The following is a 71,241-nucleotide window of genomic DNA, read 5'->3' as shown; positions in this document are numbered from 1 at the left end:
TTGTAAGGCCCCGTTACCGGTAACCCTACTTTCGTGTTGGATTTACTCATAAACACAGTTCTAAATATCAGAGTTAATTAAAACATTTACGCGGAATATAAAACTTTCATAAAACATTACAATATTTCATAACTTGTCTCAAAACGTCCTTTGTTTTTCACATTAAAACATTAAAATTAAAACATCGTAAGTCTTCAGATGCCAGGCTCTTATTCTTCTGCCATGTGTCCCAGCTCAAGCCAGCTGTCTCATCCTACTCACCTGCGTGCATACTAAAAGTCAGCTACGCTGAGTGAGTTCTAGTTAATCACATAATCATACAATACATTCTTTACACTTCATACTTAACCTCTTAACTTTCTTTCATACACACTTAAGTGCTTTTACTTTCATTTTTACCTTCATACTTTCTTTACATATATAATCATACGTTTTAAAGAGCCTTTCGCCCTATAACCTCACAGATATTATAAGGGTCTGGTCCCTAGTTTTCGAATATTAGAAGGGTTCGATTCCCTAACATCACAGATATTATAAGGGTCTAGTCCCTACCATCACAGATATTATAAGGGTCTGGTCCCTAGTTTCGAATATTAGAAGGGTTTGATTCCCTAACATCACAGATATTATAAGGGTCTGGTCCCTAACATCACAGATATTATAAGGGCCTGGTCCCTAGTTTTCGAATATTAGTAGGGTTCGATTCCCTCTTCGTTCCATACATTATACCCCGAGTATTTTTAGGGCTCGGTACCCTTTTCGTAACCATACAACCATACATCATACCTCGAGTATTATTAGGGCTCGGTACCCTTTTCGTAACCATACAACCATACATCATACCTCGAGTATTATTAGGGCTCGGTACCCCTTTTCGTAACCATACGACCATACATCATTATTTCCTTCTTTTATTATCTCTATCACGTTCATACGCATAAGCATTCATATTATACTTACCTTATACATAGCATTACAACCTGACAGTACGTGCAATATCCGAAGATCGTTCACGTACCATCAAGCAATCATTCTTACATAACACATATATCACATAGGGCATACACTTATCACTTAGGATAAATGTATTAACAACACATCAAGTATGCACACAGCCCCGAAAACATAACAAGGAATGGGGCTAGAAACTCACCTGAACACGGTTACGTTCACCGTTAATCGTAATTCCTTTATTCAGTTGTGCACGGCTGACTGTATAACAAGTATACGTATCAATTAACTATTACTTCTCATAATGTATGTCTATCTTTATATGGCCCACAACGAACGGGGGTCCGGGGGCAGCGCCCCTGGCAGCGGGGTCTAGGGGCGGCAGCCCCTAGCAGGGTCCAAGGGGCAGAGTCCCTGGCTGGGGTCGAGCTGCCAGGTCAGCTTGGAAAAATTTTATTTCCATTAACTGTCTTAACACATTTTTCATTAGATTTTTAGTTTACTTCCTAATCGAACTTGGCTTTAGGCGAAGTTAAACCTTAGGCGAACTTAGCTTTAGGCGAAGTTAAACCTTAGGCGAACTTCGCTTTAGGCGAAGTTGTCATCAGGCGAACTTGGCTTTAGGCGAAGTTGTCATCAGGCGAACTTGGCCTCAGGTGAAGTTGTCATCAGACGAACTTAGCTTGCAGGCGAAGTTCATCAGGCGAACTTAGCTTGCAGGCGAAGTTCATCGCTTTGAAGGCGAAGTTGCCCAGATGCAGGCGAAGTTGCCCAGACAGCCGCTGTTCGGTTTCTTTCCAGCATTTTGAGCGATTTTAACACCCTTGCTATGGTTCAATATCACCCACTACGCTTCCCGACCATTTTCGGTCGCTTATGCACTAAAAAAAGCTTGGATCTTTAAACTTCAAAGATTAAGAATCATAACCTTTTGGGCTTGTTTGGATCTCGTTTACTTGCTAGTACACTAATCGCTCTCTCTCGGACCTGCCCGACTCTTCCCTTGGCTCGGCCGGCCGGCGGCGGTATGCGTGTGGTGTGTGTGTGTGTTTTGGGGTGTTAGGGAGTTTGGTGAAAATGAAGATATTTTGGGATTTTGGGGGTATTTATATCCCTGAAATCCCATTCTCATTTAACCCATCTCAATTAATCCACGTCCAAGACCCGCTCCCTACCCGATATTAATTAATTACGCGAAATCACTAAACATAACTTCCTTTATTCATCATTAAAATTTTTAGGATGTTACAAGTCTTCCCCCCTTAAAGAGGTTTCGTCCCCGAAACCTAACTATTACATAAACAAACTAGGGTAAAACTTGCGCATATCATCCTCGGCTTCCCAAGTAGAATCCGATCCTTTGCGGTGTTTCCATATCACTTTTACCAAAGTATAGTCTTGTGACGAAGCTGCTTCTCCTTACGATCAACGATCTCTATCGGTTGCTCGATGTAGTTCAATTGTTCATCAACCTCGATGTCCATTAATGGCACGTGAGACGTGTCATCAGCTAGACACTTCCTCAGATGAGAAACATGGAAGGTTGAATGAATTCCTTCTAACTCATCGGGTAAATCCAGTTTATAAGCTACTTCACCCACACGATTTACAATCCTGAACGGTCCAATGTACCTCGGACTCAACTTTCCTCTTTTCCTAAAACGGATAATCCACTTCCAAGGCGAGACCTTGAGCATCACATTGTCACCAACGTTAAACTCAATTGGTCGTCGCCGCTTATCTGCATAAGGCTTTTGTCAGTCTTGCGCGGCTTTCATTCTTGCTTTGATCTGATCGAACTTTGAAGACGTTTCTTGAACCACTTCTAGACTTCCCATTTCTTTCTGACCAATCTCACCCCAACACACCGGGGTTCTACATCGTCTACCATAAAGCATCTCAAACGGTGGCATACCAATACTTGAATGGTAACTGTTGTTATAGGAGAACTCTGCCAGATGCAGATGATCATCCCAACTTCCACCAAAATCTAAGACACAAGCACGTAGCATATCCTCAAGGGTTTGGATCGTCCTTTCAGACTGTCCATCGGTTTGAGGATGATACGCCGTACCGATGTTCAACCTCGTCCCCATAGCTTCATGGAATTTCTTCCAGAACCTCGAAGTAAACCGTGTATCCCTATCAGACACGATTGATAACGGTACTCCATGCTTGGTTACAACTTCCTTGATGAACAAGCTTGCTAACGTTTCTGACGAGATGGCCTCTCGTATGGGCAGAAAGTGAGCACTCTTGGTCAAACGGTCCACAATCACCCAGATGGTATCATGTTGCTTAGCTGTACGAGGTAGCTTAGTTATGAAGTCCATGGTGATGTGTTCCCATTTCCACTCAGGTATCTCTAGCGGTTGCATTTTCCCATAAGGCTTTTGGTGTTCGGCTTTGACTTGTAAGCAAGTTAAGCACTTACCAACATAATCCACTACATCGTTCTTCATTCCTGGCCACCAGTAATCTCTTTTCAAGTCTTGGTACATCTTTGTAGCTCCAAGATGGATTGAGTACCTTGACTTATAAGCTTCATTAAAGATTCGACTTCTAAGATCACCATGGCGTGGGATCCACATACGGTCGAACCTAGTTTTAACTCCATGAGTGTTTTCCATCAACCCATCTTGCTGGACATAAATCCTTTCTTTCTTTACTAACCCTTCGTCTACTAACACTTCTGACTGCACTTTGATGATTTCTTCAAAAAGACTTGAGTTCATGATCAACTTGTATGACTTCACTGCTGCAAGGACTTCCTAATTCTTACGACTTAGCGCATCAGCGACCACGTTAGCTTTACCGGGGTAATACTTAATCTCACAGTCGTAATCCTTTATCAATTCTAACCATCTTCTCTGCTTCATGTTCAATTCTTTCTGCTCGAAGAAGTACTTTAAACTCTTATGATCTGTATAGATAGTGCACTTAGTACCGTACAGATAATGCCTCCATATCTTAAGAGCATGCACTACAGCTGCTAACTCCAAATCGTGCGTCGGATAAGTACTTTCATGGACCTTCAACTGTCTAGACGCGTAAGCTATCACCTTCCCTCGTTGCATCAACACGCAACCTAATCCTTGATGCGAAGCATCAGCACAAACAACGAAATCCTCGTCACCATCGGGTAGAGTAAGGATTGGAGCTTGCGTGAGTCTCTTCTTCAATTTTTCAAAGGCTTCTTCCTGAAACTTTCCCCAACTGAATACTATCGACTTTCGAGTCATACCGGTCAGCGGTGCGGCTATCTTGGAGAAACTTTCGATGAATCTCCTATAGTAGCCAGCTAACCCTAAGAAGCTTCGTATATCAGTCGGGTTCTGCGGAGTCTTCCAATTCGTTATCGCTTCAATCTTAGCTGGGTCCACGGTAATCCCTTCCGGATTAATCACGTGACCTAAAAATTGCACTTCTCTTAACCAGAACGCGCACTTCGAAAACTTGGCATACAACTTCTCTTTCTTCAGAGTCTCCAATACCTCTCTCAGATGCTCAGCATGGTCAGACTCGTTCTTTGAATAAATCAATATATCGTCAATGAAGACGATAACCGACTTATCCAACATCGGCCGACACACCCTATTCATCATGTCCATAAATGCTGCAGGAGCATTTGTTAGACCGAATGACATTACGAGGAACTCGTAGTGTCCATACCGCGTTCGGAACGCTGTCTTAGGGATGTCTGCCTCCTTCACCTTCAGCTGATGGTAGCCTGATCTGAGATCTATTCGTGAGAACCAACTTGAACCTTGAAGTTGGTCAAACAGATCATCAATCCTTGGCAACGGATATTTATTCCTTACCGTAAGCTTATTTAACTCACGATAGTCTATGCACATTCTCATACTTCCATCCTTCTTTTTCACGAACAACACTGGTGCGCCCCACGGGGAAACACTCGGTCTTATGAAACCTTTGTCGAGGAGTTCTTGCAGTTGTGACATCAATTCTTTCATCTCGGATGGTGCTAGACGGTAAGGCGCTTTCGCGACAGGTTGGGCTCCTGGTATTAAATCTATCTGAAATTCTATCTCTCGCTCCGGCGGCAACCCCGGAAGATCCTCAGGGAATACTTCTGGGTAGTCGCGTACAATAGGAACATCTTTCATTTCTTTCGTCTCGGCCGCAGCGTTGACGACATACGCCAGGTAGGCACGACACCCTCGCCTTAGCAAACCCTCGGCTTTTATCATCGAAATGACATTAAGCCCAGAACTTTCCTTATCACCATAAACCGTTACCGCACTACCATCCAATGACTTTAACCTTATCATCCTACTCTTACATACTATCTGAGCCTCAAACTCAGACAACCAATCCGTACCCAAAACCACATCGAACCCTCCCAAGGTCATAACGTACAAGGTAACCGGGAACTCATGTCCTTCCAATTCTATCTTACAGTTCTTAACCATTTTTGTTATTTTAACCGAAGTGTCACTGGCGGTTTCTACTACAAAAGTTTCAGACACTCGGCAACATTTCATTTTAGCTAGTTTACTAAATGGTGTGGCTACGAAACTTTTGTTTGCGCCCGAATCAAATAATACAGAAGCGGAAACACCGTTCACTAGAAACGTACCTGTGACGACATCCGGAATCTGCTTGGCTTGTTCTTGGGTCAGCATGTAGGCTCTAGTTCTTGGCCTAGCTTGATCGGCATCCTTCCTTCCACTACCTCCAGCTTCACCATCTGTGCACTCTCTCGCCATGTGGCCTGTCTTGCCACATTTGTAACATGCTGGCTTTGCACTGCACTCATTGGCATAATGCCCTACCTTCCCACACTTATAACACACATTAGACCCCATCCGGCATTCCCCACCGTGAGCCTTTCCACATTTGAGACAAACACCAGAACTTTTACCCCACTTGCACTCACCACCATGCATCTTTCCGCAGGTCTTACACGATCTCTTCTCCCACACTCTCTGCTTCTTATCTTTGGGGTTCCATAACTGAGTACCGGGTCGTTTAGCAGGAGCGGCCCATTTCTTCTCTTTCTTCTCGTCTCCCACCACCACATCATCCGCAGCCAGGTCTGCATAGACCATCTCTGCGAGTTCGACAGCAGAATCGAAAGTAGCAGGTTTACTTGTCCTGACTAACATGCGGACTCTCTGTGGTAATCCCCTCACATAACACTTGATTCTCTTAGCCTCAGTGCTGACCATATCGGGTACCAACCTAGACATTCGATTGAACTCTGTAGTGTACTCACGATGTGTCATCGTCCCAGCTTTCAAGTTTAGGAACTTCATCTCCGCCCTTTCAACCTCGGCGTCAGCACAGAACTTCTTAATTACTAACTCCTTCAGATCGTCCCACCTCATCTCTTTGATCTCTTCTCGGGTCTTCCTCTGCTCCACACTCTCCCACCAATACATAGCCTCATCCTCGAATGATTGAGTAGCATAACCTACCGCTTGATCGGGACGGCACTCGCTAATGCGGATAACCTTATCCATGGCGGTTATCCACTGAAGAGTAGCGATTGCGTCTCCTAAACCAGACAGCTTAGGCTGGTCACAACCTTTGAAGGACTTATAGTTGCAACCGCCTCGGCCCTTCTTCCTATCATCATCTTTCACAGACCTTACCTCACTTGAGTCACCCCTTTCCCTCTCGTTATCCTTCCTACCATTACCACCCGCCCCTTCAACAGTTCTTTCACGGCTTCCAGCAGACCTTCCCGGGGTAATATTTTTCACAGCAGTGGCTACAGCTTGAACAATAGCTGCTTGAATTGCAGGATCCAGTTGAACTCCTTCATTGTTTTCCGGGTTCCTTCCCGCTGCGCTTCCTTCAGCTTCAGTGTTGGAAGCGGTCTCAACCGAAGGTTGCTGGACACGACGAGGCCTGCCGCGTCGTCCAGTGCGACCTCCGGCTCCAACAATGTCTCCGGCTCCAGCCATTGTATTCTAAAAGGGAAAACACAGACATCATCATTCAAGGAACTATTTAGTACAAGGATAGCAAGGCTAACAGGTAATAACAGTGGCCAGCTGTGACTAGCTGATCACATTGCTTTCCGTGTCCTATACACTTCCCTTTATGAGTCTATTTGTGCTGATTCTACTTAAGCAATTAGTCAAATCAACAATCAATTATTCCTATCCCTTTTGTTCACATATATTTTCTTTCTCATTAACATATATCATTTAATCATACAATTTACCTTTACTGATCTTGCTTGAGCGACACATGGCATTCTTGGACTGACATCTTCTTTCATTTCTTACTTATATCCCATACTCTGTTCGAGTCTAAGCATGTAGGATGCTTAAATCTCTCGAACTTTGCTCTGATACCAACTTGTAAGGCCCCGTTACCGGTAACCCTACTTTCGTGTTGGATTTACTCATAAACACAGTTCTAAATATCAGAGTTAAATAAAACATTTACGCGGAATATAAAACTTTCATAAAACATTACAATATTTCATAACTTGTCTCAAAACGTCCTTTGTCTTTCACATTAAAACATCGTAAGTCTTCAGATGCCAGGCTCTTATTCTTCTGCCATGTGTCCCAGCTCAAGCCAGCTGTCTCATCCTACTCACCTGCGTGCATACTAAAAGTCAGCTACGCTGAGTGAGTTCTAGTTAATCACATAATCATACAATACATTCTTTACACTTCATACTTAACCTTTTAACTTTCTTTCATACACACTTAAGTGCTTTTACTTTCATTTTTACCTTCATACTTTCTTTACATACATAATCATACGTTTTAAAGAGCCTTTCGCCCTATAACCTCACAGATATTATAAGGGTCTGGTCCCTAGTTTTCGAATATTAGAAGGGTTCGATTCCCTAACATCACAGATATTATAAGGGTCTAGTCCCTACCATCACAGATATTATAAGGGTCTGGTCCCTAGTTTCGAATATTAGAAGGGTTTGATTCCCTAACATCACAGATATTATAAGGGTCTGGTCCCTAACATCACAGATATTATAAGGGCCTGGTCCCTAGTTTTCGAATATTAGTAGGGTTCGATTCCCTCTTCGTTCCATACATTATACCCCGAGTATTTTTAGGGCTCGGTACCCTTTTCGTAACCATACAACCATACATCATACCTCGAGTATTATTAGGGCTCGGTACCCTTTTCGTAACCATACAACCATACATCATACCTCGAGTATTATTAGGGCTCGGTACCCCTTTTCGTAACCATACGACCATACATCATTATTTCCTTCTTTTATTATCTCTATCACGTTCATACGCATAAGCATTCATATTATACTTACCTTATACATAGCATTACAACCTGACAGTACGTGCAATATCCGAAGATCGTTCACGTACCATCAAGCAATCATTCTTACATAACACATATATCACATAGGGCATACACTTATCACTTAGGATAAATGTATTAACAACACATCAAGTATGCACACAGCCCCGAAAACATAACAAGGAATGGGGCTAGAAACTCACCTGAACACGGTTACGTTCACCGTTAATCGTAATTCCTTTATTCAGCTGTGCACGGCTGACTGTATAACAAGTATACGTATCAATTAACTATTACTTCTCATAATGTATGTCTATCTTTATATGACCCACAACGAACGGGGGTCCGGGGGCAGCGCCCCTGGCAGCGGGGTCTAGGGGCGGCAGCCCCTAGCAGGGTCCAAGGGGCAGAGTCCCTGGCTGGGGTCGAGCTGCCAGGTCAGCTTGGAAAAATTTTATTTCCATTAACTGTCTTAACACATTTTTCATTAGATTTTTAGTTTACTTCCTAATCGAACTTGGCTTTAGGCGAAGTTAAACCTTAGGCGAACTTAGCTTTAGGCGAAGTTAAACCTTAGGCGAACTTAGCTTTAGGCGAAGTTGTCATCAGGCGAACTTGGCTTTAGGCGAAGTTGTCATCAGGCGAACTTGGCTTTAGGCGAAGTTGTCATCAGGCGAACTTGGCCTCAGGTGAAGTTGTCATCAGGCGAACTTAGCTTGCAGGCGAAGTTCATCAGGCGAACTTAGCTTGCAGGCGAAGTTCATCAGGCGAACTTAGCTTGCAGGCGAAGTTCATCGTTTTGAAGGCGAAGTTGCCCATATGCAGGCGAAGTTGCCCAGACAGCCGCTGTTCGGTTTCTTTCCAGCATTTTGAGCGATTTTAACAACCTTGCTATGGTTCAATATCACCCACTACGCTTCCCGACCATTTTCGGTCGCTTATACACTAAAAAAAGCTTGGATCTTTAAACTTCAAAGATCAAGAATCATACCTTTTTGGGCTTGTTTGGATCTCGTTTACTTGCTAGTACACTAATCGCTCTCTCTCGGACCTGCCCGACTCTTCCCTTGGCTCGGCCGGCCGGCGGCGGTATGCGTGTGGTGTGTGTGTGTGTTTTGGGGTGTTAGGGAGTTTGGTGAAAATGAAGATATTTTGGGATTTTGGGGGTATTTATATCCCTGAAATCCCATTCTCATTTAACCCATCTCAATTAATCCACGTCCAAGAACCGCTCCCTACCCGATATTAATTAATTACGCGAAATCACTAAACATAACTTCGTTTATTCATCATTAAAATTTTTAGGATGTTACACTAATACATAAAACACAATGATTAATCATGTTACACAATAACTTGAAACGTAAAACACAATGGTGAATACATATAACACAATGACCTAAAACGTAAGACACAATGGTGAATACGTATAATACAATGGCCTAAAAGGTAAGACACAATGGTGAATATATATAACACAATGACTTGAAACGTAAAACACAATGGAAACAACATATTACACAATGACACAATGAATAACAAAAAACACAATTAAAAAACCCATTAATTTATTTTTATTTTTATATAACAATATGATACTTATATTAAAAATAAAAAAACGCTTATTATTATGGTGTATTTTAAAAAAAATATAATGTCGTATGAAAAAGTTATGGACATTTTAAAATGATGGGGGGAATTGACATGTGTCTTGTATGTGGAGAGAGAAAGTCAACAAATGTTGGTTATTACCTTCATGCCCTTTCCATCAATTTTTTATTTATTAAATTAATCTCAGTCATTCAAATCTAAGATCAATGGAATGGATTTCTTCTCACCCTTCTCATTTTTGTTAACCTTTGTATTTTAACTTTATCCTTGTTTACAAATGGCTCATCTTTTAAAGATAAACACGTAATCAGTTGCACATTAAAATATTAGATTTAACCAATAAAAGATATAACTAGCCTTGCTAAACGGTAGTCTTAGTGGGTTGGTGGGTCCTCAAACACAAACTCGAAATTCGACATAAATCTAAAATTTTGTTGTTGATAAAACAAGACTAGTTTAATCTGATTTTTTCCCAACTATAAATACATGAAAATCACAATTGTCATAAAAATATACAAAAGTACGTAAAATAGTTTTAATTATAAAACCTCATGTAAAATTCTTTATAAGTTTTAAATTTTGTTTTAAGATACTTAGATACCAACCAATTTAAATTCTTATTATTATTATTATTATTATTATGTAAAAGACTATCGGTAATTCCGGACCATGTTCATAAGTTGATGAAAATGGAAGGACATACGTTGACAAGTTGGTTAAGTTAGTTTGGTTTCCTAACTGTAATATGATTATTATGGTAATGTCCTGGTGACCAAGCTAGGGTTAGATTATAAATATAGGGTTTGGTTAGAGGCTTTGGATGTGTGATCAATCGAGAATTATTGTAATGAGATTTTGAGTCAATTTTCTCTTGCAATAACAAATTGTTTGATCGATCATGTGTCTTGAAAGACATTTAAAGAACCAGTTAAAAAAATAAATAGGTTAACAATTCGTCGCAAAATTGGCCCGAACTATTCAACTAAAACCCATTTGTGTTAGTTTGTGTCGTATATTTATATTGCACCTGAGAGTCACACATCAAAATAAAACACAATTAAAGAATGACAATAATTAAAAGATATGAGTTAAAAACTTAAAATAGTTCATCTGCAAACTCTTTAGTTGACACAAACATGAACCGTTTAGCCAAAGAGGTTCGTGGGTTCGACTCGAAACTAACCAAAAACCATTTATACTAAAACCAAATCCATGAAATTCGTGTTAAGCACGTATCGTCTCAGGAAGTAAGACCCCTCCCTAAATAAAACACATGCATTACACGATTAAGATTGAAAATGATGCTACTAGCCATGATTCATAAAGATTCATGACTAAGTAATTTCTTTTAACGACGGAAACACAAGCCCTTAACATATAATTAGGTGTTTAAATCTAACACACTCATCGTTTGATTTACCAAAAGAAACGTAGCCAGATCACATACTCTTATAAATATAATCTTGCAATTATTTGCGAATGCTTGTTTAGATCACACGTAACCCAAACAAGGAAACTTGATAGTAAACTTCAAGTGAACATTGAGGAATCTTGCCGTGATGAAATTATACTACATACTAATTATATTCGACTACGAAAATCGGATGAAACTTAGTATATAAGGAAATGAGGCTAGTCGGTGTATTTAATAAATAAAAACACGAACATTACAAGAACGTATTCAAATTCTTATCAAAACACCCAAGGATCAATATAAACGAAGGAACCGACAGTGTGTTATTATTACGAACTATTAACGAAAACAATTACAAAATGAACTAGTTGACTCGATTGAAACTTGTGTTTGTTTTTGCTTTAAAAGTCTGCAAAAGGCTTAAGTCTGCGGACTGCGGGCGCACCGACATAAATCTCTGAAGATAGTTTGTTTTAAAAAAATAAAAAAAGCTTAAAATTGTTTTTATGGTCTTAAAAAATAAGCTAATATCCACCATCTTCACATCTCTTAAAATCCTATCAACATCTAATGTCCAACACCACCGCCACCCACCGTGCGCCACCACCGTCCGCCACCACCACCACAATCCATCACCACCACCCACCGTCGGCCACAACCACCGTCCACCACCACCACCACCACCCACCTTTCGCCCCACACCCACCGTCCACTACCACCACCCATTGTCCGCCACCACCACCATCCACCACCCACCGTCGGCCACAACCACCGTCCACTACCACTACCCACCACCACCACCACCACCCACCACAACCGTCCATTACCACCATCCACCGTTCACCGCATACCACAATTGTCTACCACCAATCGTCCACCACCACACGCTTCCATAGTTCGTACACCACTACCAATTATTTTAACAATATACAGACGTTAAATGACTTTTATCTACTGTGTATGTATAATAGGTAACTAATTTTCAGCTTATGCAGACAATATCCAGTTTATAAAACAAACAGTATTATATTTTTATATTGCAGACCTTTAAACCACATCTTCAGTTGCAGAAATGAAATAAAATGAAATGAGATTGCAGACATCTTTTGTCTTCAAAAACAAACAACGCCTAAGCCTACTTATAAACCCTAATTCCCAATTGAGCCGTTATCGAGCTAGCAAATGACAAGCAGTCCCCAAGTTTCACCATCCTGTCACTTACTAGCCAAAGTTTAACACGCGCTTAGCTTATAATTAACATCTTTTGTAAATGTTAACATCAAATAATCAAATTATAAAATTAATTTATATCAGTTTGGTTAAACTAATAGTAAACTAAAATTCTTACAAACAAAGTAGTGTAATTAATATTGAATAATACATTAATACATATACATTACGTTTCCCATCACGCCTTATTCAGACATTAATTATCACTTTCCCCTCACACCTAACACTAATTTCATTGTAATACAACTTCTTCAACTTTTAGCCCGTCTCTCTTTCGGTCTATATCTATATGTTTTCTATCTATATATATACCACAAACATTTTTTACATTCATTCATCCATTTAACTAGTTGTAAGTATGATGCATTTGCTAGTCACTGCCTCAGGCCGGATTCCGGTCACAGCCAAGTGTCCTCTAAGGTCATGGAGCTTGTTGGGTTCACGTGCTAACAGTTTGGTGTCGTTGAGGATTGAAAGGCGTGGTTCGTGTGCTATTCACACCTTTAAGGTCTATATCATCTTCTTTATATATCTCTATAAGATTTGTTTTTGTTTCAAATGGTTAATCCGATTATCTAGAGGCTAGTGATATACTAAAAAAAGTGTATGCTTAGTTGTTAAATAAAATAAATTTATCTTTTGATTGATAATATTATAGTGATGAAACACTTGCATGCAACTATCCTAATTAAGTTCACTTTGTCGATATTGTTTTAGGCGAAGGCAATGGCAAATGACGAAGGCGAAAGAAGGTTCCCACCGCAGCACCAAGAGTCGCAACCAGGAAAAGAATACCTCATGAACCCTCTTCCACAATTCAGCAACCCTAATTACAAGCCCTCTGGCAAACTCAATGTACGTTTCATTATTATATATTTTTCTGATAAAAGAAATTGGTGTTTTGGATAACATTATATTGTCTCGGTTTGTGGCAAATTACTCCATGCACGTTTCAAAACATGTTTGGGATTTAGTTTCAAAACAGCTTGTTGACTTGTAGCTTTTTGAAAAAACCAATAAGTTGTTTTCAAACTCAATCCCAAACATGATCTCAAAGCATATCTCCTAGCGTTTTATTATTATTATTATTATTATTATTATTATTATATGTAATCAACAAGTTTGTTTGCTTGTTATAGGGAAAGGTTGCATTGGTGACAGGAGGCGATTCGGGCATTGGAAGGTCGGTTTGCCACCACTTCGCATTGGAGGGTGCGACTGTAGCCTTTACTTATGTAAAGGGTGTCGAGGAAATAGATGCAAACGACACGTTAAAGATCATAAATGAGTCACGAGTTGAAGGATCGGGTGATCCCATTGCAATACCTACTGATCTTAGGTATAGCAAGAATTGTAAGGATGTTGTAGATCAAGTCGTTGCCAAATACGGGTGCATTGATGTGCTCGTGAATAATCCAGCCGTGCAATATTATGTGCATTCGGATACGTTAGAAGAGATCACTGAGGAGAGGCTTGAAAAGGTGTTTAGAACCAACATTTTCTCTCATTTCTTCATGTCAAGTTGTGTGTAACATTTTATGTATATTTTTCATTGATAAATAAGTTTCTTGAGAAACTAGAAAGTTAACCAAGTTAGTGGAAAAGTATTTCACTACAACTTGAGTGAGAGTTATGGACGTGCACAGTTCGGTTTGAGTCAGGTCGAGTCGATTTTAGACTAAAACCGATTTTTTTTTTGGTTTTTGAATTTTTGAAAACCGTTTGTTTTTGAGTTTTAGTTTCTAAATGATTACTAAATGATTATTATACAAAATAAAAAATCATTTTGGGCTAAAAAACTTTTTGACCCAAAATAATGAAATTTAGATTCAAATCATTTTGTTTGCTAATAATTACTTTTTAATTATTATACATTTGGTGTAAATATTTTAGTTATATGTCTATTAAATTTCTATAAATTAGTTAAAATAAAAAAGAAATATAATAATCTACAAATTTGATTTTTTTGTTTTTTATTACATATAAATCCGAACCAAGTTTGGTTTTTATTAAAAAAAAAACAAACCGTCGGTTCTTGTTTTGGTTTGGTTTTTTCAGCCTTATTTATTTTCGAATCGGTTTTTTAAATTTCATACACCTCTCTAGAGCACACAAAACACAACTGTAATAAGTTGCGATCAAAGAGTTAATCTAGTAAAGAGATACAATTAGAATTGAACCCTATTTAAATTGTCACAAAACATGTATAAACAAAAAATCAATTTCCCTTAGTACTCTCATTCTTTACTTCCAATAATATTACATATTCATAAATGACTTGGTTGTGTAGGCATGCCTTGGAGCACATGAAAGAAGGAAGTGCAATTATAAACACCACATCAATCTTAGCATACACAGCTACTCCATCAAGTTGGCTTGACCACATTTCAACAAAGGGAGCCATAGTGGCTTTCACAAGGGCACTAGCATTGCATCTAGTAGACAAGAAGATACGCGTAAATGGTGTGGCCCCTGGTCCTATATGGACACCGCTGCAAGCTTCCGCACTCAATGACCAGGATATAGCAACATTCGGGGCACTTGTGCCCATGAATAGGGCGGGTCAACCTTATGAGGTCGCTCCAACGTATGTGTTCCTTGCATCCGAGCAAACCTCGTCCTACTATACCGGCCAAGTCCTTCATCCTAATGGTAATTAATTCGAATCGATGCACACATGTAAATGCACTTAAATGCGTATGTTACGTATCAAAGAAACCACTAAACAAATTTTTTAAAATTAAGTTCTTACACACAAAAAAGCCAACTTTTTTTCTCACCAAAATCAAATGCACCTACTTGATTTTGAATTTCATTTTGGATTTTGTGGGCCGGGCAACTGATGGTGAAGTAACGAAATAGCGAGTAGCATTGGAAAATGATTTTTTTAAATGAATGCTCGGAGGCTCATTCATTCCCTGATTCTAGTTTCAGTCGGTTTGGGTATGGGGCCTAATTAACAAAAACCACACGAATAATCAAGTGTATAATGGACTAATGTTCTACGTTCCGTCTTTGCATTTACATAGTTACAACTTATAAGTATCCTTATTCAACCATAAGATAATTATTGATATGGCTTCTATATTCTTTCACATTTATACATGTAACAAAAATGTGAGAAATGTGACTTAAAATAGTGAAGTGTTTTAAGAGTCATGTACAAAATGAGTGTAAATTGATCAATGTATGTTGTAGTGTGCTTCTTTTCTTTTTCCTTGTCTCTTGTGTCAATGATATCATGAGAAGACAGTGATTGTGTTTCCATTTTTGCAGGCGGTGCAATCGTAAATGGTTAGTCCTTGAAGTCACTGAATTTCATATGAAAGCGGAGTGAAGCATAAATAAAGTTTGTGTGCTTTAAATAACTTGACGGATGGATGTATATATCCTGTTATATTGATCGTCAAACATGAAGTTCTTTTGGGTTTTTATCGAACGAATGTAATGATTTTCGTTACATCACATAATAATAGAATATATGATTGTGAATTTGATGTTTTCATTACATCACATAAAAATATTACATATATGGATGCATTTAGCGGTTTTAGTATCAATTAACCGAGTTATGTCTATGGTCATGGAGGTTCTTGGGTTAACATGCTATATCTCGAACTCGCTTCAACAGTGTCACATGCTCACATATGAGATAGCAAGAGTTGAAAGACGTGGTTTATGTGCTTGTTAAACCTTTCATGTCTTTTTATATCTTCTTTATATTATAATTATAATAAAAATATTTACTTTGTCTCAAATATATAATCCAATATGATGCTTTAATCCATTAGTAGAAGTTAATCCCAAACATATTGTTGGTTAAATAAATGGGTTCGTTCGGTTATGGCGGTTTTGGATTTATCTTTAACCAAAACCGACCCGTATTTGACGGTTTTTAAAATTTCATTAAACTGACCTACCGGTTATGTCGGTTATGGTTCGGTTAAACGGTTATGGCGGTTAAGTTGCTCACCCCTAGCTCCACGTAACATGTGTGTATTTTTATTTTTTGTATTCAATATATTTTTGGTATTCTAATACACTCTTACAAGCTTAAAATTATCATATTCATTTTTTTTGCAATATCTACACATAATTGAAAAAAAACGGATTATAACCAAATAATTTGTATTTTCAAAAAACTGATAACTTCAGTTTCGGTTTCGATTTCACCTAAAAACCGAACCGAACCGAACCGTGCACAGCCCTACGACCTTTACAGTGTGGATAACTTATGCATAGGGATGGCAATAAAACCTGAACCCGATGGGAAAACCCGAAACCCGACATAAATGGGATGGGTAATACCCGACCCATTAGGGTGTGGGACGGGTTTGGGATTGGCTTTGAAAATTTTCTCGGGTTTGGGACGGGTTTGGGATTTCTAATATACCCGATTACCCGACCCGATTACCCGATAACATAAACCCATTTACTCGATTATATACCCGATGCACCCAATATAGCTTATTATATTATATATACACTATATTCCAAATATATTATTTGTCGTAACTTGTTTATGTCAATTATTTGAAATATTTTATCTTTATGGTAACTATCTTTTTAATCGATTAGTTATATTTTGTCAAAACCCCGGCGGGTTTTGAGCCGGGTATACCCGACATGTATTTTCTCAAAACCCGATAGGAAACCCGAAACCCGAAACCCGATGGGAAAACGCGAAACCCGACGGGTAATTGCCCGATTAAAACCCGACGGGTTTGGGATGGATTTTAATAACCGGGTATGGGTTTGGGAATACCTAAACCCGTCCCAAACCCAACCCATTGCCATCCCTACTTATGCATTTCAGTACCAAAACCTGTACTCGGAACCGAACTCGATTTGTATCCGGTAATACCCGAAAACCAAAACCGCTTTCATACCTGGAACCGGGATTCTCCATTACCCGAAACTAAATTTTTTAAATACTCGATATATACCCGAAATTACTCAAAAAATACTTTAAAAACTTGTAGTCCCTTTAAAAAAACCAAATATATGCCCGAAAATAGGTTTTTTTAATAACCAACCAGAAACAAGACATTCAAATACTCGGTTTTATACCTATCCCAAACCCAGGTATTAGAAAAACCTGATTTATGCTACTCTCTAGGCCATTATAACCCAACCCACTTATAAGCCCAATAGCCCTCACACCATTCTCCATTATTATCATAAAACAAAATCCCCAAAACCTTCTTCTACACTACTCACCGTTAAAAATGGCGTACGCAGCTTTCAAACGGCCGTCAACGATGAAGTCCATGGCCACCGGAATCGGAAACTCATGGCGGCGGTACGCTTCCGTTGCCGTAGGAAGCGATCTGGTTGCAGCCGCTCCCAATGTTTCGCTCCAGAAGGCTCGAACCTGGGACGAAGGTGTCTCGTCTCAGTTCTCCACCACTCCTTTATCTGATATATTCAAGGTATATATATATATATATATGTTAATTGATTGATTATTATGGATATTGATGAGTTAGGGTTTATTATTAATGAAGTTAATTATTGTTTTGTTTTGTGTGTTTATATTTTTATAGGGTAAGAAGGTCGTTATATTTGGGCTTCCGGTAAGTTTATTGTATAATATTATATTATATTATTATGTATGTATGTGTGTTAATTTGTTGTATTGATTGTGGAATGTGGATAATAACTGGTATTATGCTTTCACTTGTTTAATAATAATTTTACATATGAACTAGAACTAGGAGTGTAAAATGTAAATGAGCTGAGCTCGAGGTCGACGTGTAAACAGGCCGAGTCCAAGATCAAGCTCGGCTCTGCATTTACAGTGGCTGTTCAAAAAGCTCGAATAAAACTAGCTAAAAAAACTTGATTTGAAACAAGCAACTTGAACTGAGTTGGCTCATCTTTGTAACCGAGCCGAACTTGGCCCAAGCTCGGCTCGTTGGCTCGATTTTAAGTTCGTTTAATTTTAAAATCGAGCTCGAGTCTAGTGGAGCTGCCTCGTTTAATTTCGAGCTCGAGCTTGAACCCAACCTTGGCTTGACTTGTGAGTTGTGAACAGCTGAGCTTGGATTGTTTGGACTTACTGTGCTCGTTTCAAGCTCTTTTGTTTAAGCCTGAGCTTGGCGCGTGAATCATTTTATCAAACTATGGCTTGGCTTGTTTATTGTTTATTAGATAATTTATATATGTTTATCTTTGTGTACTATACTGTGTGTCAATTTGTTATTTTGATTGTGGATAACTAGTGTTTTGTTCTTTCACTTCATTTTTAGGTTAATTTTACATTTGAACTTTTTAAGATGTATCTGAAAGTAATTAACTTTTTTGACATAGTTAACTTTAGGGAAATTTTGATGGTTCTCTTCCAACTTTCAAGAATTTATAACTAGCATTTTACAGAGAACCATCAAAATTTCCCTAAAGTTAACTATGTCAAAAAAGTTAATTACTTTCAGATACATCTTAAAAAGTTCAAACGTGAAATTTTTTATAGAGTTTCAGGGAGATCGTTTTCTCTATGTAGGGGTGTAAACGAGCAAAGCCTGTCTCAAGCTCTTTTTTTAAGCTTCAGCGCGGCTCGTTTAAAGCTTGAGCTCGGCTCGTTTGTTAGTTTATATATATATATTTTGAGAAAAAACCCTTAAACTAGGCAACTAGCCTAGTGTTACGACTTACGAGTCAATCTACATGACTCTGTGTGGCACTTGAAGGCCAGCTAATCTGTCCCGCTTATGATAATGGTCTGCTGGCATCTATCAACATTCCCCAAAACTTACCTATGTTAAAACGTAGATTGGTTTCAGATACAACTTAAAAGGTCCAGATTAGGAGTGAGCTGAGCCATTCACGAGCTACTCGAGATAGGATCAATAAAAAACTGAAATGAGCTGAGAACTTTCAAGATTGAGCTGAACCCGAGCTTCACATAGAGCTTGTTTAGTTATTGAGATCTAGGATTCCAGCCTTGTATGTGACCCTCTTTTAGGCTCGTCGAGCCTTAACTCGAGTCTAGTGTCACTGACCAATTGCTTGATGATTTTTGTTTGAATCGTGCTAAAACGCTTGGGTTCGTTGGCTCCTCTTGGAATTCACGGACCAAAAAGCCCAAGCGTGTTAGCACAATTCAAACAAATAGATCATTAAGCAGTTGGTCTGTGACACTAGACTTGGGTTAAGATTCCCATACAAGGCTAAAGGTCCTTTGCTCGATAATTAAACCAGCTCAATGTGAGTTTCAGGCTCAGCTCGATTTTGAAAATTTTCAGCTTATTTCAGTTTTTTATCGATCCTATCGCGAGTAGCTCATGAATGGCTTAGCTCATTTGCACTCCTGAGCTGAACCTTTTAAGTTGTATCTGAAATCAATATACTTTTTAACATAGGTGAGTTTTGGGTAATGTTGATAGATACCTGTAAAATGCTACTTGACAATTCTTGGAAGTTTGATGATTTTTAAAAGAGATTCAGGGAGATTGTTTTCTGTATGTTGCAATTTGCATTTATAACGTAAGGGTATTGACTGATATAATGGAGGTATTCTTTTTATTTTGGCTATTTGTTGTTTGTATTTGCATCCTAATAGATTGAGCTAAAATAATAAAAAAGACAGAAACACTAAATTGCTGAAACCGAATGCTGCAAAACAGTAAACACACACAGAAACAGTTATTTATACAAATTGTTAGATTAGCTATGTCATTTCTATCATGTTTCGTGTTAACAGTTTTTTTAACAAATCTTTTGGTCGACAATTGTTGTATTTTGAATTGCTTTTGAGAAAACTCGCTATATACGTAAGTTATTTACGCTGATGGGCAATAAACACAAAACAGAACATGATTATGAGGTTACAGCACAAGCCATCATGATAAAATCATCTTGGTTTTGTGATTGTTTTACATTAACAGGGTGCATTCACGGGAGTTTGTTCAACTCAACATGTTCCAAGTTACAAGAAAAACATCGACAAATTCAAGGCGAAAGGTGTTGATACGGTTATCTGCGTGTCTGTTAATGATCCATACACCATGAATGGCTGGGCTGAAAAGCTTGAAGCCAAAGATGCTGTAAGTTGCTCCTAATGCCTTCTCTTTATTCAAATAAAAAATTTACCACGTGATTGATTATCTTTCTTATAATTTATATACTTTTAGTGTGCGCTGCAAATAGATGACTCTTAACATTTTAATGTTGTTTCGTGCTTGTACAACGCAGATTGAATTCTATGGAGACTTTGATGGCAAATTCCACAAGAGCTTGGAACTGGACTTAGATCTCAGTGGTGCATTGCTCGGACATCGCTCAACTAGGTGGTCTGCGTTTGTGGAGGATGGCAAGGTTAAGGTTTTGAATGTTGAGAATGTGCCTTCTGAGTTTAAGGTTTCTGGAGGTGAGGTAATCTTGGACCAGATATAGAACAGTTGACTTTTTACCAGAAACTGCTGAATAATACTTTCAACTGTGTGTGTAACTTATGGAGTTATGGGATATAAACCGACAATTATTATCTCATCCTCTCTTGAAGATACTTTTGAGCTTTTGGCTAGTCTTGTCTGGTTTTGTGATTTTGCATTTGATCTACATTTAATTTACCAACAAAATTTTATGTAGTGTTTATACCTTTATGGGTATATACATGCTGTCATATTACATTGTAATAATGGTGTTTGTGGTATGTTCAAGATGTTCAACTGAAGTGAAAGCTTTAATAACTCATTTTATTTTTTTTAAATTGTATTAAACGTATTTGATAGTAATTTATTTAATAATTTGTTACAAAGTGATTAAAATGGTTTGTTTATGTACTAAAAACTCTCAAGCGTGTTTTTGAAGCCGTTGCACATCACCTGTAAGTATATTATCAGCACAAATTGCCATTTTAAGAGAAAAAGAACCACTAGGAGAAATCTGCCATCAAAACACACTGAATCATCACTACTAGAAAGCAGTGTTGTAAAAATTGTAGTCAGGCGGTGGGGTGGGGAGTAAGGACTAGTGCTTAATCGAAATTAACTGGATCGGACTTTAACGTATAATTTTTAATATAATATATACTTTTTATATTATTTTTAGTTTTATACATACATAAACATATTTTGGCCGGGAATTGGCGGGAATTTCGTCGGAAATTGCTGATTTTTGTATGAATCTTGCCGGAAACCAATGATTTGTGTCGGAAACTCGTCGCAAACTGAGAAATATGAAAAAAATAATTCAACAAATATTAAAAAAAACTTTAATGAGAAAACTATAAAAAAGTGTTATTTAATTAAACATGAAAGAAAAAAATAGTATTTTGTAATGTAATTATAAGGATAGAGATGGAAGATATGCTCTAAGAAACAAACATATTTACACTCCAATAATAAAATAATATTTAGAAACCACATATCATAAGATTTAAATGTTACATTACATGATTTTAGATACCAAAACCTTAACCACAAGCTGCATCAACATAACTAAGACCAATATACACACAATTACACAATTCTCTTCTTAGCATGCAAATATAACACTAACAATAGTATAGTTGGCAGTCAGCATTAAGAGCATCCACAACTGGGTGGGCTGCCCGAGGTCCGAATCCAGTTGGCACGCGACGGACTGAGATAAACCGGACTTCATCATTGTAGCGCCAAAGTTCGTTTAATACGTCCGGCTCTGCAAACGTGAGAAGAACGGATAGATGTGGGCCCATTTATATATTAATTAACAATCGAGATCTATGGAACCCATCAAAATCTATTTCAACATCCACATCAAAATCTAGCAAACGTGAGAAGAACGGATGATGTGACAGTTTGTTAGAGTTTGTTGATGTGTACGCTGTTGAAAGCTAGATCCACATGAGGTGTGTAATGCATAGCTAAAAAAACGCCAGTCACTATCTGAATGACTAAACAAATACCAGCTAACGGATGTTTTTTAACCAGCGCCCCTTTTTGGGTATGCAGGTACTAAGAGTCCTCTCACTACCAACCAGCAGACATCATCTGGCTGGGTCTTGCCGGTATCAACAACGAGAAAAAACTACCAAAAGGCTAAACACACCACCTTTCTGACACGTACAAACACAGAGAGTGACACCTTTACCCTTGATGATCACCTCAACCTAATCTTCACATCTTACAAGTTCATAGTTAAGCCTGCCACGTACACCACCACGTGTCACACTTCACCACCCACTGCTTCCTTTAAATACACCTTCACATAATATTAGTTTTGATCAAATATAATTTGTTTGTAAGAATGTCGAGTGATAAGCAGTTTCCACCTCAAAAACAAGATGGACAACCTGGAAAAGAACATGTCATGGATCCGAATCCACAGTACAAGAGTCCTAACTACAAAGCAGCTGATAAACTCAAGGTTCATTTTGTTTTGTCGTTTCGGTTTTGTGAATTTTGTGATCAAATTTAAGGGTGTTAATTGGGTGTGTTCGTTGGTTGGATCAGTTTCCAACCCAACACGAAACTGAAAATTTGACATGATCGAGCATGTCGCGAATCAAAAATCATGCCAAACATGAACCCGAACACGACTTGTTTGACGTACCGTAAGTCTTTTTTTATTTTGATACTTTAAATTTATATTTGGCAACAAATAGAAATTACAAATTTACAAAAAACACTTGCATTTTAATTATAAGGGTTTTTTGTACTTTATATATTTTTTTTCATTTATTGATACTTTAATTTTACTTTCCTTTTAAAAGAAAAATACAAATTTATTTCATTTAATAATAAAATCTTATTGAATCCGAACGAATCCGAACATGACCCTTTGATCCGAAGTCTTTTTTTTTTCCTTTATATTTTTTATACATTATTATATTTATTATATTTTTACAACAAAAAAATAAATTTACATATAACACTTGCATTTTAATTATAAGGGTTTTTTTTTACTTTATATTTTTTCATTTATTGATACTTAAAATTTACTTTTTCTTAAAAAAATTAAAAGAAATATACAAATTTACATTAAACAATTGCAGTCAATTATAAAATCTTATGTTAATTTCGTTTTTAGTTTTATATCATAATACTTTTGTCCTTTTTAATACTTTAAATATTAGAAACCAAATTAATTTAATTTATTACATAAAACATTCGAACTCTTTCTTGCCGAACCCACACCCGCGAATTTTATGTTAGGTTCGTGTCGTCAGGGCCGGCCTAGTGTATGGATGGGTAGTCGACGGCCCCAGGCCTAACACCCAGTTAGACCGAATTTATTTTTTTTGAAGTGAGTATTTTTATGAAAAGGTTGCGGGTTCTTTTCGTATTTAACAATATGTTCCTTTTACTTACGTGGCTCAAAAAAAAGTTACGCCTTCGGCCTAATTTTTTTTTTGATCATTGAAAACTCACATTTGGTGTGGTAAAATTATGCATGTAGGGTAAGGTGGCATTGGTGACAGGAGGCGATTCGGGCATCGGGCGGGCGGTTTGCTATTGCTTTGCTAAGGAAGGTGCAACTATTGCTTTCACATATCTTAAGGGTCAAGAAGACAAAGACGCCCAAGACACGTTAAAGATTATTAAGGAGGCGAAAACAAACGATTCGAAGGACCCGATTGCGGTGCCAACTGATTTGGGGTTTGATGCCAATTGCAAGTCTGTGGTGGATGAAGTGATTGGAAAATTTGGACGTATTGATACGTTGGTGAATAATGCGGCTGAGCAGTATTTGTGTAAGACTGTTGAAGAGATTGATGAAAAGTGGCTTGATAGGGTGTTTCGTACCAATATTTACTCACAGTTTTTCTTGGCAAGGTAAATTTAAGCATACTATATTTAATTGACACATCATTAGCAATTCTAGTATGGACCTAGAACCAAACACAATTGTGGGTTCGAGGTTTTTAAATCTAAAAAACTTTTGTTGTACTTTAAAAATTATCATTTAGTGATTTATCAAGTAACTTAATTTAGAGTTTAAACTTCATAGTTTATTTATAATTATCAAACCGACAATTTCAATCGTTCCAAACCGTTTATACTTAAACGGTTTCAGACCGGTTCAGTTTCAGTTAAGTTTTCGGGTCAAGTTTTCGGGTTAGTTTGGGTCAGTTCGGTTAACCGGTTTATTTGCCTACATGAGTACTTTAGAAATACATGAGTACTTTAGAACTTTTCTAAAGGGTAAATACCATACCATAAAAAAGCCAACATTTGTTTTGTTTATATATTCACTTGAATAGTTTTCTAAGACCCAAAAGATGAACAAATTATAATATATTATTTTAATTGGCATTAATACTCTACTAATTACTTCAAAATTTGTTTGGTTCTATATATGGCTTAGACACATGAATAATTTTCTAAGCATTTATAATGTTGTATATATTTAATATAATCGGCACTAAAAATCTATTAGTCAATTAATTATTTTAATTTGTATATAGTTCTTTTTGAATACTTTTTGAATAAAAACATTCAAACGATTAACAATAAAGTGGTTATAATGAAGTGGCAAGTAAGCGGGTAACAAGGTTTTTCGCAACCCCTTTTGGATAGCAAACTTAATCATGCTAAAAACAAAGTTTCCGTTCTAATGGGCTACGCATTTTAAATAACTTTTTATATCTAGAAGAAGCATTTAAAATTTTTTATTTTTGTTTTTCATATATTTATTTGTTTATAATGTATATATGTTCACATTTTTATACACCTTTATTTTCATATTGTTTCTGATGTCATATATATATATATAACTTCTTATGATGTTATGTCTACATGAATTTAGACACATTAATGTTACATGAAAAGTTGAAAACAATGTACTACATGTTTAATGTTTTGATTGAATACATGCATGTATAGGCATGCACTACCGCACATGAAAGAAGGAAGCACCATCATCAACGTAACATCAGTTAATGCCTACGAAGGCAATGCCACATTGCTGGACTACACTTCAACTAAGGGAGCCATTGTGTCTTTCACAAGAGGTCTAGCATTACAATTGGCATCCAAGAACATTCGAGTTAACGGAGTGGCGCCTGGTCCGGTGTGGACGCCACTCATACCCGCTTCATTCCACGAAGAGAAGACATCCAAATTTGGCTCGGAGTGTCCGATGCAAAGAGCAGCTCAGCCCTATGAGATTGCACCTTCGTTTGTGTTCCTGGCGTGCGAGGACTCGTCATACTTCACCGGCCAAGTCCTCCATCCCAATGGTATATAATTTGACTATCATATCACTAGATATATATATGACTTTTTAACCATTTTTAAGGTATGTTTTAGTTGGTAAAATATTAACTTGTTTGTTTTGTAGGTGGAATGATTGTGAATGCTTAAAGCTTTGATATGCATGTGGTTTGCAAGTTTTCTGAAGTCATGAAGTTATAATCTAGATATGCGGTGTACCTTATAATGATGTAATGATGATGTGCAAAATATAAGAATAAAAATAGGTTTGTGTACTTTTGATGATTAGTGTTTGGATGTTTGGTTTGTTGTTTAAATAAGTTTGTTGAAGGTTGATTAAGTGGTAATTTTATCCAACCAAACAAAACGTTGGGGTTTGTTGACCCTGTAGGCCATCTAAACATCTAGACCTTGATCAGATCAGTTTAAACTCTAAATCTTGTGTGTACTAAAAACGTTTACATTTAAACTTACATGCAAGGTTGTAGTCAATTTGTGTAAACTAAATTGCTATGAATTTGTTCATTAATTTCATTAGCTTTTAAAACCCAAATGATTCATAATAAAAATAAAATGTTGGTTATTTGAACTAAAGGAAAAATATCACAAAAATGAAATATATAATATAAACAATAAGAAGTTAATGAGAAAAAGAAGTTAATGGGAAAATTGACATCGAAGGAATAACAAATGCAGAAAAAGATTCTTCTCGGCTAACTTTAGGCTATGTTTACTTGTTTAATTATTATGATCCTGGTTTGTTTGATTTTTAATTAATATTTTATTTTTAATTTTTTGAATATTTTATAACTCAATTGCTATAATGTTTTAACATAATCCATGAATAGCTAGGGTCATAGATACCTAAGATAGATGAGATAGAAATAAAAATATTTATGAGAGAAATTAACTATTTTATAACTAATTGTTAAAAGTTTTTTTAGTTTTTTTTTTTAAGTAAAGTCTGTTTTTTTAACATTTAACACATACCAAGCTACATCTGGATAATGAGTAAGCGAGCAACAAGTTGTGCCGCTATTCCTTTTTGGATCGCAAGGCCTATTCCACTAAATATCAACCCTTGGTTCCTCTGGCTCTGCGAGTCACTGTGGACCACCTTCTGCACCCGCTCCAAAAAGCGAACCGCCTCGGGAGCTAGGGATCCAAATGTGTCGAAAGCAAATGGAATGAACACATTCATTGTTAAAATGGTTTTGATGTATGATTCATGGACATGCATGTAAAAGAAATGAGGAGAGATTAGAAAAATGAATGAATTGGTATTGCCACATCATTCTCATTAGTTTGTTTCATTAATATAGTTACGTATAAAACGCGCAATTGAAATTAGACAAGAAGTTAGGTTAGGTTCCATTTTATCATTTTTATTATGTTTGACTTTAGTATCCTTCCACACCATGACTCCATTACATATCTCTTGACTTAGATGATACATCACTATATATTAAACAAGCATTACCCAATCTCTTCATTCAATTGCCTGCCTAATTATATACATATATCTAATCATATTTACCGGTGAAGAGATTGAATATGCCACAACCTTAGAGTGGCCACAACCATGCCGCGAGCTTTCGTTTTCAGAGATTCAACTAGCAACACAAAACTTTGATGAGTCGTTAGTGATCGGTCGTGGAGGATTTGGGAAAGTTTACAAAGGAACTATAATAAATGGGGCAAGGCTTTTGGTTGTTGCAATCAAGAGGTTGGATTCAAGTTCTAACCAAGGCGCGGACGAGTTTTGGGTTGAAGTTAAGATGCTATCTAATAAGACATTGTCATTTAGTGTCTTTGATTGGTTATTGTAACGATGGACGTGAGATGATTCTTGTGTGAGTATATGCCTCTTGGAACCCTTGAAGATCATTTGCATAAACTTGAAAAGCCTTTGTCATGGACTCAGAGACTCAAGATATGTATAGGGGCTGCAAGGAGGTTAGATTATCTTCATACTGGTACGGGTATAGAGCAAGGTGTCATACATCGGGACGTAAAGAGTTCTAATATATTGTTACATAAGAGTTGGGCAGCTAAGATTTCAGATTTTGGATTATCTAAAATAGGTCCAACGAATCAACCAATTACATATGTTAGCACTCAGGTGAAAGGCACGTTTGGATATCTGGATCCAGATTACTTTCAAACGGGTAGGCTGACAAGAAAGTCTGATGTGTATGCTTTTGGGGTTGTACTATTCGAAGTCTTGTGTGGGAAACGAGCAGTGGATAGAAGTATTGATGAGGAGCAATGGGGCTTAGCAAGATGGGCTCAAGATTCTATCAAAGAAGGTAGGCTAAAACGAATATTTGATCCTAATATAAGGGGGACAACATCTCCCAAATGTTTAAAGGAGTTTGCACGACTTGCTGAACGCTGCTTGCATAGTAACCCAAAGCAACGTCCTACAAGGGCTGAGGTTGTAGTTAGTCTTCAATCTATACTAGCTTTACAGGAGAAAATAGATAACACCTCGAATCCAGCGAGCATCACTATATTTGGTAGAAAGATGCCGACGTTTCTCTATCCATCCAATGGGAAAAACTATGGTATGATATTTTCGAGTTTTTTACCAAAATGGGTGGGGTGGAAAATTTATTTACCAAAATGGGTGATTTAAAAAGTATTTACTAAAATAGGTATTTTTCATTTATTCCTTTATTTAACTAATCTAATATAACTTCTTTCTTTCTTTTTAATTTAATCAAACAATTATTATAAATTCTTTTATCCAAATATTATGAAATCTTTTATTTTCTCTACAATCGACTCATTTTTAGACTTTTCTTTTAACTTAATAATTAAAATTTACTAGAAATTTGTATAAAGAATTTTCACTTCGCATTTGAAATAATCATTTTTTTTAATTCTTTATTTTAATTAAAATCTATATATAGCATATCCTTAACCTTATTTCCGAACCAAACATTATCGTAACTAAGAAAAAATAATCGTGTTTAAATAATAAGTCCTTTAAAATTTTTTTCAAAACCATATCATGATATAAATCGTCTTTAGTAGGAATATTTATGAAATTATGATTCATAAATATTTGTAATTAATTTTTACTGAACTAGATTTGTGTTTAATCCTAAAACAATAATACAACTAGGTGTATAAAAAAAACAAAATAAAGACATTATAATTCAAAAAGACGATTAAATAATAGTTATATCTGAAACAAAAAAAAAACTATAGTTTAGTTTGCTAAAATGAAAAGTCGATTATCTTGACTTCTTAGGCTAAAAAAAGACATAAAAAATTAAAACATTAACATTAATTTATAAGTTTTGTTAAGTATTTTTTTAGGACAGTTATTTCATTTTTAACATTCATTTAGCTTATTATTTTGTTTTTATTTTATCTAAGCGTAATTAAAAAAAATTAGTTAAAATAAATAAAGTCTAAAATGAGTTGATTGAAGACAAAATAAAAGAAAGTAATAATAAGTGGTTAATTAAATAAAAAAAGAAGTTATGTTAGATTAGTTAAATAAAGGAATAAGGAATAAATGAAAAGTACCCATTTTAGTAAATACTTTTCAAATCACCCATTTTGGTAAATAATTTTTCCACCCCATCCATTTTGGTAAAAAAACTCCGATATTTTATATGCACTTGTTTTGTATGTAGACAGAAGCTTAAAATCCTCTGAGTCTCACTTTGATTCAGATGGAAACCAAAGTAGAAAGTTATACAAGTTTGATTTTCTAACTATCAGCATTGCAACTGAAAGTTTTTGTGAGGCTAATGTTATTTGGCAAGATCAAAAGGAGTCTATGTACAAGGTATTCACATATGACATATCTAATCTAACGACATCGTTTTTGATTTAACAAATACTGTTATCATGTATCTATGTTATTCTTGTTCAGGGAAGGCTACAAAATGGACAAAGAATAGCCATTAGAAAACTATATGGTACTATTCAGAAACATATTTATAATGAGTTATTCGCGAAGCTTGAACACGAGAATTTGGTTCAGCTGCTTGGATATTGCTTAGAACAAACAGCTAGTTTCCTGGTCTATGATTTTGCCCTTTACAAAAGTCTGGATCACTTTATATTTGGTATAAAAATTTGAATTTTAATGCTTGCGAGTGAGCTTCAAATGATAACTAATTAATATTACTGTTACCTTTGTTATAAATGTTTGTAGATCCTCTGAAGAGTACTCTTTTGGACTGGAATAAACGTCACGAAGTAATCCTAGGTGTTGCCAATGCACTTCTTTACCTTCACAAACATGCTCCGGAACAGATTGTACATGCTGATGTCAAACCCAAGAACATTATGTTTAACGAAAGCATGAACCACAAACTGTCATACGTCGAGTCAGAAATATACTTAGCAATCAATGGGGCTGATTGCAATAATGTGGATAAAGTATGTGGCACCATGTAAGTACAAAACCAGTTTTACTTACATTACATCTATTAATAAATAAATCTTTTTGTAGGTACATATTTTTATTTTTCGAATGCATATAATTTATATGTTTTTGACCGACAGGGGATACATGGCCCCGGAGTATATAGTAGAAGGTTATCTCTCAACTAAAACCGATGTCTTTAGCTTTGGTCTGTTGGTTTTAGAAACTATTAGCGGTCAGAGAAACTACACGTGCTATCCAATGACCGATGAAAACTTTGTACAGTATGTAAGTTTTTAATGACATCATTATCACTTTGTTAGTCTTGTTTATATGATCATATAAAGATTGTGTCTTTGTTGAATCGTTGTAGGTTTGGAAGAATTGGTTAAAAGGAACGAGTTCAAGTATAGTTGACCCGACACTTGATGTTGACTCAAGGTTGATATCAAGATTCATCCAAATTGGATTGTTGTGTGTTCAAGCAGATGAAACTGATAGACCAACAATGATGAAGTTGTTGGCATGTTGGTTAGTAGATCGTGTCGGGATCTTGCTCTTCCTAAAAACCCAGTGTCGTCGTGGATAATAGAAGAGGTTTTAGATGTTATTAACGTTGCGTCTGATGACTATGATTCTAAGGCAGTTGATGAGTTTGAATTCGAGCTAAGCCCTCGATAGTTTTATGCAGGTACTTGTGATATACTGATAAAGAGAGATGGCATTAGCCAAGGGTAAATGAATAGTTTGACACAGTTAACAAATAAATCACAAACCGTTTTTAAGACAAAGTTCACTCGCATATAGAAATGACTATTCGAGTGTCAGACTTTTTCTGATCAGGATCCGTGCATCATTCTTTGTTCGTGTAAAGATTCGTGTGTGTATTATTTTTTGCAAAAAGATCACGTATGCAATGATTCGTGTATAGATTCCCGTGTGGATTTGGATGTATAATGAAAATATTTCGAGTAAATTTCTCTTTTCTTGTTTGATGAGATTGATGGCAAACAATGCTTTAACCTGGCAAAAACGTTTTTCTGACGACCTACAAGTAACGGCGTTAGAATTCTGTTCGTCGCTGATCATTGGAAACATATACCTTAAAAGATGAGACCATTAGCAACAAATTCGTTAGTTGGGAGTTGGGATTAGCAGCAACCAAAAATTGATTGTTGAGATTAATAAAGACTAATATACCATTAATTTTGAAATTAAAAAGTGGATTCGTTAACATTCACTTGAACTAATATAATCGCATTTCTTACACTAGTAAATCTTATAATGTGTTTTAAGAGTTTTGAACAAAAGTTTAGAAACAAAAGAAATTTAAAATTAAAAGTGTATTCTTATACTTAGCACCTTCAAAAAAAAAATGAATAATAAGCTCTTTACAATTTTTAAAACACCATAATGGCAATCCTTAAAAACCATATTAAATCATTGCTCACAATAATACATTATGAACATTATGAGCATAACATACAAAGACCACCACCTGTGTAACTCAAAAGAAAAAGATAATTCACATCTCTATAAAAAAAGATTAAAAAAATATGATAAAAAAGCATTGATTTTACAGTGTTCTCTTCAACACAGTATACTCTCTTTGCATTCCCACATCCATAAAAAACATGGAAACACTTTGTTTGCCAGAATTCTATACCCCAAGAAGATGAAATTGCACCTCCGACACAGTAACCGCGTTTTCAAAGATGTTTCGTTTGTCTCTTTGACGGACCTCCAGGAAATAGCTTCATTATCCATCCTAGAACTCTTTCCACAACCTATGACGATCATAAAATAATAATAATAACAATAATAATAATAATAATATGAGCTTTTAAATATGTAGCATTTAAACTAGGGACAACTCTATAGAATAGTAACCAAGTTTTGAAATTGTCCAATCATGTCACTCATAAAATCTTTTGTTCCAATCAGGTCACTAAAGTTTTCTTTTTGTTCTAATCCTAGATATTTTACCTGGATAGTAGGTCATGTAGGGTTTTTTTATTTTTTAATAGTTGGTCATTGCAAAAAAAAAAATTAAAAAATTGACAAAAATAATTTTTAAATTGAAAATAATAATAATAATATGAAAAATTGCAAAAAAAATAATAATAATAACTTTTTGCACTTTTCAGGTTTTTTTCCAGTTTTTTACAGTAAAAATTTGTTTTTCTCAATTTTTACTAATTTTGTCAATTTTAAAAAATATATTTTGCAATGTCAAACTATTTAAAAATAAAAAATACCTACAAAACCTGTTATCCAGGTAAAATATATAGGATTAGAACAAAAAAGAAACTTTAGTGACCTGATTGGAACAATTTCAAAACTTGGTTACTATTCTATAGAGTAATCCCTTTAAACTAAGGTAACAAAATATTTGTGATTACAAAATAACAGTATTTTAGTACCTCGTCGCCTTCGTCAGCATAGGGAGTATTATCAACAACGGGACGAGGTGCAGGTTTTCTTTGTGGGATATTATCAGTCACCACCATACTCTGAGAAGTCAACAACTCTAATCTTTGTGTTTGAACTTCGAGTTTATGAGATAGTTCCTTGTTCAAATCCTTCATAATGCGAAAGAATATATAAATTAATGATAACGTTATAATGTGTATATCACGTGACTGATTCTCTACACCATACCTTTAACTTGGAACTTAGAGATGATTCGGCTGACAAAGCTTGCACCAATTCTTGTTTTTCCAAAGCTAACTGAAACGAGACAAGCGTAACAATATTTATGTATTAAGAATTTATTAGTGGGATCACAAGCGACTGATAAAAATCATATTTTTAGAAGGAACTACCTCGGAAATAAGTGTGTTGATATTTTGAATCATGAACGTCTGATCTGGAGGTATGCTTGAGGACGAAACTTCAAGACCAAGATTCCTACTAGCATCATTTTCACCAAGGGTAGCTTGTGTTGCAAGGTTTGTGGGACCAGGTAATGTATCTTCACTCTCATCTACTAAATCAAGAAAAAATATCAAAATGTAGAAATCACAAGCGCATCACAAAGATTTTTTTTTCTTCTTATTTTTGTAAGCTTTAGAAGTTACTTTGCAACTAAAGTCAACTTTTATGATGACAAATGTGCTTTTTTATATTATAAAATAATAACATACCAAGATCATCCGTACAAGTTGATGCTTCCTTTTTAACAGTTGAACTCTTCTGAATATCCACCGACTTTCCAACAACTACAGGTGCTTTCCGCAGCTTAGATTGCATAAGTTTTTTCTCTGTTCAAAATATTTTTTTATATTTACAAAAAATCATTAGAATGTATAAAGAACTGGCTTCCAAAAGTCAAACCAACGGATCAGTTAGCCAACAGTCAGCGAGTCAAAAATAGTATTATAGGTTAAATTTTCGTACGCATATTATTAAACATATAAATACCTTCTTGTAGAGCATCAATCGTGGACAGCAGATCTTGGCAATCCTTCTCCATGCTGGCTATTTTTCTCCTGAATATATTTAAAAATAATTTTTTTTAACCGTCCAATAGCAATATAGCAATAAAACTAGTACACGTTCAGATTTAAGCATTATGTCATAGTTTTCTGTTTAACTAATATCCAAACCCTACTTTAAAATATGAATGCTTAAATCACAATAACTGAGTAGTACTTTAAAGCCATAAGCTCAGACCGTACTTCTGTGATGACATTTCAGCTTCCAAATTTTCCAACTGTCTCTCCAGTTTTAGTTCATTAGACCTCAATCTGAGTGCCTAAAAAAAGATGTGTTTTAATAACTAACATATAAAAAAACATGGTCAAGCCAGAAACTGATATGCATTGTTCTTATTACCTTCTCTTCTAATCCAATAACCTCAGAAGCCAGTAACTTGGCACGTTCATCAGCTGCACTACATTCTAACATGGCATTTCCATACTCGGTCCTCACAGCCTCAAGTTCTACCTAGTCACATAAAAATTTAAAGAAAACTATCAGAAAAAAATAAAAATTAACAGATGTAAATACAGTAAAAAATACTTCATATTATATAACATACTAACCAGCTGAGCATTAATTTCGTCCTGCAAGCTCTCTATATCAGCCTTCAACCGGTTGACAACACCTCCCTGCAAAGAAAAAAAAAAGGTAAACATTAATAAGATAAAAAAAAATTAAAACATGAAATTCATTAAGTTTCTAAAAAATAAGACATGCTCGTATAATTTAAATAATAATAAAAAAATGTTTCTTACCTGTTGGTTATAACTATCGGTTAGTGCTGAGTTTTCAGTGGCTAATGACTCAGCTAGAACTCGAGAAGCTTCCAGAGCTCGTTGCAAAGAAAACTTTTCTTGTGTAAGATCTTCAATATGCTGCTCAAGAAAATTTTAAAAAAAGTTTAAAAAACCTAGACGCGTATAGTATATGTGCCTCCAGAACATTTAGCAAGTGAAACAAACCATCAGTTAATGTAAAACATAATAAACAGGAGGCGTGTACATAATATTTAGATAATTTAATACAAATAAACATCATGAAAGTATTAAACTTGTAAAAAAAAGTTCATCGATAACTTTAGATAAGATGATAAACCTGTTCCAAAGCAGCGAAATCTTCATTCTGTTTTGTTGAATTATAATTGCTAGTTTTCTCCATATTAAATTCATTAATACCCTGCCTAAAGATAGAATGTTGAGAATCGGATGAAACAGGAGGATCCACGGGGTGAACTTTTGAGCTAAACGGGTTATCTTTATCTTTATCTGTCTCTGCATTTTTAGGCACGTTGATCAAATCCAAGAAAGACGGTCGGGATTTTCTGCCAGCTAAGCCTGGTGACATGGACGCCTGATTATACGAGGGTATAGCTTCTGATATGTTGTTTGTAGATATAGATTCAGATGACCATAAAGATGATCTGTTTTCATTGGCTGAATGATCAAACAGGTCCTTATTATCCACTGAAGAAACTGGAGGATAACGATTCTCCAACATGTCTTGTATAGATTTCTTAGCTTCAAAAGGAGTATCTGCAAGTTTGAAAGTACAGCAAAAGTAAACACTACGTAGAGTTTACTTGATGTAGAAGGTTGGGTAACAGGTCAAAACGAGTAAAAAAAGTTACAAGTCGAATTGGGTTGGCCCAAAATATTATTTTGTCCAAAAAAAAACTGGAACTTTTTAACTTTTAACTTTTTATAAGGGAAAAATGGCAAATACCATGAGAAACCAATATACATTATATTTTTTCTTCACAAAAGTCTCAAAACATATTTTTTGCACATACAAGACCTTTACATGCTAATTTTGAATTTTTTTTAATAACTTGGAAAAGTTGCAAAATTTGTTCAAATTTAGCATGTAGAAGGACTTTAATGTGCAAAAAGTTAAGCAACCTTTATGAGAAAAATAAAAAGTATCTTGGTTTTTTATGATATTTGCCCTTTTTATAAATAAATAGTGTCCCATTTGACCCGTTTCCTTTAAAACTATATTTTCTAAACTCCTTTGTTTGACCCGTTAGAGATAAAAACATAACTGAAATCGACTCATAAGTAAAGTAGTTAAAACTACCACCTCTAAAATTTACAGTGTTCTTAAAAGGTGAATTAGTTATTACCTCTGTATGTCGTGTCATTAGCTGGCTGATGATCATTGTAACTTAAGTTATTGGCAAATGAAGAACCATGAGATCTCTCAGGAGAAGACTTATTAACTAAAACTTGAGTGGTTACAGAACTTGCAGAGCTAATAATATCCTTTACATCTCTACTAATTTTAGAGGTATCTTCCTGCTTTATATTCCTAAAATGACTATAACTGCGGTAAATATTTTCTTCTGGATGATTAACTGCTTGATCTTTTTCGGGATCCACCTTATAAGGTGCTTTATTGTCCAACTTTCCATCGGTTGAATATGTGGGCCCTGGACTTGCAAAGGGTTTAATGAAACTGCTTAAAGGTTTCACATCGGGTTCAGCTTCAACAGCGTTTATTGTTTTATTCTCGTTTTTTGCAGCATGAAATCCTGAACCTAAATCAGATGTGGTGTCTGTTATTACTGGAACAGAATCAGAAACTGGAGGTTTTGCATCCTTTAGGTCACCATTAGCAGAATGAGTAGAACTAGTAGTCGCAGATTTTTTGGCTGCTGCTTTCTTTTTACGAAACTCCTCTAACTGTAAATGCAAAACAAGAATAAAGCTTTAAATAAACATAAAAATTTAACAAAATGTCATTTTGACAATAAAACTATTAGTTTAGCAGTAATCTAACAAGATCAAAGTTGACAAAAATTTAGCATTAGTAAAAAAATAACAAAAGGGATCAATATGCACGTACACTTAATATATTAGACATCAATGGTGAAAGTAACCAGTTAAAAAATTTAGCATTAGTAATTATAACTAGCATCATTCAGCAATAAGCATCATACATTTAGTTGAATCAACGATTAATATGAACAATTGAACATCTTTAGCAAAAACCATCATAAACTGAAAAATGACATAAACCACTAGGGTCGAAAAGAAGCAGTTACAAATCATCAACAAACATTAACATCGACACTAAAAGGTGGATATTATTTCATATAAATAGTGAGAAGAGAGAGACAAAACAATGAGCGTTTTATGAAGACAAAAGATACAACTTTACATCATTTTCAGAACTATAAGTCACATTATACTCTCAATTAAACATATTTTTTTTTGTAATGAGTCATTGCAGAATGACCTTGTCAAATATTATTTATTACATCCTTAGCTGACATTCATTCAAGAACAATGAAAGCGAAAAAAAAAACTATTTGCATCAATTGCTAATAATTCAAAATCTACATAAGAAACAAGTCTATGTATTATGTTTAAACCAATCAACACCCAAAACTCATATACGAACTAACTATTTCAAAATTAACCTCAAAATGTGAATTACAACTACATTAACCTAATTGGCAAATCGCAAAATCAAACAATTAAAGCTTCCTAATATACATTCACAACAAATGCAACATATTGCGATAGTGTTTAATGCAAACAAACTTCATATAATTTGCTCCCAGTTTTTTCTTTCATATTAAATCCCATGTAAACCTAATTTGCATCATTCAACAATCAGGTCAAAGCCAGACCTAACCTAATCGGTCGAATCTAGCTCTAATCGGCCTTATTTCCGGTTATTTAGATACTGAACGGGCTGAGGAGAGGTTAAATCCTGTCTACTTCAAATATTTACACATAAAAATGTGCGCGTGTATAAAAAAAAGTGAAATTCACAAACAAAAAATTCCAATCCGTTTAATCTCTGGTCGATACCCCATCGCCCGACTAGCGCCTAGCAAATTCTACAACACGGGTAACTTTTAAAGTATTAAAAATGTGAACTTTAAAGCGCTCTTCGCATCATTTAACAATAATTTTAATTCAAGGGAATTACACCATTTGACACCTAAAAAGGCAAAGACTCAATATGAACTAATAAGTATTCCAAAATGAATCTCAAAAAGTGTAAATCACTACAACTACAACTACTACATTATTAACCTAATAATAATAACTACCACCAAATCACATAATCCAAAATTAATTCCCAAATTTTAAACTTGCCTAACATATGCATCAATATCACAAAAGGGTTTGAGAATTGACAAAGAAAGATACCCGCTTTTTGCCAGCTTCCAATTGCTGTTGCTTCTTAGACACCTGATCCGACGCCATTCAATCCAAATTACAAACCTTTAATCTCCGAAATCGAAATGGGGTTTTATTACATAAACCCCTGGTTGATTCAATTGAATTGAATTGGGTCCGATCTAATCGGTGAGAGAGAGAGTCGGGTTTTGGAAATTGGGGATTTTGAGACCCGTTTTTGGAGTTAGATCGAACGATCTCTCTCTCCCTCCTAACGATGATATCTGTTTGATTGTATTTGTATTGTTTCTCTCTCTTTGTGTTGGTTTTATTTTGGTTTTTTATCTTTCTTTCGTTACTGTAACGCCTCTTTTGCTGCAAGGAAGGATCTATTATTATTATTATTATTATTATTATTATTATTATTATTAAAATCAAACCTAACACCAAGTTAGCCCTGCTTGCTTTCGGGTGGGCAAAAGTGAAATTGCACTAATTTTGACGTTATTTTACTAATCTCGTGAAAATAACGTTAAAAGTGACGGACGGTTAATCAGGCATCATGTAGTGGCGTTGATAGCTGAAAGATAAGGGTACATGCACCGATCAGCCGGTGTCCCGATGATTGAGTGCTATGTGCCTTATGTCCAAGGCTTGATGCAAAACTACTATCGAGCCGGGGGTCTCACCGGAAGCAGCCTCTCTATCCCTATGGGGTAGAGGTAAGGCTGCCTACATCTTACCCTCCTCAGACCCTACCATAGCTTTGCTATTGGTGGGATATACTGAGTACGATGATGATGATGATGATGATGATGATGATGATGATGATGATGAAACCTAACACCAAGTAACATTCTATTCTATTTTTTTATTTTTTTTATAACGATGAAAGTTTTATATTTAGGTTATCGAACTCTTTAAATTTGTAATACATGTTGTCATACTCTGGTCAGACAATGCTGTTTTAACTAGGATTTCCCATATAACCCCCTGTGTTATGTGACGATGTTTTTTATAATTTAAAAAGTGATTTAGGGTATTATGAGTGAATAGTTTTTATATATTTGAAAAACTGTTGTTCACTCCTTGTAATTTTTTAATATATTTTGATAATGGTTGTGAGTAAAGAAAAGAGAAATAGTAATTATAAAACGATAAAAACATATTATTTAATTGAAATATAGAGAAAATATAGTGTGTTTTAGTATAATTTATTATTATTATTATTATTATTATTATTATTATATCAGCTAAGTGGATAGTTATGAGACGGGATGTCAACTATCTATCAAAAAATGTGGGAAAGAAAACCTTTTGAGGTTCGGTTTGGAACATAAAGATCATACGTCTCAACTATCACCCCGTGTTATTGGCAAGTTTCTTTATCTTGAAAATACATCTAGGAATTTGATATAAGAAATATTACGTTAATATAATAAATATTTGATTTATAATGACATAAAAAATAAAAGAATAATAACTTAAATAATATAAAATAATAAGAGGGTGTTTATGATTGCTTATTTTACCTTATTTATAACTTATAATTTCTCGTTAATATAAGGTATCGAAAAGATTAAAAGATGTGAGTGAATAAGTTGTTATGAGATAACTTTTTGCAATAGTTATATAAGAAATTTCACACGCCCCTAAGTTATTTTATTACAGACCACAAAGGATGAAACAGAGATGTTAAAAGTTTGAGATTTGAGATGATCTGGTTAAAAATGTAGAGATGTTATAATATAATTTGTTGTGCATTTAATGGTATTAATGATGTATCTAAAATTTCAAAAGAAAAAATGTTATTACACCTATACAAAATAAAATATGTGCATTGACCATTTAAAAATTAAAAACTTGAATGAAACAGGTTCCAAAATTTAATTCATTACAAGTGACACGTGACAAGATAGTCAAATTATTTTATGTTCTTGACATATAATATGTAGTACAATTTAAAAAAAAAACTTGTAATAACCACAAAAATATTTATTTTTTGGAAAATTGGTTTTAAATAATCTAAACTATAGCCTGTTGGTAAATATCCATCTCAACTTTACACTCGCCTGCTGGCAGTACCAACTACTTATGCATCTGTTTTTAACGGGCCGCGACTAACGGATGTTAACTCCGTTAGTTTTTGTCTAACGTGGCGATCCCAGCTGTCAAAAATCAGATTACGTGGACGTCTACGTCGCGGCTGACTGTGTATTTAAAATATATGTATATATAGAGAGATTTACTCTCTCTCCCCCCACCCCCTCTCTCTCCCTTCATCTTCATCCACCATCACCCGCCCCACCTGTCACCACCATTTGCCACCGGACCACCGCCATCGCACCCCTGTCACCACCATAAACCACTCCGATCATCTTCTCCGTTTCCGGCGAGACCACCATCAACATCACCGCTCGGTCACCTGAACCACCACCGGACTACCTTCATATCTGCCAAAACCCAAATCCCCTGTTTTCAAACTCAATAATTACACCCAAATCTGCACACAAATCACCTCAATTTACACTCAGTTAATGATTATTATTGTTGTTTAAATTGGGGTGATTTGTGTGCAGATTTGGTTGTAATTATTGAGTTTGAAGACAGGTGATTAGGGTTTTGGCAAATATGAAGGTAGTCCGGTGGTGGTTCAAGTGACCGAGCGGTGATGGTTGATGGTGGTCTCGCCGGAAACGGAGAAGATGATCAGAGTGGTTTATGGTGGTGACAGGGGTGCGATGGCGGTGGTCCAGTGGCAAATGGTGGTGACAGGTGGGGCGGGTGATGATGGATGAAGATGAAGAGAGATAGAGAGAGAGGGGGTGGGGCGAGAGAGAGAGAGAGTAAATCTCTCTATATATACATATATTTTAAATACACAGTCAGCCGCGACGTAGACGTCCACGTAATCTGATTTTTGACAGCTGGGATCGCCACGTCAGACAAAAACTAACGGAGTTAACATCCGTTAGTCGCGGCCCATTAAAAATAGATGCATAAGTAGTTGGTACTGCCAGCAAGGAAGTGTAAAGTTGAGATGGATATTTACCAATAGACCATAGTTTGGATTATTTAAAACCAATTTTCCTTATTTTTTTGGTAATATTGAAAGACTAAAATGCATTTAAGGGATGTGAATACTTTAATCTAATACATGTATAATCTAATATTAATAAACAAATGATAAATAATAACCAGATGAGATCGCATGTCTGATCACGGGTTAAAAACCTAATAATTGGTAATGTACTAAACCAACCGAAACAATAAAATAGCAATATTTAGACGTACGGAACATCTGATTGGTCACACGTCGGTCACTAGACCCGATCGATCAATCAATTATCCGGTTTGGACTAGTTGTGGCTTCCTCTTGTGACTTGATCATAGTTAACAATAAAACGATGTATATTATATGTATTTGCATCATAAGACTTTAGATATATAACTTTACATGAACTTCCACACAATACATGTAATCTTTCGTTAGCACCTTCAGTGTATTTTAACATATTGTTATATTAGGATGGGACTGATGCTCTTCTAAAGTATTATTAAATACCTTAATCACAAACAACATTACTCTCAAGTATCCTACCCGCCTCCCCCCTCCCCCCCCCCCCCCCTTTTAAATAAATAAAACATTTAAAGTAAAAAATAAAATGAAGTAAATGAAAAAAAGGTTAAAATATGGTTCACACTAAATCAAATAAATGAATAAACCTTTACTTATTTTTGTTGGGTTTTAATTTTGGCCGCTTATTTATCCTTTCAAAAGACTAATAATAAAGCGTCACTTTTTTTGAATAAGAAAAGAAAAAACCAACGATCCAAGCCAGATACATTGTCTCTTATCGGTGAGTAATACCCGGTTAGGCATACCTGAATGGGTACTCCAACCACTGGCGACAACGCACCCGATTAGGATGCTATACCCGAATTCAGGTACCCACGAACGCTCCTATTCCCTCCTTACCTAACAATTGAAACTATAAAAACATCTAACTTTCTGTTACAAAATTTTCCATGTGGCAAACATGTCAATTCATGAATGAACCAATTTTAGGCCACTTCTACATTAAATAGTAATGAACTAAAAGTCCATTGCATAAAATTTGGTACTATGATACACTCTTTTAAAATAGTACTTGACTATCTGGGGCATAAATCTAATACAAACTCTTCAACTCCAGTAGTGTCATAATCATCAACCGGCACATTAATATTATCTGAGTTTTCTGCTTGTAACCATTGCTCGCATTTTCGACACATGTAGAGCTAGAGATGAGTTCTCAAGAAGCATGTCAACAACTTCTTCCATTGTTGGCCTATCCCTTGCATCTGTTTGAACACACAACAACCCAATCTCCACAAATCTTGTCATGGAACTTGAATCGACATCAATTCTCGGATCAATTATATCTGAAAGGTTTCCTTCCAACCAATTTCTCTCAATCTACAAAAAATCATCATGTCATAATCTTGTAGCTATATTATATGGAATACAAATTACCCATGAACAAGTTTTGATTATCCTTAACCATACTTACGTATGCGGTGGACAAATAATAGGACATCTGATGCCGAGTCACAATTTTCAAAACCAGGACACCAAAATTATAGACATCTGCCTTGGTTGACAAAACTCCCTGTGTCCAATACTCATGTGCTCCGTAACCTCTGTCATGTGTCCAAGTATTATCCACGATCAACAATACAAATGATAGTATCGAAAAGAACTTTAAACGAATTATAGTGTACTTACAAGGTCCCACGAAATGTGTCAACATGAACACAGTCAATCTCGTTGATTGGTCTTGCGAACCGAAAATCTTATAGTTTGGGGTCAAAAGCTTCATCTAAGAGAATGTTTCGTGCTCCTAGATTACCATGTGTGGTTCGTATGGGAGCATGCTTGTGAAGGTAAACAAGTGCTCTAGCAACACCTAGTATTATTTTGTAGAGTTTATTCCAGTCCAACTGAGTACACAAAGGATCTACAAACACATCACACAACAAATATGTCAACATGACACAAACTCAAGTTGCTTAAAACATGTGTTGACCCGACACAACCATTTTGCTAGGCTTAGTTGCAACCTGTCGATTGAACCTAGGCCTCAAGAATAAGATATACATTTTAAAACCAAAAGCTATATATACCATGTAGCAAGTGATTAAGGCTAGCATTAGATGCATACTCATAGATGAGAAACACTTTTGTTTCTTCTATGCAATATCCCAGTAGCTTGATTATATTCTCATGTTCACACTTTACTAGTATCGATGCCTCGCACATATGATTTTCTATAAATCTATAGGAAAATAATTCGGCAATCGCTATATTTTGTCCATTTGGTAGCCTTCCCTGAAAAAAGAGTAATCAAGTGAGAGTGTCTTGAAAATAACAAGAAGCCTCACAAAACAAGCCTTATAAAACATGTAAGCAAATACATGATTTTGAATATATACCTTGTACATGGAATCAAATCGAAGTTGAGATACTTTATTAGCTTCGGAGAAGTTTTCAGTTGCAACTTGGAGAGTATCAATATCAAACCGACGAAATATGTGGTTTTCACCTTCAATAGTATTAAGGTGGTACTTCAAGGATTTCAAGCTTAAAACTCCATCTACAAGTTCAACCGAAAGAAAAAAAAGTTGTGAAATATGGAGATTAGAAAAGATCGGTACAACACAAATAAATAGATCACCACTCATCCATTAATACCTTGTGTGCTGCAAAAACTAAGAGGTGACCGAACACACAAAGCTAGAAGAGAACATGATACCTGAGTTTTCCCCACTGAATGGAAAGATAAACATGGGTATCTTTTTCCCAAATATCGTCATGCCCCCAGACTTCGAAGTATTTTTGGCTTTCTCTTGTAAGCCTAGCACAGACTCAAGCCCCACCACAACTTGGGCCATTGTAGGACGGTGCTCCGGATGGCTATGCAAACACCGATCTGCTAGTTGGGCAAATTCTTTTACAAATTTAGGGGATATTATCCCCCTTATACTCGAATCAACAATTTCCTTTAGCCTACCTTCTTTAATAGAGTCTTGAGCCCATCTTACCAAACCCCAATGCTCTGAATCAAGACTTTTATCTACGGCTTTTCTCCCACACATTACTTCAAACAATATAACCCCAAAGGAAAACACGTCAGACTTTCTTGTAAGCCTACCGGTTGTGAAATACTCAGGATCTAGATATCCAAATGTGCCTTTCACCACAGTATTAACATAAGTCGATGGCTGATTTATCGGACTTATTTTAGATAATCCAAAATCTGAAATCTTAGCCGCCCAACTGTCATCTAGCAATATATTTGACGGCTTAACATCGCGATGTATAACTCCATGCTTAATACCTGTACCGGTGTGAAGGTAATCTAGGCCACGAGCGGCTCCGATGCATATTTTAAGCCGTCTTGTCCAAGTTAGAGAAGTTACACGTTTGTGGAGATGATCTTCAAGGGTTCCATGGGGCATATATTCGTAAACAAGAACCATCTCTTCTCCATCATTGCAATAGCCAATCAGTGACACCAAGTGACAGTGCCTTAGCCTAGATAACATCTTAACTTCAGTCCAAAATTCTAGTGCTCCTTGTTTGGAAGTTGAATCAAGCCGCTTTATTGCGACTGTCCAAAGAGTATCCCCATATGTGACGGTTCCTTTGTAAACTTTACCAAATCCACCACGTCCGATTACCAATGATTCGTCAAAGTTTTGTGTTGCTAGCTGAATCTCAGAAATCGTAAACTGGCGACATAGTTGTGGTTGTTCTAAGGATGATGAGGATTCGAATTCGTGATTGTTAGGAAAGGACATGATTATAGGCTTATATGATCAAAGTTATAGATATGAACTAGGTGGAGAACAAAGACATATTGTGTCTCAAGATATATTAATATATATGATCACTGTAAAGAGTGACCACTTCTTCCAGAAAAAGACTGCTACGTTTTTTACAGGTCAAACTTGTTGGTTGGAAACACGGTTTATACGAAATTATGATAATATTTGACTGATTCTTATATTTTCAACATAAAAAATTATGATTTTGCTTTACTTGAGTTCCAGAGGACTATTCCTATGGCGTTACATATTTGGCTGTCAGTAGGCATACTCCAATACCATCGAAGCAAATATTTTGACAACTTGTGGTATTAATTATTCGCTATTATGCGTTTGTTAAACACTAATTAATTATATTTATACTCACTAATAAAACCTACAACGTTTTGTCAATTGTATAAAACAAAATTTTAGGGTATCCCAATTTTTTTATAGATATAGGTGGGGTTATGCGAATACTAATATTTGGACCTAGATCCGCCGTGCCATTTGTCAATTCCACTATTTCGAGGTAAGTTTTATATTAATTGGCTCGTATCATTTTTTCGATCAATATCCTTAAAACATGATTTTGAGATTCAGATAAAACTTTACGAAGTTAAGTTATTGTTTGTGGAGGTCTAATGAGAAAATATAGTGCAAATGCGGAACTGATAGAAATAATATTCTCAGATGAAATTATTATCGACAACAACATAAAGACCATTAAAATCCAATTTTTCAAAACCTAATACATTACAAGTGATACGTCATAATAATCGATAGCCAAATTTTTATGTAAATGTATTGTTTTACTTTATTAATATATAATATAAATTTATAAAATATTAGTGTCAAGTCACAAAAAATAATGATTTTTCTGGTATACAAGGGAAAAATAGAATTCATTTTTAAGGATACAAAAACTAAAAACAAATTTGGTATCACTTTTACATTAAATAATAATACTGAACAAAACATAAAGTAGGAAGTTTGGTTGATCAAAATCAAAAGTTTCATGTTCTTAAGTGATATCCTATCCTGTTTTAAGGAGTGAAGACTAAGGTTTTAAACAATTAGAGTAGTATAAGTATAGGAGTACAGATAAATGAGTGTACGCAGCCATTAAAAAAAATTCATATGGCAAACGTGTCACTTCAATGCTTCACCAATGAACAAATTTGAGGTCACTTTCACATTACATATACAATATACACTACTACATAAAGAGCTATTTGTCAACGATTTTTTGCTATGAAAAAAATCGGTAACAGTTTTTGCTACGGATTAGCTAGGGACACATTTTGCTGCGATTTTGCTACGAATGTTCCGTTGCAAAAAAAAACCCGTAGCAAAATCCGCAGCAAACTTGAGATAAGAAGTATTATAATAGATGTTTCTCTATATACCAAAATAGTTAACTTTAAATTGGGGCCTTATTATTTCGGGGGCCTCAAGCCCTTGCTTGGCCCAATACTATTGTTGGGCCGGCCCTGCACACACATTATATATAAGTTTTTATCTATTGTATGATTTAATTTTTAATGTTATACATAGTATGAACGAGCTCAAGTGTTTAAGAAAGTTCATTTTCGATGTGATGGAACACTTGATTGTAAGGTGGCCGAGGGCAATACTCCGAATGTTCAAACATATTTTATAGATAATGTGATACTCGGAACACAATTCTCAGGCAAAGAAAGTACAAATGGGCAAAGAGAGAAGGATTTCACCAGCAAATCTCTTTCCATCTCTTCACCGCCGCCTTGTCTAAGTAATCTTAAACGAAGACATAAAAGTTATAGTCTTACATATAAAGCCAATGTTTTTTAGAACACAAGTCAACTTAGAACAATGCCAAATGTAGTTATTGCAGGACGCAAACAAACCAACCATTAAGGCTATGGCAGATTCGTTCAGTATACGTCACTTTGCTATTATTAACTTTCTTTCCCCGGTGACACTGCAAAGAAAACATAACAAAAATGTCAGTCAAATTGTTGTTCACAGCCGAACGTTTACTGTTTGCTAAGAGCAACTAGAAGTGGAGATCTACGCGTTCATTCAGTAAAGGTGACAATCTTGACCCGTTTACTTTTGACAATTTGGGTTGGATTGCAGTCTAGAAAACATGAGGTTTTAATACTTTTTATTAAAATTAGGGGTGCGCAGAAAACCAAATTAACCAAACCGAAGCATTAACCAACGGTTAATTTTTTGTTTTTTAGAAAAACCAAATTTTCGCTTTCGGTTCAGTTTTCCATTTTTAGTTTAGAAACGAAAAAAAACCGAACCGATTGATGGTGATGAAGATTATGAAGATGATGAAGACCGGAACCGAAACCGAAAATAACCGAAAACCAAACGGTTTGTATATTCAAAAAACCGATGACTTCGATTTCGCCTAATAACCGGACCAAACTGAACCGTGCTCAGCCCTAATTAACAGTCGGGCAAGTATTATTAGTGTTTATAACATTATCAGTAGTCAGCGGGGTAGTAACACCCGGGGGCTACATTAGTATCTGGCGGAGGTATATTAGCAGTGGCCGTAGTGGTGCTCGTAGGTTCATTAACAGTATTGTTGACACGTATGCCTACATTGACTTGTGCTACAATTGTCGGTATCACTGTTTGTAGTTGACGAGCAATCATTGCGGCCACTTCTGCCTCAGATAAAGGGTTTGCTTTCTTCGGGGCCATTCTATAAAATAATCAATTACATATAATAATTAATACCGTTTCCAACATAATAAGCACAATATCACGATTTTATAATTCACAAACACACAACTATGCCAAAAGATGAACACATTTATGTTAGACATAATCATTATTGTACATATGCATCTCAAAATTAGCGCATAGGCTTAACCTGGTATAGGCCAGCGCTTGAATATGCGTATCAAAATTTGTCACTAAGTGACATATAGACTTAACCCGATAAGGGCCAGTGCTTGTAATAGTACGAACCCGTAAGCATTTCCCATGTCAGCCAAACATGATTCTACAAAATGCTGAATGGGAAGTCAAAAGACTATGTACACCAAACTATACTACTAGTGTTCTACCGTTCATAAACTACACACAAAAGCAGTTACTAGGGCTATAATAACCGCCATACATACTCCCAACAGTGTCATTGCCCGATCCTGACGCCAGCGATTGTGAGCATTTGACCTTTGCACATTCCTTACTTCTTGCTGCATGTACCACATGTGATCTTGCATGTCATGTCTATGCTGGTTAAGGTTATTTATCGAGTGTGATTGTTCTAAGATCTGATCAGTCACTAAACCCAACCATGCTAAACCAGACAGAAGAGGTGGCTCCGGTATCGGTGCGGGCAGACCCCAGGTGGGAATAGGTATCTCAGTGACCTGGACACGTGATGTTTCTCCCCTATGGTATGTAGATCGAGGTGGGGGAGAGGTGTGCTCAGGTGGGCGCACGCTCATGCGGGTAGTCTGACGATTTCTAATAGTGGGTGGGGGTACTGGTGTATGATGTACAGGTGGAGTAGGGGATCTGGGTGCTCTAATAGGTGAATGATAAGCACTAGTAGCTCCAGCCTCTAGCCTAGGTGTTTCCCTTGGAGGGTAACTATCGCACCTATACCCCGATAAATCAGGCTGTTCGGTCGGCACCTCGTGTGGCACTACAGAGTCCCCTAAGCTCTCACTCATATCCTCCTCCGGTTCCTCCCCAGTTTCCTCTTCTGGGTCCTCCTCCTCTTCAGGTAATGCTGGTACCACAATAGATAACCGATCAGTAGACCTCGACATATTCCTGCACAATGGTTAGTAATAAGAATAATATCCTTCGATTATATTAATTATAAGAAAATACATAAATGTATTAATACACATAAGCATATATACTTGTTTATATACATATATAATTATTTATTATTATATTTTATACACATATGTTGCTGATTTTACCTATTAGGTTGTTCAACGAATTTTTCTCAAATTCCCACGTACAAGCAAGTCCGTTATTACGTTCCGGACCATAATAACCCACTTGCCCATTCGATTTCATCACGAGAATCGTCAATATATATTATTTAATATTATTTTAGTCCCATAGCTAATCGAGCCTACGGTTATATTAGGGTATCCTAAGGGACATTCTAATTTTTTATAACCAATGGCTCTGATACCAAGTTCAGTCACACCCCGACTAGGTCAATGCGAAAGTGTAATACGGGAATGTAACAGATAACTCTGGTATCAACCACACTGTTTATAAAGAATTTCAACAAACTAATTTACATCATATTACATTGGTAGGTACTAAGTTTGCAAACTAAATGAACATCACATAACCAGTTCTCGGTTTCTTATTCCTTAGTATGTACTTGCATCTATTCACAGCGATTCACTTCTCTTCTAGCACCAAACACATAGGCAAATTATTCCAACTTGGGCTCACCGGAAAAGCACGTTAAAACAAGTCAACTACGTCTAGTTGGTGAGTTTCAAGTTTCACGAGTACGAACGAAAATCAGTATACGAGTTCATAAAGTTTACAATATGTATGTATGTATGTATGTATGTATGTATGTATGTATGTATGTAGGTGTATGATGTTTTTATACTAAGCCACAAGTGAAACTGAAACGAGCTAAAACACATGGCCACCACTGCCCATGCACTCCCGTTGGCATTTAACAGCCACTTTGCCTCAAAGTATGTACTATGTCTAACACCACATAGCAGAATGTAATAAGATTAAATGACAATGTGCAACTGGGTTAACATGTTCCGGCATACCCCTGCGGCCCTGTCAATTGGGTTTGTCAAACCGATAGTACTATCACACGTCACCGGCGCGAAGTTAATCACTTGTGTTTGTGGGGACTTTCAAATGTTAGTACTTAGATAATTCACATCATCACATATTTTCAAGTATATAAGTATATGCAAACATGCTTTCCACCCCAAAAGTTCGTAAAACAGTTTAGAAAGTGGGGTCGTGAAACTCACCTTATCGTAGTTCCGGCTGGTAATACGTGGTACTAGAATAAGGGGGGTGTACCTCTATTTGCGGCCGGCCCAAAGAGGGGGCCCTTTGGGCCTCCTCTTGGCCCATTAACGTCTCGGTTTCCGTGTCACGCGTAAATCTTGGTCCAAAATTATATGCGGGTTTGGTTATTTGCAAGAAAACTAGTTCGAGTGTGAAAAACAACGCGAAAACGAGTGTTTTTCAGCCCATTTTTGTAAAATAAGAAGAGCGTACTGACTCGTTGTAAAAATCCAAAATATTTTCACGAATTGCTTATAACATGTCACATAAGTGTTTTATAAATCTTTTTCGGCTTAACGGATGTTACAATGCTCGTTTTGATGTTAACGATTGTGTTTTAACTCATAGCGTATCAATAAACGAAACCTTTTTCGTTTAAATGATTTTAAACGTACCGGGGCCTAAATATCAATATGTTAGCCACTATAAAATATATATATATATAACTCGTATATGACCCCCACAGTATATATACGGGCCATAATCAGTATCGATCGGTTACTCGTTTAATCGCTACGAATTAACCGATTTATCGTTTACTCGCTACGTAATGAATAAGGTATACCTCGTTTTGTCACGAATGTCACAACATGCTCTACACTCTATGTTATATCTATCGATTACGGTTACTATGCAAATAGACTAGTGTGTCTTGTGCTAAACTTTATTATGTGTATGTAGCTCAAGCGCATGAATGTGTCATGCGTATACAGCTCGTATGTATGAATGGTCCCCATGTGCATGAAATGACATGCGCATGAAAATTGCCAAAAAGAAGGCAATTATACGTATATGATCGAGGGGTGTGTCAATTAGTGTGTGTTTCTTAGTGTGTCCTAGGCCACCTATGGTGAAAACCTTGGTGGATTGAGCTTAACCATATGTATGCGTGTATGTATGATGTAATAATAATTTGGTGTCCATCAATGTAACCATTTAATTATAGTTATCGCTTATATATTGCGCTCGTTTATCACTCATGCACGCATCCGTCTCAATGTTTCTATCACGTGAAACTATTTGTTATTGTAAATGATTCGATCCTCAAAATGTCTTTATATTCTTATTGCATGTGAGCATGGCCGGCTAAGAGACAGGGGCGGGTTGGCGATGAATCCCGGCCCAACATCGTGATAGGACTGATTTTTTTTATAATCAGTTATATAGATTTTTTTGAAAAAAAAATGTATTCTTGATATTTAAACACAATTACTCAACTCATATAAGGCTCAAATCTTTTTCACCTTCCGCTAAAAAAAAAATTTAACGATTCTCGGAGACGGGCATGCATTTTGAATTTGCTTTCAATCGTATCATACGGAAAAGATCAAAGTAGATTGTATCACTTGAAGCAGTTATTGCATCTCAACTAAGGGATGTTTAGCAAAACTAGTTGGTAATTGGAATCTGGTGGCCGACATCAACCGCATAATCGGTGTCGCTACCTGCGTCACATGATGACAGTATACACATAACCCGAATGTAGACGTACAATTCATGCAAAGATAGTACGCGTGTAACCGGTTGCGAAAATCAAGAAGCAAAGCTGAAATATACAGTAATTTTGAATAAATAATTTTTTAAACCAAGTTGTTTTGACCCGAATCCCGTTCTGACCCAACACTATTCTAATCTGAAATTGTTTTGACCTGACCTCTTTCGACTCGAAACCAAGCCGACACGAACCGTACTATATTAACCATTTTTGTATCAACTCGTTCCGACCCTGATGGTCGGGCAAAAGTCGTGTATATTATTATAGTTTTTGTTTACTTTTAGTTTAAATATTATGTGAACTTTGGTATTTCAAGCGTGTTTATGTGCTTCAGGATACTTGACGTTAAGGACGCTTATCGGGATGAATTACGGGCTTGGAACGAATATGTAGAAGACTCATGACGATTGGCACGTTTTCCTATGCAAAATAAATGAAAAAAATAAAGAAAATTTTGTCAGACGCCTTTAGCGCGGTGCTAAAGGGTCCTAATTGTGATGTCAGCGTATCTCTAAGATCATCAGAATTTTGAGTCTTTAGCGCGGTGCGAAAATCACACCCCTGGGATGTTAGCGACGCGCTAAGATCCTTCTGACGGGAAAAATTACCCTAACTTTGATATAATCAGTTTTTCAGCCCCCATTCGAGATATCCTTCACTCCTTCAACCAAATACAAGCCCTGGGACGAATTTCCACCATCCCGAAGCCTTCGGTTCGTTCGTTCATCGCATGTTTTCATCCTCTCATCAGATAAGCGAATCCTTCGTGATGCCGATGTCAGGCTAAACCATTGTATTCACTTTAGTCTAGGGTTTTGTGTAAACTAACTTTGATCAGATTCTATGTTTTTAATGCTTATGAACTTGATTGAATGTCTTTAATCTTGTTTTACATTATGAATTGATTGTTTAAACAGTTTATGATTTTGATTGTCAAACTTTGCATCACTTTTCTGGTTGTGTTCATCACATGTAGGGTTAGCTCTTATGTCATTGAACCAATAATCGTTAGTCATTGCTTATATCTGATTTTCATATTTTAAAGTGGTAATTGGGTAAACCAGAGTTCAGTTGTGTCAACAATTCGGTTAGGGTATCGTTTGTCCTCAGAACCCAACTGTTAGGTTTAGTAATTACTGCGCAATTAATCTTATGAATCTGTGATTAGTCGGTCATCATATTACCTGAACCTGAAGTGAATCGTTTTCTCATTATTGTTTACAAACTTTTCCAAGTAACCGTGTGTTTTTATTAAATCATCTTTTATAAACCGCTTGACATCGTTTGTCCACCGTAGTTAAGTAGTTAATAATTATGAACTTTACTTGCACTTTACATTGATTCCCTGTGGAGACGACCTTACTTACCCATACTAGTTATAGGTATTTAAGCTTCATAAATACTTGTTTTTTATTAGAGCACGACATCTACGTCAGACCCTAATTTGGTCTTACTCATGACCCGCGCGCCCGCCTGACTCGACTTGTTGTCGGCCCTAATTGGCAATCACGTAATATATTAGTTTTATAAAGTTAAAGAAGTATAACAATACCATACCCAAACTAAAAAGAAATAAAATGCTTGTTTTTATGATGTAATTTTTTTTAAAATATTAAAGTATGAAAAAGTTATGATCGGGTAGTTGGTTTTGAATAACGGTTAAATGTGTAACTATTATATAAATTAACAAAAGTTTATGTAAGTTTAAATACCAATCTTGTAACTATTTACGTAAAAAGTTGTAGCTTTTTTAAAACGCTACTAGCAGAAGCGTTTCAATATGAAGTTTTTTTCTCAAAACCTAAAAGTTTCAAGCTTTTTCAACCAAACGCTATTTATTGAGTACGAGTTTATTTAATACCAACTTTATTAATGAAGTTTTGGAGTAGGTTGTTGACCAAATAATAAAAAGAAAATGGAAAAGTCACCAAAATTACACAATCTGGTTGGTGTGGCAACCCAAGGTTGTGATGGCTCGTGTGACACAGGTCACCCCAATACTGGTTTATAATAAATTTTATATACTAAGTTAATACCATATATGTAATAAAAAAAATTGGTAATACTGGTTTATAATAAATTTTATATACTAAGTTAATACCATATATGTAATAAAAAAAATTGGTTTAGGTTGGATTGTGAATAAATGTGAAAATGGGTAGGTGGAAAGAAGATTTTTATTATTATTATTAAAGGTTAGGTTGGTGTAGATTATGCATAAACATAGTCTAGAAAACTTGAAGCTAGAGGTCTACTCTAAAAGTCCCATACCAAACATACCATAATTTTCATGTGTGATTATATCGTAGAGAAACCTCTCTCTCTCACATAATACGCTCACTGCGTGTCTTACTTTAAACTTCCATGCGCATAAATTACGAGACTCGTATGTTTGATGAATTGATAGTTATTATTGCATTAGATATTACGTGTGTGTTTTGTTTGTTATTCATGCGTTTGCTATTTCTCAAATAATTTACATCGTGTTGCATCTTTTTTAGGAATTGTTGGTTGCTCATACGTATCTTGCCCATGAAATATATTAATTCTCTTATCCTTGTTAATGTATCTTTTTTGCATTAATCGAGCTTCTTGTTGCTTGGCATTCAGCTTAATTAAAATTAGATAGATTACTATGTGATTTCCTTCATTCAGTTTAGTCGGAGAGTTTCATGTCAGTTCACGTTTCATATGAATTTCATGTCGTTTCGATTCGTCTTTTGGTCAAATGTTTTGTCACACCCTGACATGGGGGCGTTGCCTAAGTGGGGGTTCGTCTTGCAGTTGAAACCATAATAAAAACAGTTGAATATTTGAAGTAGCAAATTCATTCAAGTTTTAAAGTACTTATAAACCATTGCATATTTAAACAAAGGTCAACCATGATCCTAAATTGTCTAAGGTGCATATGCACTGGCGGATGTAGAACATAATTTCAGGGGTAGCATAAATTTTCTTTTTCTTTTGTACCGTACATTAAAAAATGACGATGATACGTACACTCAGGGGTGTGTTTATTCATCTATATAAATCTTTTCTTTTGATTTTAATATAAGTAAAGTTAGTAAATTTATTACAGATTTGTTTGAAATATATATATATACACACACATGTTAGGACCAAACAAATCCATGAGGGAGAATTTGACACAAACACTCCTATACAGTTTAAGGATATTAAAAGATGGGCCTTTTCTATAAAATGTACAATATATGTAATGTATGGTATGCTAATTTGACATTTTTAATAACATCTTTTGGCTCTTCTTTGCTAACATTCCAAAAAACTTAACCAGCTCCTCCTTGATCATGAAAAGTACAGAGGCTGCAAATACACACTGCGCTATCTTGGTGCTCATTCCTTTGTAGAAGCTTGAAATTCCTTCATAATGAATCATCTTCACAATTGCATCCAATGTGCGGTTCGTGTCGGTATGGTTTCGAGTCGAAAGAGGTCGGGACATAACAATTTCATATTAGAATAGGGCTGGGTCAGAACAGGATTTGGGTCAAAACAACTTGGTTTAAAAAATTATTTATTCAAAATTACTGTATATTTCAGTTTTGCTTCTTGATTTCGCCACCGGTTACACGCGTACTATATTTGCACGAAATGCACGTCTACATTCGGGTTATGTGTGTGTTGCCATCATGTGATGCAAGTACCAACACTGATTATGCAGTTGATGTCAGCCACCAGCCACTAGATTACAGCCAACAACCACGCTAAACATCCCTCCTTAGCTAAGATGCAATAACCGCTTCAAGTGATACAATCCAATTTGATATTTTCCGAATGATACGATTGAAAACAACTCACAATGCATAGCCGTCTCCGAAAATCGTTAAATTTTTTTTTAGTCGAAGGCGAAAAAAATTTGGGCCTTATATGAGTTGAGTATAGTCGGGTTTAAATATCAAGAATATGTACATTTATTTCAAAAGAATCTATATAATTAAAATTTAAAAAAAAATCGGTCCTACGAGGATGTTGGGTCGGGAATCATCGACCACCCAACCATGTCTCTTAGTTGGCCCTGCTCACATGCAAAAAGCATATGAATGAAACTATGAGCTGAAGCGATAAAAATTAATCAAATCAAATTGATTAATCCGTGAAAACAGGTCAATTAAAGGTAGAATCATGAACCAAAAGCAAGCTCTGATACCACTTTGTTGGTCTCAATACATATCTGAATGAGGATACTATAAAGACATTTTGAGGATCGAATCATTTACAATAACAAATAGTTGCACGTGATAGAAACATTGAGACGGATACCACTTGTTGGTCCCATTACCATCCCTTATTCAATCATTTATTGTCCAAGCTCACACTCTATTATTATTATTTAACTTAACTAAATAATAGCACACCATTAAATAAACGAAATTCTTTTATATATTATAAATCCTCACTCCGTTCCGTACTCTACACTTTGAATGCCTTCGATTCCGCTGATAATAATAATAATATTAATAATAATAACAGCAACAACCTCTATACTTCAATCGGAAGTTGTTAGTCCGCAAATCTCAGCTTCACAGGCCGCTAAATTGCGCGTATAGGTAACAAACTCCTGTTCCAGATCTGCTTCGGTCATCTTTGAGTTCGGTTCGTTATAACCAGCTGCCGAGTCACAAAATCCTTTTTCGGCTCACCGTTGCATCTCACCACCCACGCCATCTTTCTCGGAATCCTTCAATCTATTATACCCTGAAAATTTCGGGCCCAACTGACGTCGGACGCGCCGCCACTTGCCGTCGAACCGCCGTCACGCGCCGACGGAGATATCCAGATCTGCTCCTTTTTCCGGCAAGTGAAGACTCACCCCGGAACCGTTGTGATAGCCATCCTGCTCCAGCCACGGGGATACCTACCTATCATGTCCTTATCGTCGTCTTCGCCGTCTTCCACCTCCAGCCCCTGCCGGAATCCGTCTCCGGCCACTAGCTGCACCTGTTTCTTATTCCAACAGTTTCCAGTCACCTTTTTGACCCGTTGTTTCGCTGTATCTGCCTTCATCATCTTCACGGTATACTCGTTCCTTTCTCACTATTATTATTATTAGTATTATTATTATTATCATTAGAACATACGTGATCCGGATCTTTGGAGTTTATTTTCATTTTAAGATCTCTTGACTATTATTGTTATTGCTACACACTATTATTATTATTATTATTAGTTTTTGTTACTATTATTATTATTATTATTATTATTATTGTTATTATTATTATTATTATTGATTTGGTGCTCTATTGCTTGTGTTTGTGTGATTAGTTGCAACCATAGAGCGTAGGAACCATGACTATTACTTGAGACCATGTCCTGAAACGAGGGGTGTAGGAAAGAGTAAAGATAGGGAGCGTATTTTGCGTTTGGCTTCTTGGAATGTAGGAACATTAAATGGTAAGTTGCTAGAATTGGTAGATGTGCTTAAAAGACGTAGGGTTCAGATAGCATGCCTCCAAGAGACTAAGTGGAAAGGACATAGAGGGGCTGAGTGTAATGGGTATAAGTTGTGGTACTCGGGGTCTGATGGAGCTAGGAATGGAGTGGGGTTTCTAGTGGCTAAGGAAATACACACTAGTGTGGTGGAGGTGATAAGACATAATGACAGGATTATGGTGTTGAAATTAGTACTAGGAGAGGAAGTTGTGGCAGTAGTCTCCGCCTACGCGCCTCATGTAGGCCTAGGGGATCAGGAAAAGAGAGAATTTTTGGGATTGCCTAGACGCAGTGGTAGGGGGCATACCTAGGGGGGAGAGGATTTGCATAGGAGGTGATTTTAATGGACACATTGGTAAGGCTAACGATGGTTTTCAAGCCGTACATGGGGGTTTCGGTTTTGGTGATAGGAATGAGACCGGAACAGATCTTCTAGAGTTCGCGGTGGCACATGACCTAGGTATTATAAATTCTTATTTTAGGAAACAAGATTCTCATTTAATCACTTTTAGCAGTGGCGGACGCGACACGCAAATTGACTACCTTTTGATAAGGCAAGGAGACCGACAATGGTGGAAGGACTGCAAAGTCATACCTGGAGAGGCAGTTGTGACTCAACATCGACTACTAGTGACAGATATAGCCTTCAGAAATAAGCTGACTGTTCAACAGAAGAAAGGTACACCGAGAATTCGATGGGGAAATTTGAAGGACGAAAATCTCCTACTGTTTAAGGATAAACTCATACTGCATACGCGGGCTCGACTAAATGGGGACTCAACTCGTATATGGGAAGCTATGGAGACAAAGATCATCCAAGTAGCAAAGGAGACTCTCGGGGTCACAACAGGAAAGACAAGTGGGCATAAGAAGTCTTGGTGGTGGAATGACGCAGTGCAAGACAAGATAAGAGACAAACAAGGATGTTTTAGGGAGCTAATGAGGTGCACGAATGAGGAGGAGCGAGTGGACTTGAGGGACAACTACAAAACGGCCAAGATAGAGGCGAAGAAGGCAGTGGCGGAAGCAAAGAAGGCGGCCTTCAAACGGATGTATGAAAGTCTAGAAACAAAAGAGGGGAACATGCTATGTTTAAGATTGCCAAAGCCAGTGAGCGTAGAAGGCAAGATCTAGGACCGGTGAAGTTCATAAAGGATACAGATGGGCATGTACTGGTCAAGGAGCAGGACATCAAGCTAAGATGGCAAACCTACTTCCACAATCTTTTTAACAATGGGAGAGCTTACCAAGAAGAACATGACAACACAAACTTTAAACGACAACAATCGAATAACTGCTACTGCCGACGGATCACACGAGAAGAGGTGAAGGATGCACTTAGGAGGATGGGAAGGTTTAAGGCGGTTGGCCCAGACAACATACCCATCGAGGTGTGGAAGTGTCTAGGGGAAGAAGGAGTCATGTGGTTAACTACTCTGTTCAATAGTATTCTCAAATCAGGTAACATGCCAGACCAGTGGAGGAGCAGCGTTGTAGTTCCTATCTATAAGAACAAAGGAGACGCCCAATGTTGTGGTAACTACCGAGGAATCAAACTACTAAGTCATACTATGAAACTATGGGAAAGAGTGATTGAGGTTAGACTTAGACGAGAAACTCAGGTTACGGTCAACCAATTTGGCTTCATGCCGGGGCGTTCCACCACAGAGGCAATACACCTTATAAGAAGATTAATGGAAAAGTATAGGGAGAAGAAGCGTGATCTACATAGGGTGTTTATTGACCTAGAAAAGGCCTACGACAGTGTGCCACGACAGGTGCTCTGGGAGTGCTTGGAGGGTAGAAGAGTGCCCAGGAAATACATAGAGATAATTATGGATATGTATACCAGGAGTGAAACAAGTGTCCGTGCGCCAGTGGGGGATACTGATTCCTTTCCTGTAGAGGTAGGTCTTCACCAGGGGTCAGCGTTGAGCCCGTTTCTTTTTGCAGTAGTCTTGGATGAGTTGTTAAAGTCGATTCAGGGGACTCTCCCGTGGTGCATGATGTTCGCAGACGATATTGTGCTACTTGCTGAGAAAAAACAAGATCTAAACATGAGGCTTGAGGAGTGGCGAAAAACCTTAAAGACAAAAGGTTTAAAGATTAGCCGATCTAAGACGGAGTACCTCCACTGTGATTTTGGTGGGATAAACGACAATGAAGACGCACAGATCACAATTGAAGGGCAGGTGGTCCCGCAGGTAACGAAGTTCAAGTATTTAGGATCATTTCTACAGAGCAATGGGGAATTAGACAGTGATGTGACCCACCGAGTTCAAGTAGGATGGTGTAGATGGAAAGCAGCCACAGGTATATTGTGCGACAAGAGTTTCCCGACTAAACTAAAGGGAAAATTCTATAGGGTGGCAGTTAGACCTGCAATGCTATATGGAACAGATTGTTGGGCCATCAAGAAGGCACAAGTGCGGAAGATGGAGGTAGCAGAAATGAGAATGCTACGTTGGATGTGTGGGCACACAAGGCTAGACCGAATAAGAAACGTTGTGTTTCGCTGGCGAACATAGCAGACAAGATAAGAGAGTGGAGATTGAGATGGTTTGGACATGTAAAGAGAAGACAGGCGACGAATCCTGTTAGATCCGTAGAAAACATTACTATAGAGGGGAGGAGGGGTAGAGGACGACCGAAATTGACTTGGGATGAGAGGATTAGGCATGATTTGATAGACCTAAACCTTTCCGAGGACATGGTTGAGGATAGGAATTCGTGGAGAAGTAGAATTAAAGTTAAGGATTTTTAGAGAGATTTGAATACCTTAGGGCTTAGACTTAACTTATTTAGGTCACATACCATAATGGTATTTCCCTTACATATATTATTATTATTATAATTATTATTAGCTTATATAGCTGTTAAACTGTGATCTTATTATTAATATTATTATAATTAGTAGTAGTTTTTATATAACTGTTAAACTTTGATTTCCTTTATTTTGCTTCATACACATGTACTTAGAGCCGAGGGTCTCTCTGGAAGCCACCTCTTTATTCCTTTGGATAGAGGTACGGTGTGCCTACATCCCACCCTCCCCAGACCCTACTTATAGCTTTGCTGTCGGTGGGATTTTACTGGGCATGATTGATATAATTGATTTTATATATTATTATCAAAAGTATGATGTTACAATAACAATTTTATTATGTTTAACAGATTAACAGTACGAAGAAGATGAGGTTTTGAAATGATAATCTGATGAATAATACAATGAGTTTTATATCTCCTTTTTACATATAATAAGAGAACCACCAAGCCTAAATCAAGGCTATGAAACTAACTCTTAAGGAAAGAAAATAATATATGGAAAAATATATGGGAATATAATATGCATAACAAGGAGTGATACGAGCCATTCTTTATTATGTAATTATTCGTTTATTATATCTATTGTGCTCAACAACTTTTTACGTCTCCGCAATAGGCATTACAACCTTCGATCAAACCAGAACACATTTTAGGGAAGCCAAACCTACCGCAACAACAATATTCGTTTTCCAATTCACGACGAACACAATGTGGTTTGCAGACAGGTGGTGGTGGTGGTGTTAGTGGTAGTGTGAATTTGCGTACCCTTATGTCACTTTGTGGAACATTTTCACCTGTTAATCCGAAAATTATAATGCTGATCACAGAGTTTACATAAGATATATGGTATTACAAAATTGTTAGATTAAAAGTACATACCGCAATAACACATCCACACCAACATAATGGTTATACATAAGACCATCACGTGTAACTCTTCTACTCTCACCATTGTTTTACGTCTTTTAGATTACATTACTTGTAGCTTTGACAAATTATGATAGAGATACAAGCATATTTATACCAATTTTCATATAGGAGACGTGTTGGTGTTTAATTCACAAAATTTTATTTTTCATTGCATTGTGTTATTTTATCTGTTGTTTTATACATGGTATATAATTGTAGGACTACATGAATGATAATTATACTAGTATTGCTAAAAATTGAGATATGGATCACACTTTTATCATGTACCTAATCATCCACCGTGATTTTAGTAACCTAATATCTTGTAACAGTTAAGACATTTTGATTTATAGTTGATAAGTCTAAACATAGATACATGATCTAGAAATAACAAGAAAAATTATTGTTTACGTCCCTGTGGACTGAGAGCGGGGTCACATTGAGTCTCTCAGTCTACTTTCCATTATCAAAACAACTAAAATAAGGGGCAAAGTTGTCTTTTCACACTAAAAACGGAAAGAAAAAAAAACACTATGTAACATCCCGAAATTGCTAGAATAATATAACTTGCTAGCCAAGACATTACTAATTATAATTACAATACAATCAGGAGACCTACTTGATAATATTGCCCCTAAAGTTCACCGACTTGTAACTTGGAGTCCGAAATTACCAACAAATAGTTTTATGAAGGAAACTGGCTTAATTCTGCGTGAGTAGCTTTTGATCTAATGGGATCCCCTAAACGAGTAGCGCTAGATTCAAAAGTTCGCAGACAACTACTGGCTGCCGATGCTAATATGAGACTTTTTAAAGAACTCATACAATTTGAGATATTTACCAGTCATGGTTTCAAAACTCCACATGTTGTTTGGGGCTCTAAAAAAAATAAGAAAATGAAAAAAAGTGTGAATAATGAAAAATATTATATTTCTTTTGTAGCATCTAGAAGGGATCTTGTTGCATAATGCATAACATGAGGAAAGTTGCACTCCATATTTTGAAATTGTGGTATTTTGTATTGTTTTTCATGGCCAATACATGCACATGTTTCAGGCAGTGTTGCAAAAATCCCGACTAGTCACCGATTAATCCCCGATTAATCGCTAGTCCCCACTTCACTGATTAATTTCGGGCTAGTCGGCCAATTAATCGGTCAATGGTAAAATCCGGCCAAAATCGGCAGTTTCCGGTCAAATCAGGCTAAAATTGGCGGCTTCCGGCAAGATTCGGACCAAAAACAACGGTTTCCAGTGAGATTCCGACCATAATCGGCCGTTTTCCATAGGAGATTTCACCAAAAACCCCCGGTTTCAAGCGAGTTCCAACCAAAATATGTTTGTGTATGTATAAAACTGAAAACTACATATAAAAATGTGTGCATGTACAGTGGCGGACCCAGGATTTTTTGCCAATGGGGTCCCATATTTTCGGTGTTCAAATTTTTCGGGTCGGTCGTTGTTCAGGTCGGGTCGAGGCGAAGAACATAATAAAAAACAATATCATAATAAAACTTTCTTTTCAATCATCACTACCTGAACGGGTCAAAATGGGTCGGGTTGACACATAAACACTTTGTTTTCCCTTTCTTAAACATTTTTGAGATAGAACCTAGATCCACCCTTTCATAAGCATGTGTTGAAAACCATTAACTTAAACTAGTGAAAAATAAAACTGATATTTTAAAGTGTTTGAATGTTTCTAAAGAAAACCATGCATAAAGTTGAAAACAATGATATGTATTTTAGAGGTGTTTGAATGTTTCCAAAGTTATCATTGCAACATTAGCAATCAAATGATTGATTAACACTAAAAATTAACACAAAAAACCAAAAACTGAGCCTTGTAAGACTTGAACCCATGACCTTTCAAAGATGAAACAAGGGAATTTCCACCAGACCACATCAACATTAATAGTATGGGTTCCAAGTATTAAATCTTATGGGGTCCTCAAAAAATTTAATATATCGCTTCTAATAAATTTTTAAAAAACATTGGTGTCCCGGGACCCCGATCCACACTATGTGGGTCCGCCCCTGTGCATGTATATATAAAACTTGAAATTATATATTAAAGTCCGATCCGATTAATCGCTAGTTCTCACCCCACCGCCCGACTAGCGACTAGCGATTTTTACAACACTGGTTTCAGGCATTATAAGGCACCCGAGTATATATATTATGCAAATGTGTCAACCAAGGCAGATGTCTATAGTTTTGGCGTGTTGGTTTTGGAAACTATAACCGGGCATAGAACGCCGGCTTGTGTACTCCCTCGCAAATATGTAAGTACGATTATGTACCATCAAAGCCTAAGCTTGCCTAACCTGTATTCCAAATATAACCGAGGGATTTTAATACCATTATATAACTAACTATTTTCAACTAATAGGTCACTTATTTGTGTTAGGAGAATTCAATACACTATTGATTGCATAAATCCTTTTTTTTACTTTATCTTTATTTATTCTCCACCTAAACTAAAAATTTTAGTATATATGCATATTCAGTGCCAATCCAACACAAGTCTTTTTTTTTTTTTACTTTTTTCAATTTTAGTTCTTGTACTTTTTCCATCGTATTCTTTTATTAACCTTTATATTGACAATATTGTATTGAACAAATATAATATATCGTGATAAGCAGCTCTATGTATTTATGTCCCATAGGTTTTAGGTATGGTCATGAAATTAAAAACGAATAGAGTGTTAGCTACAATCTAACATACTCGATGAACTGATTGTTGTAGTTTCAGAGATATTGGTTGGAAGGGACTCTTTCAAGTATAATCGATCCGAGAATTGACGCGGACCCAATTTATATGAAAAGATTTTTGGAGATAGGGTTGTGTGTTCAAGAAAATGCATTGGATAGGCCAGGAATAGAAGAAGTTGTTCCCATGCTGCTTGACAGCTCATCTCTCACTCTACGTGTGTCGAAAATGCGAGCAAGGATGAAAGAAGAGCACACTTGAGGAGCTTCTATCAGATTTAAGCCCAGAAGCGATGCTAAGTGCGCATTTCTTAAAACACAAATACAAGTTTTTCAAATGTGTGCGCATTTCTTAAAACACAAATACAAGTTTTTCAAATGTACGCATCTACGATAGGATTTGGTGTCATACGTAGTGTGTCATAGCAAACCGTTGTGTCCCTTCAAGTAATAGTTAATAGGGTGTCGTTCGTGAATCATCACCAATTCCCCTGTATCAAGACAATTCGGTCATTTAAGACAGCAAAAATTCATTTGGCATACTTGTAAACTCCTCTCATTTCTTCTACACAAAAAACCTTTTAGTGACGGCAGCTACGTTTTTCATGGCTTCATGCATAGAGAAAGAAATGACAACATAATGCTTTAAATGTTCAAACATATATTATAGATAATGTGATACTAGAACATGTTTCTTGTATCACAATACAGAATCACGTTCTCAGGCAAAAAAAAAAGTACAAATGGCCAAAGAGAGAAGGATTTCACCAACAAATCTCTTTCCATCTCTTCACCGCCGCCTTGTCTAAGTAATCTTAAACAAAGACATAAAAGTTATAGTCTTACATATAAAGCCAATGTTTTTTAGAACACAAGTCAACTTAGAACAATGCCAATTGTAGTTATTGCAGGACGCAAACCAACCAACCATTAAGGCTATGGCAGATTTGTTCAGTATACGTCACTTTGCTATTATCAACTTTCTTTCCCCGGTGACACTGCAAAGAAAACATAACAAAAATGTCAGTCAAATTGTTGTTCACAACCGAACATTTAATGTTTCTAAGAGAAACTAGAAGTAAAGATCTACGCGTTCATTCAGTAGGGGTGACAATCTTCACAGGTTTACTTTTGACAATTTGGATTGGATTGCAGTCTAGAAAACATGATGTTTTATAACTTTTTATTAAAATAACAATGCGGTGCGATATGGCTAACCTGAAAAGCTCCGGGCACCCAAAAGCAACTTAATGCATAGTTTCTCCATTTGAACTGACATCCGTAGGAGTTTGAGCAGAATTATTTTGAGTATTTTTTCCTTTAAAAAAGTTTAAGTTTGTTCCATCAGTATTTCTTTTTAAAGTTGGATCCAACCGTTCAAACATTCTAGCAACTCCAGCAATTCCTGCACTCATTTCCCTCTGAACTCCTTTGCTTAATTCTTTAACTGAACTGTTTTTGGCAAGTAATTTTGCCTTTAAACCTTGAGTGCCTTTTGAAATAGATTCCTTGTATCTGCAAGATGTGTCAAACCATCTCAGAATAACAGAATAAATCTTTATCTACAACAAATCAAAATAAACGCCGCGTTTACTAAAAGTTACCAGTTACCCCTTTACCCATTGTTATTTATATTCCCATTTTTATTGTATATGTATTTATTTTATTACATATCAAAATAACACATTATATAAAAATATTGAATTTCACAATATAATTTATATCTACACTCTTCTATTATGAAACAATTAAAGGGAGTTAACAATTCACATCTGTTTCTTTATTCAATTGCTGACATAATATTGCTAGACATAAAAGTAATGCAGGTTTTCATTTCTAATTGCCTCAGGTCAATAAACTATTTAACATACAAAGTGTTATTCGGTCTGCATGAGAAAACAAAATCAATTTGCATACCTGGCTGAAGCAGCAGAAAACTTAGATTTAACAGACTCTGAAAACGCATGCATATCAGCTGATATTGGTCTTCCTGGGCTACCATTTGGTGACTGGCTATCAATAACCCTGCAACATCATCCACAAAGGTTATAGTTGACCCAAAAAACGTTTTACAATTTTACAAATGCAAAACTCAATAGAGTTACCAGTTTAGCAATGACATAATATAACTTTATCTTTGAATATTTAAATTTTCGCAAAATTATCATTTTAGTCAAATCAGATCATGTTTGATCGCTAATTGGTCAAAAAGTTTAAAAAAAAACTTGCCTAAAGGAGAAACGAGTCAAATAAGTCAAAAATATTATGAACAAGTTATTAGAACTTAACGATGCGATACCTATTTTCAGGAGTATGAGATGTCACATGACTAATGGGTGAACCCGCAGATGGTGAAGTATGAACAATGGAAGTAGACATCGAGCTAGAACCAGCTAAATTGTCCTGCAATGAAGCATACCCTAAACTATGGAAATCCTCAAGTGAAGTATACATTTCTTGTCCAGTTGACACATCAGCCCTAGGAACTGAGGGATGAGTTTGTGAAGAACCAACTCCTAAATGTCTATGGTTGTTCCTTCTTCTACTATAGTGTCTGCTTCTTGCAGATGCCTCAAGAGTTCTAATAACTTGCTCTTCAAATTCAGGATCAACATACTCAACATCCTGAAACAACAGATCAAAGATTACCCTCAGAGAGTAAAAGTGCCACAGATAAGCATTTACATTGAACATAGAACGTACATTATCAACTTCAGGATCCTCATATACGTGACGAACCGTGACCGCAGACCTCATGCGTCTTTCATCTTCAACCATAGACAGAAGCTCTTGACTATGTTATATAAAAATGCAAATGAAATAAAACATCATAAGATCAAAGTAATTCTCACACAGTTAAACAATCTAGAATTTCCAATGATATCGCATTTTGTACCTGGATGGATCCTTCAACACGATCACCTGCCAACATATTGGGCATTCTTCGCTTCTTTGTGACCTGACAATAAGAAACAATCACCAATAACCAAAAGTGAGGGTCATAAAGCAAGCAAAGTGAATATTTTTAAGTTACAAAAAAAGTAGTATTATAGTTTATACCACTCAAGTATACACTGGAGATGAAACTCATGCTTGCAGGTGGTCACCTGAATACAGAAAAAGAACATAAAGATACAAATTATCATGATTGAAAGTAACACAAACATTCAATTACCACCTAGATCATCAAAAGGCCATTGTATTTAATACTCAAAAGACATATGATAACTCAGTACAACCCATTACATAATCAGTGTTGGAAAAATCAGAACTAGTCAGCGATTCATCGCTAGTTGGCTTGTGACTGACTAACTTTTAGCTAATCGGCCAAACTGCCCCTAGTCGAGTCTAGTCGGACCAAAATTCCCCTGGTCAGACCAAATCGCCAGCCAATTTCAGAACAATTTCCAGCCAAACTCTGTAAATTCCTGCCAGCCTTTTTAAAATTCATATAAAAGCGTGTGTATATATAAATAAAACTGAAATTACAAATAAAAATGTGTGCATGTGTGTATAACTGAAAATTACATAAAAGATAAAATACAATCCACTCCGATTAATGGCCGACTAGGCCTAGCAAGTTCTACAGCACTAAGTTCTACAGCACTGTGCATAATTAGTTTTGCTTTATGATCATACTACGAACCAACACACGTATCCAATAAACATAACTCGGCTCGATACACCTATGCCCCAATCTACTTTTTCCAAAGCAGATCATACATCATACAGGTTCATTACCACTTAGATCATACAGATCAACCTAATTCCACACCGTCCGATTTCACATAAAAACTAGGTCAAACAGTCAACAGTCAATAACCTCATCTAATTCATCAAAAACCGATTCAATCAAAGCCGAAGCACGATCAAAGTATTAGATGTATGATTCACTAATTCATTAATTCATAAACACAACAAACAGTAATTAAATAGAATGCAGAGAGAGTATATATATATATACATACAGTGGGAGGATTATGATTAGAGTCAAAGGAGTCGAGACAGATACTGCACACATCCTCTTCTGAACAAGTGCGATCATCATCTTCACCATTAACGGTAACACCGATCGAGCCAACTGTTGACGGTAACGGTAACGGTAACGGTGACGGTGACGGTGACGGTGACGGTGACGGTGACGGTGACGGTGACGGTGACGGTGACGGTGACGGTGACGGTGTGGTGTCCATTGGTGTAAGAATAAGCCGGAGAATAGAGAACCCTAGAAAGAAGTAGAGAGAAAGAAAGAGGGAGTTATTATTATTAACTTATTATGGGATGTGGAACAAGAAGAATAATAATAATAATAATAATAATAATAATAACCCGATTCACACGCACACTTTTTGAAAAGTCAACAACATTGATTTCGTTTTTGTGAACTTTTTTAGATGTTATATTTTTTTAGTACTTTTTTTAAAAACGTGTGTTTTTAAGGGAACAAGTTGGAGACAAATGGGGTTGGTGTAGAAGCGAGGACGTCTAGCTGTTTGTTTGGTGGGAAGTTTGTTTATGCATGTTTGTTTAATAAATGAACTGGACATTTCGTTCGGTAAGCTTAACGGACGAACACGGAGAGACACTGTGTTCGTTCAATAGTGTTCGTGAACGTTCGGTAATGTCCGTCCGAGTACGTCCAGTAAATGATCGGCCTGCGTTCGTTTAATAGTGTTGTGTATGTTGAAATTCTTTGTAGAATGAAGAATTTGAAGCTTATTTCTCGTGAAACACTAGAAGTTTGTGAATTTTGAACACCAAAATATTATTTTGACATTATTATATGTTTGGTTACTATGTTAAGTGTTAAATATTTTTGGATATAATGTAATGTAATGTTCATTATTGTTTATGTTAAGTATCTTGATATGTTTATGTTTATGTTTGTTTGTCCATTAACATTCATTAGTGTCCAATGGTGTTTGTTTGTACATTAGTGTCAGTTAGCGTCCGTTTACAATACTAATGAACAGACACGGACAACTCAATTCCTTAATGGACGGACATGGATACGAATTCTCATTCGGTAGAGTGTTCGTGAACCGTCCGTTTGTCCAGCGAAAGCTTAACAAACGAGCACCGACAAGGTATCATCCGATTCGATCCGGTTTGCTTACAGCCCTAGGTTGGCAGCCTATTGTTAATGACAAAAATCAAATTTGAGAGATTTTGGGTTCAAGTACTTTCTCAGTTTATGCGTGTTGCGACAGCTCAAACTTGTTACGTAAAGGAGCCCTAATGTCTCTATTGATTACCTCAACGGAAACCCAAAAGAATCCAAACACTCTCTATATAGCTGCTATAAACCAACAAGGACGCGGCGGGTAACTCGATTGGTTTCATTTCAATTCATTAAAGCTATTTTTTTATTTTTTATTTGTTTTTATCATTAAATAATTTGTGGCTTTACAAATTTAATGATAATCCGTTTTTATAATTCAATCAAAACCAGCTATACTTTTTTCAACTTTATGACCAGATTCACACTTTTGAATTTGATATACAAATATTAAAAGAAAAAAATTCAATTAATTTTCTTTTAATCTTTTTTCTTTTTTCCAACAATTAACTATTTATTTCAAGTGCATATGACAGCAATTTTCACTTAGTTTATAAACTAATTTAGACAGATTTCACTTAACATCAACAGTGCATGCAACTGTAATTTCATTTGCAAACATGATTAGAAACACAATCAATCTAAGCAATATCCGTTAAACGCAATTAGTAACACGCAAAGTTACGAAAACATAAACGATTAAACACATGTTGAAACACTCAAAAATGTTTGAACACTATTTCTATTAGCAAACAAAACATAAAAATCACAAATACAATTTTCACACCGTTACACAAAATCGCCACTCTTACATGCCAAAAACACACCCTAAACGACTACTTCATTTGATGATAGCAGGTCTAACCGACTGTCGTTTTGGTCTTGATGAGGCAGCTCTTTTAGGTGGTTCTGTTGTCAATGCATATATTCTCACAGCAAACAGTTCATCCGGAAATCCCTTTTGATCCTGATGCATATATAAATAATCCATATAATCAAAAGGCTCAACCGTTGGTCAAATGTCAAAAATACCCTCGAACAAAAAACAAGAGAAATATTTTGTAAGGAGAAAACAATTTGCAACAAAATAACAACTTTTGAAAACCATACAGTTTTCAGTTAAGATTATCCAAAGCAGTCGGTTTTGATGACAAGAACCAGAATTACCTTCATATCATATATAGTGAGACCACACCGCTTAAAGAGTTCCTTGAAGTACATGTGCGACCTTGTAAGGCTCTTATCTTCATTATCCAACACAAATCCTGAATCCGTCAATGTCAAAACTCAGATATATTTCGATAACACTAAACCCTTAACTCAAACTAAAAAAAATATATAACTCTAAATAACAATCGTCCTTTAAAAGTTCCGGTTGTCCAAGGGCAATAATGTACACGGGAATAATTTATGCATGGAGAACCTACCAGATTTTGCAAGGTTTTCTTTCAAAACAAAAAATCCACCAGGTTTGAGCCCAGCCTACACATAAATAAACGCACGTGTCAGAAAAACAACAATTTAACCCAATGTATTGGTAATATACGTGTAAACAACTAAAGAATATAATAACCGACATGGTCCCAAATTATTTACTTCTCTGGCAATATTTCTATTTCTGTTTGATTTATCGTATCAGCTAACAAAGTATTCGAAGTCGGTGAAAGACCATCGAACTATGAAAACATCAAAGGAGACCTCCCAACTTTTAATTGGCGTCTTTAAATACAGAACATTGTGTCAAATTACTATTATCCCGACAGTTGAGTTTTAAATTATAAAATTGATGAAAAATTTTTATTTTTTTTTTTTTGCAAATTCAGTAACTTAGAGTTTACTTTTGACTTTGAAAACTAAAACCGTAAGTAGAGAAAAAAGGATGTGACTTTACCTTTGCTCTCTCAAAGAATGACACAAAGTCGTCATCAGCAAGATGACCAATGCACCACTGGATCCATATGACATCATATCTTCCTGCATCTGGAGTGAATTCCTAATATATTTCAACAACAAAAATGTTTTAGACCTTATTGTCACGGATGTACAGCGTTAATAACAAACGCATAAATACACACACATATACGTATAGTATTTACCCATACCTGCAGTGGGGTACAGTAAAAGTTGACAGCTTTATGCTCCTCCGATACCATCATGTTTTCAGGAGACAAATTCTCGCGAGCAGCCTCCAAGAAATGTGACACGGGCTCAAGAAGGTCAACCTACAAGCAAATCAATTTCAAGTAACCAGTGTTATTTCATAAAATTCAAATTCTATAATTACTTATATATATATATATATATATTTAAGATATCTATACATCGAATGAAGGGTAAAAAAGTCATTACCTCGTTGAAGTATCGTATAAGAAGATTCTTAGTCACCCTCCCAATTCCAGAACCACAATCTGCAGCAATTTTAATTAAAGACATTAATAAAAATTATAACATTAGAAACCAAAAGTTATATTTTGCTATATATAGAACTAACCAAGAGCTACAAGATGCTGATTTCTGCCGGAGTTAGGAAAAAGACGAGCAAAAAGCGTATTGAGAAAAGCCTCGCTGTTACTAATATCAGGCTCGTTCACATGTGCATATCCGCCCAGCACACCATCCACCGATGCTTCCACACGCTTTACACCGCAAATTAGGGATGAGCAACCTTGCATCAAGTATTGATACCATACTAATACTATACTAAACAAACACAACCGGTACCAGTACCAGTATTTGCTTTTCATGTTTTTGGTATCAGTACCATTTGGTTTCGTATTTACAATTGTAGCAATACTGATTGATACCAAACCGATAAAGATCGGTACAGTATTCGCCTATTCGGTTTATACTTTTAACTCGTTTTCAATATCTAGGGGCGTGCATGAAACAAAAAAAACTTATCCAAAACCAAAGAAACCAAAAAAACGAATCAAGGCAAAAAACAATGGTTTGGTTTTATGTCTTTGTGTTCGGTTTCAGTTTTACATGTGATAAAAACAGAACCGGGCCAAATTTCAAGATTTTTATTTCTTACTTTTTATATGAAGTAAATTATAAAAATTTAATAAACATGTAACTCAAATATTTTAGCACAAATAGTCAAATACCGTTAAATATATATATATATATATATATACACACACGCTTTTAGCCCAAATGTAAAATTATCAATTAGTTATTAATTAAAAATAATAATTGAAGCATAAATTCATTATTTTGGGCCAATAATGAATTTATGCTTAAAAAAAACAAAATGAAACCAAACGCTTTTATAAGAGCATGTTTGAGAT

At 36.1% G+C, this 71,241-nt stretch overlaps 6 protein-coding genes and 2 pseudogenes across 9 annotated transcripts; 4 read left to right on the top strand and 4 right to left on the bottom strand.

Annotated features, from left to right (window-relative positions):
* Positions 1-12,947: 12,947 nt before the first annotated feature.
* On the top strand, positions 12,948-15,900 carry LOC143617646 (glucose and ribitol dehydrogenase-like). The gene is made up of 5 exons (XM_077090139.1): positions 12,948-12,983; positions 13,193-13,330; positions 13,615-14,003; positions 14,766-15,127; positions 15,752-15,900. Exons 2-5 carry the CDS (start codon positions 13,202-13,204, stop codon positions 15,772-15,774), a joined length of 903 nt encoding a protein of 300 aa, XP_076946254.1. The 5' UTR covers positions 12,948-12,983; positions 13,193-13,201; the 3' UTR covers positions 15,775-15,900.
* A 1,768-nt stretch (positions 15,901-17,668) lies between these two features.
* On the top strand, positions 17,669-20,925 carry LOC143617644 (peroxiredoxin-2F, mitochondrial-like). The gene is made up of 4 exons (XM_077090138.1): positions 17,669-17,907; positions 18,022-18,051; positions 20,362-20,520; positions 20,669-20,925. The coding sequence occupies exons 1-4, from the start codon at positions 17,704-17,706 to the stop codon at positions 20,867-20,869; spliced, it is 594 nt and encodes a 197-aa protein (XP_076946253.1). The 5' UTR covers positions 17,669-17,703; the 3' UTR covers positions 20,870-20,925.
* Positions 20,926-22,609: 1,684 nt separating this feature from the next.
* LOC143617643 (NADPH-dependent aldehyde reductase 1, chloroplastic-like) lies at positions 22,610-25,819 on the top strand. Its single transcript, XM_077090137.1, has 4 exons — positions 22,610-22,825; positions 23,858-24,234; positions 25,285-25,640; positions 25,742-25,819. Exons 1-4 carry the CDS (start codon positions 22,706-22,708, stop codon positions 25,762-25,764), a joined length of 876 nt encoding a protein of 291 aa, XP_076946252.1. The 5' UTR covers positions 22,610-22,705; the 3' UTR covers positions 25,765-25,819.
* Positions 25,820-26,822: 1,003 nt separating this feature from the next.
* Positions 26,823-30,966, top strand: LOC143617642 (putative serine/threonine-protein kinase PBL22; annotated as a pseudogene). Its single transcript, XR_013150863.1, has 6 exons — positions 26,823-26,833; positions 27,089-28,181; positions 29,265-29,419; positions 29,507-29,702; positions 30,145-30,288; positions 30,378-30,966. The product of XR_013150863.1 is annotated as a putative serine/threonine-protein kinase PBL22 (transcript).
* A 409-nt stretch (positions 30,967-31,375) lies between these two features.
* Positions 31,376-37,732, bottom strand: LOC143617640 (protein BLISTER-like). Of its 2 annotated transcripts, none has more exons than XM_077090134.1 (13): positions 37,651-37,732; positions 35,610-36,168; positions 34,583-35,019; positions 34,243-34,362; positions 34,051-34,116; positions 33,842-33,952; positions 33,685-33,761; positions 33,428-33,495; positions 33,151-33,267; positions 32,830-32,993; positions 32,666-32,734; positions 32,428-32,586; positions 31,376-31,791 (listed from the first exon to the last, which is right to left on the bottom strand). In XM_077090134.1, the coding sequence occupies exons 1-13, from the start codon at positions 37,705-37,707 to the stop codon at positions 31,714-31,716; spliced, it is 2,082 nt and encodes a 693-aa protein (XP_076946249.1). In that variant the 5' UTR covers positions 37,708-37,732; the 3' UTR covers positions 31,376-31,713. The 2 variants fall into 2 exon arrangements, with proteins under 2 accessions (XP_076946249.1, XP_076946250.1); XM_077090135.1 differs by having other exon boundaries at positions 32,830-32,990.
* A 3,813-nt stretch (positions 37,733-41,545) lies between these two features.
* LOC143617645 (uncharacterized) lies at positions 41,546-44,520 on the bottom strand (annotated as a pseudogene). The gene is made up of 6 exons (XR_013150864.1): positions 43,416-44,520; positions 43,096-43,256; positions 42,787-42,991; positions 42,389-42,620; positions 42,165-42,303; positions 41,546-42,079 (listed from the first exon to the last, which is right to left on the bottom strand). The product of XR_013150864.1 is annotated as an uncharacterized LOC143617645 (transcript).
* Positions 44,521-63,268: 18,748 nt separating this feature from the next.
* LOC143617641 (E3 ubiquitin-protein ligase RHF1A-like) lies at positions 63,269-67,085 on the bottom strand. Its single transcript, XM_077090136.1, has 8 exons — positions 66,861-67,085; positions 65,953-65,999; positions 65,789-65,851; positions 65,596-65,686; positions 65,192-65,517; positions 64,810-64,917; positions 64,111-64,407; positions 63,269-63,890 (listed from the first exon to the last, which is right to left on the bottom strand). The coding sequence occupies exons 1-7, from the start codon at positions 67,083-67,085 to the stop codon at positions 64,140-64,142; spliced, it is 1,128 nt and encodes a 375-aa protein (XP_076946251.1). The 3' UTR covers positions 63,269-63,890; positions 64,111-64,139.
* A 1,547-nt stretch (positions 67,086-68,632) lies between these two features.
* On the bottom strand, positions 68,633-70,623 carry LOC143617647 (alpha N-terminal protein methyltransferase 1-like). Its single transcript, XM_077090140.1, has 7 exons — positions 70,443-70,623; positions 70,301-70,359; positions 70,054-70,173; positions 69,843-69,944; positions 69,379-69,433; positions 69,119-69,216; positions 68,633-68,918 (listed from the first exon to the last, which is right to left on the bottom strand). The coding sequence occupies exons 1-7, from the start codon at positions 70,621-70,623 to the stop codon at positions 68,793-68,795; spliced, it is 741 nt and encodes a 246-aa protein (XP_076946255.1). The 3' UTR covers positions 68,633-68,792.
* Between the last annotated feature and the right edge of the window lie 618 nt (positions 70,624-71,241).

This window comes from Bidens hawaiensis, unplaced genomic scaffold, assembly GCF_021521415.1.
Source record: "Bidens hawaiensis isolate Kalapana, Puna unplaced genomic scaffold, B.hawaiensis_p1.1 tig00056238_1, whole genome shotgun sequence".
Lineage (NCBI taxonomy): Eukaryota > Viridiplantae > Streptophyta > Magnoliopsida > Asterales > Asteraceae > Bidens > Bidens hawaiensis.
The sequence above is the reverse complement of the archived record's forward strand: the minus strand, read 5'-3'. Positions and strand labels throughout refer to the sequence as shown.

What these genes read in the sequence shown, in the direction of transcription:
- LOC143617646 (XM_077090139.1), top strand. Translation starts at nt 13,202, where the DNA reads ATGGCAAATGACGAAGGCGAAAGAAGGTTCCCACCGCAGCACCAAGAG. An exon ending in AGCCCTCTGGCAAACTCAAT is followed by an intron (nt 13,331 to 13,614) that starts GTACGTTTCATT and finishes TGCTTGTTATAG; the next exon opens with GGAAAGGTTGCATTGGTGAC. An exon ending in TTCTTCATGTCAAGTTGTGT is followed by an intron (nt 14,004 to 14,765) that starts GTAACATTTTAT and finishes TTGGTTGTGTAG; the next exon opens with GCATGCCTTGGAGCACATGA.
- LOC143617644 (XM_077090138.1), top strand. Translation starts at nt 17,704, where the DNA reads ATGGCGTACGCAGCTTTCAAACGGCCGTCAACGATGAAGTCCATGGCC. An exon ending in CTTTATCTGATATATTCAAG is followed by an intron (nt 17,908 to 18,021) that starts GTATATATATAT and finishes ATATTTTTATAG; the next exon opens with GGTAAGAAGGTCGTTATATT. An exon ending in AGCTTGAAGCCAAAGATGCT is followed by an intron (nt 20,521 to 20,668) that starts GTAAGTTGCTCC and finishes TGTACAACGCAG; the next exon opens with ATTGAATTCTATGGAGACTT.
- LOC143617643 (XM_077090137.1), top strand. Translation starts at nt 22,706, where the DNA reads ATGTCGAGTGATAAGCAGTTTCCACCTCAAAAACAAGATGGACAACCT. An exon ending in TCACAGTTTTTCTTGGCAAG is followed by an intron (nt 24,235 to 25,284) that starts GTAAATTTAAGC and finishes ATGCATGTATAG; the next exon opens with GCATGCACTACCGCACATGA. An exon ending in CCAAGTCCTCCATCCCAATG is followed by an intron (nt 25,641 to 25,741) that starts GTATATAATTTG and finishes TTTGTTTTGTAG; the next exon opens with GTGGAATGATTGTGAATGCT.
- LOC143617640 (XM_077090134.1), bottom strand. Translation starts at nt 37,707, where the DNA reads ATGGCGTCGGATCAGGTGTCTAAGAAGCAACAGCAATTGGAAGCTGGC. An exon ending in TAATGACACGACATACAGAG is followed by an intron (nt 35,020 to 35,609) that starts GTAATAACTAAT and finishes TCAAACTTGCAG; the next exon opens with ATACTCCTTTTGAAGCTAAG. An exon ending in AACTTGTACGGATGATCTTG is followed by an intron (nt 32,994 to 33,150) that starts GTATGTTATTAT and finishes TTCTTGATTTAG; the next exon opens with TAGATGAGAGTGAAGATACA.
- LOC143617641 (XM_077090136.1), bottom strand. Translation starts at nt 67,085, where the DNA reads ATGGACACCACACCGTCACCGTCACCGTCACCGTCACCGTCACCGTCA. An exon ending in CTAATCATAATCCTCCCACT is followed by an intron (nt 66,000 to 66,860) that starts GTATGTATATAT and finishes TTCTGTATTCAG; the next exon opens with GTGACCACCTGCAAGCATGA. An exon ending in TCTCATACTCCTGAAAATAG is followed by an intron (nt 64,918 to 65,191) that starts GTATCGCATCGT and finishes ATGATGTTGCAG; the next exon opens with GGTTATTGATAGCCAGTCAC.
- LOC143617647 (XM_077090140.1), bottom strand. Translation starts at nt 70,623, where the DNA reads ATGCAAGGTTGCTCATCCCTAATTTGCGGTGTAAAGCGTGTGGAAGCA. An exon ending in TCAGCATCTTGTAGCTCTTG is followed by an intron (nt 70,360 to 70,442) that starts GTTAGTTCTATA and finishes AAATTGCTGCAG; the next exon opens with ATTGTGGTTCTGGAATTGGG. An exon ending in AGAAAACCTTGCAAAATCTG is followed by an intron (nt 69,217 to 69,378) that starts GTAGGTTCTCCA and finishes TGACGGATTCAG; the next exon opens with GATTTGTGTTGGATAATGAA.